General features: G+C 46.0%; 1 protein-coding gene across 1 annotated transcript; it reads right to left on the bottom strand.

Moving 5' to 3' along the window:
• Positions 1-27449: 27449 nt before the first annotated feature.
• Positions 27450-39125, bottom strand: LOC137376927 (autotransporter adhesin BpaC-like). Its single transcript, XM_068045882.1, has 5 exons — positions 39021-39125; positions 32859-33450; positions 31912-32095; positions 30288-31114; positions 27450-27856 (listed from the first exon to the last, which is right to left on the bottom strand). Exons 1-5 carry the CDS (start codon positions 39123-39125, stop codon positions 27450-27452), a joined length of 2115 nt encoding a protein of 704 aa, XP_067901983.1.
• Between the last annotated feature and the right edge of the window lie 32763 nt (positions 39126-71888).

The following is a 71888-nucleotide window of genomic DNA, read 5'->3' as shown; positions in this document are numbered from 1 at the left end:
AGTGCTGTCAGTGTTACATACTGTGCTGTCAGTGTTACAGGCACTGCTGTCAGTGTTACGGACTGTGCTGTCAATGTTACAGACGGTGATATCAATGTTACACACAGTGTAGTCAGTGTTACAGTCAGTGCTGTCAGTGTTACAGTCAGTGCTGTCAATGTTACAGACGGTGATATCAATGTTACACACAGTGTAGTCAGTGTTACAGTCGTGCTGTAAGTGTTACAGTCAGTGCTGTCAATGTTACAGTCAGTGCTGTCAATATTACAGACGGTGCTATCAATGTTACAGATAGTTTTTTCAGTGTTACAGTGTTGTCAGTGTTACAGTCACGGCGGTCAGTGTTACAGGCAGTGTTGTCAGTGTTACAGACAGTGTTGTTAGTGTTACAGACTGTACTGTCAGTGTTACAGACTGTGCTGTCAGTGTTACAGGCAGTGTTGTCAGTGTTACAGGCAGTGCTGTCAGTGTTACAGGCAGTGTTGTCAGTGTTACAGACAGTGTTGTCAGTGTTACAGACTGTACTGTCAGTGTTACAGACTGTGCTGTCAGTGTTACAGGCAGTGTTGTCAGTTTTACAGGCAGTGCTGTCAGTGTTACAGACTGTGCTGTCCCTGTTACAGACAGTGTTATCAGTGTTACAGACAGTGCTGTCAGTGTTACAGACTGTGCTCTCAGTATTACAGACTGTGCTGTCAGTGTTACAGGCAGTGCTATCAGTGTTACAGACTGTGCTGTCAATGTTACAGGCAGTTCTGTCAGTGTCACAGACACTGTTATAAGTGTTACTGACAGTGCTGTCAGTGTTACAGACTGTGCTGTCTGTGTTACAGACAGAGTTATCTGTGTTACAGACAGTGCTGTCAGTGTTACAGACTGTGCTCTCAGTATTACAGACTGTGCTGTCAGTGTTACAGACTGTGCTGTCTGTGTTACGGACAGTGCTATCTGTGTTACAGACAATGTTATCTGTGTTACAGAGACACTGCTGTCAGTGTAACAGACAGTGTTGTCAGTGTTACAGAGAGTGCTGTCTGTGTTACAGACTGTGCAGTCTGTGTTACAGACAGTGTTATCTGTGTTACAGACAGTGCTGTCAGTGTTACATACTGTGCTGTCAGTGTTACAGGCACTGCTGTCAGTGTTACAGACTGTGCTGTCAATGTTACAGACGGTGATATCAATGTTACACACAGTGTAGTCAGTGTTACAGTCAGTGCTGTCAGTGTTACAGTCAGTGCTGTCAATGTTACAGACGGTGATATCAATGTTACACACAGTGTAGTCAGTGTTACAGTCGTGCTGTAAGTGTTACAGTCAGTGCTGTCAATGTTACAGTCAGTGCTGTCAATGTTACAGACGGTGCTATCAATGTTACAGATAGTTTTTTCAGTGTTACAGACATTTTTGTCAGTGTTACAGTCACGGCGGTCAGTGTTACAGGCAGTGTTGTCAGTGTTACAGACAGTGTTGTCTGTGTTACAGACTGTGCTGTCTGTGTTACAGACAGTGTTATCTGTGTTACAGACAGTGCTGTCAGTGTTACAGACAGTGCTGTCAGTGTTACAGGCAGTGTTGTCAGTGTGACAGGCATGCTGTCAGTGTTACAGACTCTGCTGTCAGTGTTACAGGCAGTGTTATCAGTGTTACAGGCAGTGTTATCAGTGTTACAGGCAGTGCTGTCAATGTTACAGATGGTGCTATCAATGTTACAGATAGTTTTTTCAGTGTTACTGACAGTGTTGTCAGTGTTACAGTCACGGCGGTCAGTGTTACAGGCAGTGTTGTCAGTGTTACAGACAGTGTTGTTAGTGTTACAGACTGTACTTTCAGTGTTACAGGCAGTGTTGTCAGTGTTACAGGCAGTGCTGTCAGTGTTACAGGCAGTGTTGTCAGTGTTACAGGCAGTGCTGTCTGAGTTACAGACTGTGCTGTCAGTATTACAGGCAGTGTTGTCAGTGTTACAGGCAGTGCTGTCAGTGTTACAGACTGTGCTGTCAGTATTACAGGCAGTGTTGTCAGTGTTACAGGCAGTGCTGTCAGTGTTACAGACTGTGCTGTCAGTATTACAGGCAGTGTTATCAGTGTTACAGGCAGTGCTGTCAGTGTTACAGACTGTGCTGTCTGTGTTACAGACAGTGCTATCTGTGTTACAGACAATGTTATCTGTGTTACAGAGACACTGCTGTCAGTGTTACAGACAGTGTTGTCAGTGTTACAGAGAGTGCTGTCTGTGTTACAGACTGTGCTGTCTGTGTTACAGACTGTGTTATCTGTGTTACAGACAGTGCTGTCAATGTTACAGACTGTGCTGTCAGTGTTACAGGCAGTGTTGTCAGTGTTACAGGCAGTGCTGTCAGTGTTACAGACTGTGCTGTCAGTATTACAGGCAGTGTTATCAGTGTTACAGACAGTGCTGTCAGTGTTACAGACCGTGCTGTCTGTGTTACAGACAGTGCTATCTGTGTTACAGACAATGTTATCTGTGTTACGGAGACACTGCTGTCAGTGTTACAGACAGTGTTGTCAGTGTTACAGACTGTACTGTCAGTGTTACAGACTGTGCTGTCAGTGTTACAGGCAGTGTTGTCAGTGTTACAGGCAGTGCTGTCAGTGTTACAGACTGTGCTGTCAGTATTACAGGCAGTGTTATCAGTGTTACAGACAGTGCTGTCAGTGTTACAGACTGTGCTGTCTGTGTTACAGACAGTGCTATCTGTGTTACAGACAATGTTATCTGTGTTACAGAGACACTGCTGTCAGTGTTACAGACAGTGTTGTCAGTGTTACAGAGAGTGCTGTCTGTGTTACAGACTGTGCAGTCTGTGTTACAGACAGTGTTATCTGTGTTACAGACAGTGCTGTCAGTGTTACATACTGTGCTGTCAGTGTTACAGGCACTGCTGTCAGTGTTACGGACTGTGCTGTCAATGTTACAGACGGTGATATCAATGTTACACACAGTGTAGTCAGTGTTACAGTCAGTGCTGGCAGTGTTACAGTCAGTGCTGTCAATGTTACAGACGGTGATATCAATGTTACACACAGTGTAGTCAGTGTTACAGTCGTGCTGTAAGTGTTACAGTCAGTGCTGTCAATGTTACAGTCAGTGCTGTCAATATTACAGACGGTGCTATCAATGTTACAGATAGTTTTTTCAGTGTTACAGTGTTGTCAGTGTTACAGTCACGGCGGTCAGTGTTACAGGCAGTGTTGTCAGTGTTACAGACAGTGTTGTTAGTGTTACAGACTGTACTGTCAGTGTTACAGACTGTGCTGTCAGTGTTACAGGCAGTGTTGTCAGTGTTACAGGCAGTGCTGTCAGTGTTACAGGCAGTGTTGTCAGTGTTACAGACAGTGTTGTCAGTGTTACAGACTGTACTGTCAGTGTTACAGACTGTGCTGTCAGTGTTACAGGCAGTGTTGTCACTTTTACAGGCAGTGCTGTCAGTGTTACAGACTGTGCTGTCCCTGTTACAGACAGTGTTATCAGTGTTACAGACTGTGCAGTCTGTGTTACAGACAGTGTTATCTGTGTTACAGACAGTGCTGTCAGTGTTACATACTGTGCTGTCAGTGTTACAGGCACTGCTGTCAGTGTTACGGACTGTGCTGTCAATGTTACAGACGGTGATATCAATGTTACACACAGTGTAGTCAGTGTTACAGTCAGTGCTGTCAGTGTTACAGTCAGTGCTGTCAATGTTACAGACGGTGATATCAATGTTACACACAGTGTAGTCAGTGTTACAGTCGTGCTGTAAGTGTTACAGTCAGTGCTGTCAATGTTACAGTCAGTGCTGTCAATATTACAGACGGTGCTATCAATGTTACAGATAGTTTTTTCAGTGTTACAGTGTTGTCAGTGTTACAGTCACGGCGGTCAGTGTTACAGGCAGTGTTGTCAGTGTTACAGACAGTGTTGTTAGTGTTACAGACTGTACTGTCAGTGTTACAGACTGTGCTGTCAGTGTTACAGGCAGTGTTGTCAGTGTTACAGGCAGTGCTGTCAGTGTTACAGGCAGTGTTGTCAGTGTTACAGACAGTGTTGTCAGTGTTACAGACTGTACTGTCAGTGTTACAGACTGTGCTGTCAGTGTTACAGGCAGTGTTGTCAGTTTTACAGGCAGTGCTGTCAGTGTTACAGACTGTGCTGTCCCTGTTACAGACAGTGTTATCAGTGTTACAGACAGTGCTGTCAGTGTTACAGACTGTGCTCTCAGTATTACAGACTGTGCTGTCAGTGTTACAGGCAGTGCTATCAGTGTTACAGACTGTGCTGTCAGTATTACAGGCAGTGTTATCAGTGTTACAGACAGTGCTGTCATTGTTACAGACTGTGCTGTCTGTGTTACAGACTGTGCTGTCTGCGTTACAGACAGTGTTATCTGTGTTACAGACAGTGCTGTCAATGTTACAGACTGTGCTGTCAGTGTTACAGACGGTACTGTCAGTGTTACAGACTGTGCTGTCAGTGTTACAGGCAGTGTTGTCAGTGTTACAGGCACTGCTGTCAGTGTTACAGACTGTGCTGTCAGTATTACAGGCAGTGTTATCAGTGTTACAGACAGTGCTGTCAGTGTTACAGACAGTGCTATCTGTGTTACAGACAGTGCTATCTGTGTTACAGACAATGTTATCTGTGTTACAGAGACACTGCTGTCAGTGTTACAGACAGTGTTGTCAGTGTTACAGAGAGTGCTGTCTGTGTTACAGACTGTGCAGTCTGTGTTACAGACAGTGTTACCTGTGTTACAGACAGTGCTGTCAGTGTTACATACTGTGCTGCCAGTGTTACAGGCACTGCTGTCAGTGTTACAGACTGTGCTGTCAATGTTACAGACGGTGATATCAATGTTACACACAGTGTAGTCAGTGTTACAGTCGTGCTGTAAGTGTTACAGTCAGTGCTGTCAGTGTTACAGTCAGTGCTGTCAATGTTACAGACGGTGATATCAATGTTACACACAGTGTAGTCAGTGTTACAGTCGTGCTGTAAGTGTTGCAGTCAGTGCTGTCAATGTTACAGTCAGTGCTGTCAATGTTACAGACGGTGCTATCAATGTTACAGATAGTTTTTTCAGTGTTACAGACATTTTTGTCAGAGTTACAGTCACGGCGGTCAGTGTTACAGGCAGTGTTGTCAGTGTTACAGACAGTGTTGTTAGTGTTACAGACTGTACTGTCAGTGTTACAGACTGTGCTGTCAGTGTTACAGGCAGTGTTGTCAGTGTTACAGGCAGTGCTGTCAGTGTTACAGGCAGTGTTGTCAGTGTTACAGACAGTGTTGTCAGTGTTACAGACTGTACTGTCAGTGTTACAGTCTGTGCTGTCAGTGTTACAGGCAGTGTTGTCAGTTTTACAGGCAGTGCTGTCAGTGTTACAGACTGTGCTGTCCCTGTTACAGACAGTGTTGTCAATGTTGGAGACTGTGCTGTCAGTGTTACAGACTGTGCTGTCAGTTTTACAGGCAGTTTTATCAGTGTTACAGACAGTGTTATCAGTGTTACAGACAGTGCTGTCAGTGTTACAGACTGTGCTCTCAGTGTTACAGACTGTGCTGTCAGTGTTACAGGCAGTGCTATCAGTGTTACAGATTGTGCTATCAGTATTACAGGCAGTTTTATCAGTGTTACAGACAGTGCTGTCAGTGTTACAGACTGTGCTGTCTGTGTTACAGACAGTGCTATCTGTGTTACAGACAATGTTATCTGTGTTACAGAGACACTGCTGTCAGTGTTACAGACAGTGTTGTCAGTGTTACAGAGAGTGCTGTCTGTGTTACAGACTGTGCTGTCTGTGTTACAGACAGTGTTATCTGTGTTACAGACAGTGCTGTCAGTGTTACATACTGTGCTGTCAGTGTTACAGGCACTGCTGTCAGTGTTACAGACTGTGCTGTCAATGTTACAGACAGTGATATCAATGTTACACACAGTGTAGTCAGTGTTACAGTCGTGCTGTAAGTGTTACAGTCAGTGCTGTCAGTGTTACAGTCAGTGCTGTCAATGTTACAGACGGTGATATCAATGTTACACACAGTGTAGTCAGTGTTACAGTCGTGCTGTAAGTGTTACAGTCAGTGCTGTCAGTGTTACAGTCAGTGCTGTCAATGTTACAGACGGTGCTATCAATGTTACAGATAGTTTTTTCAGTGTTACAGACAGTGTTGTCAGTGTTACAGTCACGGCGGTCAGTGTTACAGGCAGTGTTGTCAGTGTTACAGACAGTGTTGTTAGTGTTACAGACTGTACTGTCAGTGTTACAGACTGTGCTGTCAGTGTTACAGGCAGTGTTGTCAGTGTTACAGGCAGTGCTGTCAGTGTTACAGGCAGTGTTGTCAGTGTTACAGACTGTACTGTCAGTGTTACAGACTGTACTGTTAGTGTTACAGACTGTGCTGTCAGTGTTACAGGCAGTGTTGTCAGTTTTACAGGCAGTGCTGTCAGTGTTACAGACTGTGCAGTCCCTGTTACAGACAGTGTTGTCAGTGTTGGAGACGGTGCTGTCAGTGTTACAGACTGTGCTGTCAGTTTTACAGGCAGTTTTATCAGTGTTACAGACATTGTTATCAGTGTTACAGACAGTGCTGTCAGTGTTACAGACTGTGCTCTCAGTGTTTCAGACTGTGCTGTCAGTGTTACAGGCAGTGCTATCAGTGTTACAGACTGTGCTGACAGTGTTACAATCAATGCTGTCTGTGTGACTGATGATTGCTGTCAGTGTTACACACAGTGCTATCAGTGTTACAGACAGTGCTGTCAGTGTGACAGATGGTGCTGCCAGTGTTACAGTCTGTGCTGTCAGTGTTACAGATGGTGCTGTCAGTGTGACAGACAATGCTGTCAGTGTTACAGACTGTGCTGTCAGTGTTACAGGCAGTGCTGTCAGTTTTACAGGCAGTGCTGTCAGTGTTACAGACTCTGCTGTCAGTGTTACAGGCAGTGCTGTCAATGTTACAGACGGTGATATCAATGTTACACACAGTGTAGTCAGTGTTACAGTCATGCTGTAAGTGTTACAGTCAGTGCTGTCAGTGTTACAGTCAGTGCTGTCAATGTTACAGACGGTGCTGTCAATGTTACAGATAGTTTTTTCAGTGTTACAGACAGTGTTGTCAGTGTTACAGTCACGGCGGTCAGTGTTACAGGCAGTGTTGTCAGTGTTACAGACAGTGTTGTTATTGTTACAGACTGTACTGTCAGTGTTACAGGCAGTGTTGTCAGTGTTACAGGCAGTGCTGTCAGTGTTACAGGCAGTGTGGTCAGTGTTACAGGCAGTGCTGTCAGTGTTACAGACTGTGCTGTCAGTATTACAGGCAGTGTTGTCAGTGTTACAGGCAGTGCTGTCAGTGTTACAGACTGTGCTGTCAGTATTACAGGCAGTGTTGTCAGTGTTACAGGCAGTGCTGTCAGTGTTACAGACTGTGCTGTCAGTATTACAGGCAGTGTTATCAGTGTTACAGGCAGTGCTGTCAGTGTTACAGACTGTGCTGTCTGTGTTACAGACAGCGCTATCTGTGTTACAGACAATGTTATCTGTGTTACAGAGACACTGCTGTCAGTGTTACAGACAGTGTTGTCAGTGTTACAGAGAGTGCTGTCTGTGTTACAGACTGTGCTGTCTGTGCTACAGACAGTGTTATCTGTGTTACAGACAGTGCTGTCAGTGTTACAGATTGTGCTGTCAGTGTTACAGGCAGTGTTGTCAGTGTTACAGGCAGTGCTGTCAGTGTTACAGACTGTGCTGTCAGTATTACAGGCAGTGTTATCAGTGTTACAGACAGTGCTGTCAGTGTTACAGACTGTGCTGTCTGTGTTACAGACAGTGCTATCTGTGTTACAGACAATGTTATCTGTGTTACAGAGACACTGCTGTCAGTGTTACAGACAGTGTTGTCAGTGTTACAGAGAGTGCTGTCTGTGTTACAGACCGTGCTGTCTGTGTTACAGGCAGTGTTATCTGTGTTACAGACAGTGCTGTCAGTGTTACATACTGTGCTGTCAGTGTTACAGGCACTGCTGTCAGTGTTACAGACTGTGCTGTCAATGTTACAGACAGTGATATCAATGTTACACACAGTGTAGTCAGTGTTACAGTCGTGCTGTAAGTGTTACAGTCAGTGCTGTCAGTGTTACAGTCCTGCTGTAAGTGTTACAGTCAGTGCTGTCAGTGTTACAATCAGTGCTGTCAATGTTACAGACGGTGATATCAATGTTACACACAGTGTAGTCAGTGTTACAGTCGTGCTGTAAGTGTTACAGTCAGTGCTGTCAGTGTTACAGACAGTGCTGTCAATGTTACAGACGGTGCTATCAATGTTACAGATCGTTTTTTCAGTGTTACAGACAGTGTTGTCAGTGTTACAGTCACGGCGGTCAGTGTTACAGGCAGTGCTGTCAGTGTTACAGACAGTGTTGTTAGTGTTACAGACTGTACTGTCAGTGTTACAGACTGTGCTGTCAGTGTTACAGGCAGTGTTGTCAGTGTTACAGGCAGTGCTGTCAGTGTTACAGGCAGTGTTGTCAGTGTTACAGACAGTGTTGTCAGTGTTACAGACTGTACTGTCAGTGTTACAGACTGTGCTGTCAGTGTTACAGGCAGTGTTGTCAGTTTTACAGGCAGTGCTGTCAGTGTTACAGACTGTGCTGTCCCTGTTACAGACAGTGTTGTCAGTGTTGGAGACTGTGCTGTCAGTGTTACAGTCAGTGCTGTCAGTTTTACAGGCAGTTTTATCAGTGTTACAGACAGTGTTATCAGTGTTACAGACAGTGCTGTCAGTGTTACAGACTGTGCTCTCAGTGTTACAGACTGTGCTGTCAGTGTTACAGGCAGTGCTATCAGTGTTACAGACTGTGCTGTCAGTATTACAGGCAGTGTTATCAGTGTTACAGACAGTGCTGTCAGTGTTACAGACTGTGCTTTCTGTGTTACAGACAGTGCTATCTGTGTTACAGACAATGTTATCTGTGTTACAGAGACACTGCTGTCAGTGTTACAGACAGTGCTGTCTGTGTTACAGCCTGTGCTGTCAGTGTTACAGTCAGTGTTGTCAGTGTTACAGGCAGTGCTGTCAGTGTTACAGACTGTGCTGTCAGTATTACAGGCAGTGTTATCAGTGTTACAGACAGTGCTGTCAGTGTTACAGACTGTGCTGTCTGTGTTACAGACAGTGCTATCTGTGTTACAGACAATGTTATCTGTGTTACAGAGACACTGCTGTCAGTGTTACAGACAGTGTTGTCAGTGTTACAGAGAGTGCTGTCTGTGTTACAGACTGTGCTGTCTGTGTTACAGACAGTGTTATCTGTGTTACAGACAGTGCTGTCAGTGTTACATACTGTGCTGTCAGTGTTGCAGGCACTGCTGTCAGTGTTACAGACTGTGCTGTCAATGTTACAGACGGTGATATCAATGTGACACACAGTGTAGTCAGTGTTACAGTCGTGCTGTAAGTGTTACAGTCAGTGCTGTCAGTGTTACAGTCAGTGCTGTCAATGTTACAGACAGTGATATCAATGTTACACACAGTGTAGTCAGTGTTACAGTCGTGCTGTAAGTGTTACAGTCAGTGCTGTCAGTGTTACAGTCAGTGCTGTCAATGTTACAGACGGTGCTATCAATGTTACAGATAGTTTTTTCAGTGTTACAGACAGTGTTGTCAGTGTTACAGTCATGGCGGTCAGTGTTACAGGCAGTGTTGTCAGTGTTACAGACAGTGTTGTTAGTGTTACAGACTGTACTGTCAGTGTTACAGACTGTGCTGTCAGTGTTACAGGCAGTGTTGTCAGTGTTACATGCAGTGCTGTCAGTGTTACAGGCAGTGTTGTCAGTGTTACAGACAGTGTTGTCAGTGTTACAGACTGTACAGTCAGTGTTACAGACTGTACTGTCAGTGTTACAGGCAGTGTTGTCAGTTTTACAGGCAGTGCTGTCAGTGTTACAGACTGTGCTGTCCCTGTTACAGACAGTGTTGTCAGTGTTGGAGACTGTGCTGTCAGTGTTACAGACAGTGCTGTCAGTTTTACAGGCAGTTTTATCAGTGTTACAGACAGTGTTATCAGTGTTACAGACAGTGCTGTCAGTGTTACAGACTGTGCTCTCAGTGTTACAGACTGTGCTGTCATTGTTACAGACAGTGCTGTCAGTGTTACAGACTGTGCTGTCTGTGTTACAGACAGTGCTATCTGTGTTACAGACAATGTTATCTGTGTTACAGAGACACTGCTGTCAGTGTTACAGACAGTGTTGTCAGTGTTACAGAGAGTGCTGTCTGTGTTACAGACTGTGCTGTCTGTGTTACAGACAGTGTTATCTGTGTGACAGATAATGTTATCTGTGTTACAGAGACACTGCTGTCAGTGTTACAGACAGAGCTGTCAGTGTTACAGGCAGTGCTATCAGTGTTACAGACTGTGCTGTCAGTATTACAGGCAGTGTTATCAGTGTTATAGACAGTGCTGTCAGTGTTACAGACTGTGCTGTCTGTGTTACAGACAGTGCTATCTGTGTTACAGACAATGTTATCTGTGTTACAGGGACACTGCTGTCAGTGTTACAGACAGTGCTGTCACTGTTACATACTGTGCTGTCATTGTTACAGGCACTGCTGTCAGTGTTACAGACTGTGCTGTCAATGTTACAGACGGTGATATCAGTGTTACACACAGTGTAGTCAGTGTTACAGTCGTGCTGTAAGTGTTACAGTCAGTGCTGTCAGTGTTACAGTCAGTGCTGTCAATGTTACAGACGGTGATATCAATGTTACACACAGTGTAGTCAGTGTTACAGTCGTGCTGTAAGTGTTACAGTCAGTGCTGTCAATGTTACAGACGGTGCTATCAATGTTACAGATAGTTTTTTCAGTGTTACAGACTGTGTTGTCAGTGTTACAGTCACGGCGGTCAGTGTTACAGGCAGTGTTGTCAGTGTTACAGACAGTGTTGTTAGTGCTGCAGACTGTACTGTCAGAGTTACAGGCAGTGTTGTCAGTGTTACAGGCAGTGCTGTCAGTGTTACAGGCAGTGTTGTCAGTGTTACAGGCAGTGCTGTCAGTGTTACAGGCAGTGCTGTCAGTGTTACAGACTCTGCTGTCAGTGTTACAGGCAGTGCTGTCAATGTTACAGACGGTGATATCAATGTTACACACAGTGTAGTCAGTGTTAAAGTCATGCTGTAAGTGTTACAGTCAGTGCTGTCAGTGTTACAGTCAGTGCTGTCAATGTTACAGACGGTGCTATCAATGTTACAGATAGTTTTTTCAGTGTTACAGACAGTGTTGTCAGTGTTACAGTCACGGCGGTCAGTGTTACAGGCAGTGTTGTCAGTGTTACAGACAGTGTTGTTAGTGCTGCAGACTGTACTGTCAGAGTTACAGGCAGTGTTGTCAGTGTTACAGGCAGTGCTGTCAGTGTTACAGGCAGTGTTGTCAGTGTTACAGGCAGTGCTGTCAGTGTTACAGGCAGTGCTGTCAGTGTTACAGACTCTGCTGTCAGTGTTACAGGCAGTGCTGTCAATGTTACAGACGGTGATATCAATGTTACACACAGTGTAGTCAGTGTTAAAGTCATGCTGTAAGTGTTACAGTCAGTGCTGTCAGTGTTACAGTCAGTGCTGTCAATGTTACAGACGGTGCTATCAATGTTACAGATAGTTTTTTCAGTGTTACAGACAGTGTTGTCAGTGTTACAGTCACGGCGGTCAGTGTTACAGGCAGTGTTGTCAGTGTTACAGACAGTGTTGTTAGTGTTACAGACTGTACTGTCAGTGTTACAGGCAGTGTTGTCAGTGTTACAGGCAGTGCTGTCAGTGTTACAGGCAGTGTTGTCAGTGTTACAGGCAGTGCTGTCATTGTTACAGACTGTGCTGTCAGTATTACAGGCAGTGTTGTCAGTGTTACAGGCAGTGCTGTCAGTGTTACAGACTGTGCTGTCAGTATTACAGGCAGTGTTGTCAGTGCTACAGGCAGTGCTGTCAGTGTTACAGACTGTGCTGTCAGTATTGCAGGCAGTGTTATCAGTGTTACAGGCAGTGCTGTCAGTGTTACAGACTGTGCTGTCTGTGTTACATGACAGCGCTATCTGTGTTACAGACAATGTTATCTGTGTTACAGAGACACTGCTGTCAGTGTTACAGACAGTGTTGTCAGTGTTACAGAGAGTGCTGTCTGTGTTACAGACTGTGCTGTCTGTGTTACAGACAGTGTTATCTGTGTTACTGACAGTGCTGTCAGTGTTACAGATTGTGCTGTCTGTGTTACAGGCAGTGTTGTCAGTGTTACAGGCAGTGCTGTCAGTGTTACAGACTGTGCTGTCAGTATTACAGGCAGTGTTATCAGTGTTACAGACAGTGCTGTCAGTGTTACAGACTGTGCTGTCTGTGTTACAGACAGTGCTATCTGTGTTACAGACAATGTTATCTGTGTTACAGAGACACTGCTGTCAGTGTTACAGACAGTGTTGTCAGTGTTACAGAGAGTGCTGTCTGTGTTACAGACTGTGCTGTCTGTGTTACAGACAGTGTTATCTGTGTTACAGACAGTGCTGTCAGTGTTACATACTGTGCTGTCAGTGTTACAGGCACTGCTGTCAGTGTTACAGACTGTGCTGTCAATGTTACAGACAGTGATATCAATGTTACACACAGTGTAGTCAGTGTTACAGTCGTGCTGTAAGTGTTACAGTCAGTGCTGTCAGTGTTACAGTCCTGCTGTAAATGTTACAGTCAGTGCTGTCAGTGTTACAATCAGTGCTGTCAATGTTACAGACGGTGATATCAATGTTACACACAGTGTAGTCAGTGTTACAGTCGTGCTGTAAGTGTTACAGTCAGTGCTGTCAGTGTTACAGACAGTGCTGTCAATGTTACAGACGGTGCTATCAATGTTACAGATCGTTTTTTCAGTGTTACAGACAGTGTTGTCAGTGTTACAGTCACGGCGGTCAGTGTTACAGGCAGTGTTGTCAGTGTTACAGACAGTGTTGTTAGTGTTACAGACTGTACTGTCAGTGTTACAGACTGTGCTGTCAGTGTTTCAGGCAGTGTTGTCAGTGTTACAGGCAGTGCTGTCAGTGTTACAGGCAGTGTTGTCAGTGTTACAGACAGTGTTGTCAGTGTTACAGACTGTACTGTCAGTGTTACAGACTGTGCTGTCAGTGTTACAGGCAGTGTTGTCAGTTTTACAGGCAGTGCTGTCAGTGTTACAGACTGTGCTGTCCCTGTTACAGACAGTGTTGTCAGTGTTGGAGACTGTGCTGTCAGTGTTACAGACTGTGCTGTCAGTTTTACAGGCAGTTTTATCAGTGTTACAGACAGTGTTATCAGTGTTACAGGGACACTGCTGTCAGTGTTACAGACTGTGCTCTCAGTGTTACAGACTGTGCTGTCAGTGTTACAGGCAGTGCTATCAGTGTTACAGACTGTGCTGTCAGTATTACAGGCAGTGTTATCAGTGTTACAGACAGTGCTGTCAGTGTTACAGACTGTGCTGTCTGTGTTACAGACAGTGCTATCTGTGTTACAGACAATGTTATCTGTGTTACAGAGACACTGCTGTCAGTGTTACAGACAGTGCTGTCTGTGTTACAGACTGTGCTGTCAGTGTTACAGGCAGTGTTGTCAGTGTTACAGGCAGTGCTGTCAGTGTTACAGACTGTGCTGTCAGTATTACAGGCAGTGTTATCAGTGTTACAGACAGTGCTGTCAGTGTTACAGACTGTGCTGTCTGTGTTACAGACAGTGCTATCTGTGTTACAGACAATGTTATCTGTGTTACAGAGACACTGCTGTCAGTGTTACAGACAGTGTTGTCAGTGTTACAGAGAGTGCTGTCTGTGTTACAGACTGTGCTGTCTGTGTTACAGACAGTGTTATCTGTGTTACAGACAGTGCTGTCAGTGTTACATACTGTGCTGTCAGTGTTGCAGGCACTGCTGTCAGTGTTACAGACTGTGCTGTCAATGTTACAGACGGTGATATCAATGTTACACACAGTGTAGTCAGTGTTACAGTCGTGCTGTAAGTGTTACAGTCAGTGCTGTCAGTGTTACAGTCAGTGCTGTCAATGTTACAGACAGTGATATCAATGTTACACACAGTGTAGTCAGTGTCACAGTCGTGCTGTAAGTGTTACAGTCAGTGCAGTCAGTGTTACAGTCAGTGCTGTCAATGTTACAGACGGTGCTATCAATGTTACAGATAGTTTTTTCAGTGTTACAGACAGTGTTGTCAGTGTTACAGTCACGGCGGTCAGTGTTACAGGCAGTGTTGTCAGTGTTACAGACAGTGTTGTTAGTGTTACAGACTGTACTGTCAGTGTTACAGACTGTGCTGTCAGTGTTACAGGCAGTGTTGTCAGTGTTACAGGCAGTGCTGTCAGTGTTACAGGCAGTGTTGTCAGTGTTACAGACAGTGTTGTCAGTGTTACAGACTGTACTGTCAGTGTTACAGACTGTGCTGTCAGTGTTACAGGCAGTGTTGTCAGTTTTACAGGCAGTGATGTCAGTGTTACAGACTGTGCTGTCCCTGTTACAGACAGTGTTGTTAGTGTTGGAGACTGTGCTGTCAGTGTTACAGACTGTGCTGTCAGTTTTACAGGCAGTTTTATCAGTGTTACAGACAGTGTTATCAGTGTTACAGACCGTGCTGTCAGTGTTACAGACTGTGCTCTCAGTGTTACAGACTGTGCTGTCAGTGTTACAGGCAGTGCTATCAGTGTTACAGACTGTGCTCTCAGTGTTACAGACTGTGCTCTCAGTGTTACAGACTGTGTTATCAGTGTTACAGACCGTGCTGTCAGTGTTACAGACTGTGCTCTCAGTGTTACAGACTGTGCTGTCAGTGTTACAGGCAGTGTTATCAGTGTTACAGACTTTGCTATCTGTGTTACAGACAATGTTATCTGTGTTACAGAGACACTGCTGTCAGTGTTACAGACAGTGTTGTCAGTGTTACAGAGAGTGCTGTCTGTGTTACAGACTGTGCTGTCTGTGTTACAGACAGTGTTATCTGTGTGACAGATAATGTTATCTGTGTTACAGAGACACTGCTGTCAGTGTTACAGACAGTGCTGTCAGTGTTACAGGCAGTGCTATCAGTGTTACAGACTGTGCTGTCAGTATTTCAGGCAGTGTTATCAGTGTTATAGACAGTTCTGTCAGTGTTACAGACTGTGCTGTCTGTGTTACAAACAGTGCTATCTGTGTTACAGACAATGTTATCTGTGTTACAGGGACACTGCTGTCAGTGTTACAGACAGTGCTGTCACTGTTACATACTGTGCTGTCAGTGTTACAGGCACTGCTGTCAGTGTTACAGACTGTGCTGTCAATGTTACAGACGGTGATATCAGTGTTACACACAGTGTAGTCAGTGTTACAGTCGTGCTGTAAGTGTTACAGTCAGTGCTGTCAATGTCACAGACGGTGCTATCAATGTTACAGATAGTTTTTTCAGTATTACAGACAGTGTTGTCAGTGTTACAGTCACGGCGGTCAGTGTTACAGGCAGTGTTGTCAGTGTTACAGACAGTGTTGTTAGTGTTGCAGACTGTACTTTCAGTGTTACAGACTGTGCTGTCAGTGTTACAGGCAGTGTTGTCAGTGTTACAGGCAGTGCTGTCAGTGTTACAGGCAGTGTTGTCAGTGTTACAGACAGTGTTGTCAGTGTTACAGACTGTACTGTCAGTGTTACAGACTGTGCTGTCAGTGTTACAGGCAGTGCTGTCAGTGTTACAGACTGTGCTGTCCCTGTTACAGACAGTGTTGTCAGTGTTGGAGACTGTGCTGTCAGTGTTACAGACTGTGCTGTCAGTTTTACAGGCAGTTTTATCAGTGTTACAGACAGTGTTATCAGTGTTACAGACAGTGCTGTCAGTGTTACAGACTGTGCTCTCAGTGTTACAGACTGTGCTGTCAGTGTTACAGGCAGTGCTATCAGTGTTACAGACTGTGCTGTCAGTGTTACAATCAGTGCTGTCTGTGTGACAGACAGTGCTGTCAGTGTAACAGATGGTTGCTGTCAGTGTGACAGATGGTTGCTGTCAGTGTTACACACAGTGCTATCAATGTTACAGACTGTGCTGTCAGTTTTACAGGCTGTGCTCTCAGTGTTACAGACTGTGCTGTCAGTGTTACAGGCAGTGCTATCAGTGTTACAGACTGTGCTGTCAGTGTTACAGACCGTGCTGTCTGTGTGACAGACAGTGCTGTCAGTGTGACAGATGGTTGCTGTCAGTGTTACACACAGTGCTGTCAGTGTTACAGACAGTGCTGTCAGTGTGACAGATGGTTGCTGTCAGTGTTACACACAGTGCCATCAATGTTACAGACAGTGCTGTCAGTGTGACAGACGGTGCTGCCAGTGTTACAGACTGTGCTGTCAGTGTTACAGATGGTGCTGTCAGTGTGACAGACAATGCTGTCAGTGTTGCAGATTGCGCTGTCAGTGTTACAGACAGTGCTATCTGTGTTACAGACAATGTTATCTGTGTTACAGAGACACTGCTGTCAGTGTTACAGACAGTGTTGTCAGTGTTACAGAGAGTGCTGTCTGTGTTACAGACTGTGCTGTCTGTGTTACAGACAGTGTTATCTGTGTTACAGACAGTGCTGTCAGTGTTACATACTGTGCTGTCAGTGTTACAGGCACTGCTGTCAGTGTTACAGACTGTGCTGTCAGTGTAAGAGACTCTGCTGTCAGTGTTACAGGCACTGCTGTCAATGCTACAGACGGTGATATCAATGTTACACACAGTGTAGTCAGTGTAACAGTCGTGCTGTAAGTGTTGCAGTCAGTGCTGTCAGTGTTACAGTCAGTGCTGTCAATGTTACAGACGGTGCTATCAATGTTACAGATAGTTTTTTCAGTGTTACAGACAGTGTTGTCAGTGTTACAGTCACGGCGGTCAGTGTTACAGGCAGTGTTGTCAGCGTTACAGACTGTGTTGTTAGTGTTACAGACTGTACTGTCAGTGTTACAGGCAGTGTTGTCACTGTTACAGGCAGTGCTGTCAGTGTTACAGGCAGTGTTGTCAGTGTTAGAGGCAGTGCTGTCAGTGTTACAGACTGTGCTGTCAGTATTACAGGCAGTGTTGTCAGTGTTACAGGCAGTGCTGTCAGTGTTACAGACTGTGCTGTCAGTATTACAGGCAGTGTTGTCAGTGTTACAGGCAGTGCTGTCAGTGTTACAGACTGTGCTTTCAGTATTACAGGCAGTGTTATCAGTGTTACAGGCAGTGCTGTCAGTGTTACAGACTGTGCTGTCTGTGTTACAGTGCTATCTGTGTTACAGACAATGTTATCTGTGTTACAGAGACACTGCTGTCAGTGTTACAGACAGTGCTGTCAGTGTTACAGAGAGTGCTGTCTGTGTTACAGACTGTGCTGTCTGTGTTACAGACAGTGTTATCTGTGTTACAGACAGTGCTGTCAGTGTTACAGACTGTGCTGTCAGTGTTACAGGCAGTGTTGTCAGTGTTACAGGCAGTGCTGTCAGTGTTACAGATTCTGCTGTCAGAGTTACAGGCAGTGCTGTCAATGTTACAGACAGTGATATCAATGTTACACACAGTGTAGTCAGTGTTACAGTCATGCTGTAAGTGTTACAGTCAGTGCTGTCAGTGTTACAGACAGTGCTGTCAATGTTACAGACGGTGCTATCAATGTTAAAGATCGTTTTTTCAGTGTTACAGACTGTGCTGTCTGTGTTACAGTCACGGCGGTCAGTGTTACAGGCAGTGTTACAGACAGTGTTGTTAGTGTTACAGACTGTACTGTCAGTGTTACAGGCAGTGTTGTCAGTGTTGCAGGCAGTGCTGTCAGTGTTACAGGCAGTGTTGTCAGTGTTACAGGCAGTGCTGTCAGTGTTACAGACTGTGCTGTCAGTATTACAGGCAGTGTTGTCAGTGTTACAGGCAGTGCTGTCAGTGTTACAGACTGTGCTGTCAGTATTACAGGCAGTGTTATCAGTGTTACAGGCAGTGCTGTCTGTGTTACAGACAGTGCTATCTGTGTTACAGACAATGTTATCTGTGTTACAGAGACACTGCTGTCAGTGTTACAGACAGTGTTGTCAGTGTTACAGAGAGTGCTGTCTGTGTTACAGACTGTGCTGTCTGTGTTACAGACAGTGTTATCTGTGTTACAGACAGTGCTGTCAGTGTTACAGACTGTGCTGTCAGTGTTACAGGCAGTGTTGTCAGTGTTACAGGAGTGCTGTCAGTGTTGCAGACTGTGCTGTCAGTATTACAGGCAGTGTTATCAGTGTTACAGACAGTGCTGTCAGTGTTACAGACTGTGCTGTCTGTGTTACAGACAGTGCTATCTGTGTTACAGACAATGTTATCTGTGTTACAGAGACACTGCTGTCAGTGTTACAGACAGTGTTGTCAGTGTTACAGAGAGTGCTGTCTGTGTTACAGACTGTGCTGTCTGTGTTACAGACAGTGTTATCTGTGTTACAGACTGTGCTGTCAGTGTTACATACTGTGCTGTCAGTGTTACAGGCACTGCTGTCAGTGTTACAGACTGTGCTGTCAATGTTACAGACAGTGATATCAATGTTACACACAGTGTAGTCAGTGTTACAGTCGTGCTGTAAGTGTTAAAGTCATTGCTGTCAGTGTTACAGTCAGTGCTGTCAATGTTACAGACGGTGATATCAATGTTACACACAGTGTAGTCAGTGTAACAGTCGTGCTGTAAGTGTTGCAGTCAGTGCTGTCAGTGTTACAGTCAGTGCTGTCAATGTTACAGAGGGTGCTATCAATGTTACAGATAGTTTTTTCAGTGTTACAGACAGTGTTGTCAGTGTTACAGTCACGGCGGTCAGTGTTACAGGCAGTGTTGTCAGCGTTACAGACTGTGTTGTTAGTGTTACAGACTGTACTGTCAGTGTTACAGGCAGTGTTGTCACTGTTACAGGCAGTGCTGTCAGTGTTACAGGCAGTGTTGTCAGTGTTACAGGCAGTGCTGTCAGTGTTACAGACTGTGCTGTCAGTATTACAGGCAGTGTTGTCAGTGTTACAGGCAGTGCTGTCAGTGTTACAGACTGTGCTGTCAGTATTACAGGCAGTGTTGTCAGTGTTACAGGCAGTGCTGTCAGTGTTACAGACTGTGCTTTCAGTATTACAGGCAGTGTTATCAGTGTTACAGGCAGTGCTGTCAGTGTTACAGACTGTGCTGTCTGTGTTACAGTGCTATCTGTGTTACAGACAATGTTATCTGTGTTACAGAGACACTGCTGTCAGTGTTACAGACAGTTTTGTCAGTGTTACAGAGAGTGCTGTCTGTGTTACAGACAGTGCTGTCAGTGTTACAGACTGTGCTGTCAGTGTTACAGGCAGTGTTGTCAGTGTTACAGGCAGTGCTGTCAGTGTTACAGACTCTGCTGTCAGTGTTACAGGCAGTGCTGTCAATGTTACAGACGGTGATATCAATGTTACACACAGTGTAGTCAGTGTTACAGTCATGCTGTAAGTGTTACAGTCAGTGCTGTCAGTGTTACAGTCAGTGCTGTCAATGTTACAGACGGTGCTATCAATGTTACAGATCGTTTTTTCAGTGTTACAGACTGTGCTGTCTGTGTTACAGTCACGGCGGTCAGTGTTACAGGCAGTGTTGTCAGTGTTACAGACAGTGTTGTTAGTGTTACAGACTGTACTGTCAGTGTTACAGGCAGTGTTGTCAGTGTTGCAGGCAATGCTGTCAGTGTTACAGGCAGTGTTGTCAGTGTTACAGGCATTGCTGTCAGTGTTACAGACTGTGCTGTCAGTATTACAGGCAGTGTTGTCAGTGTTACAGGCAGTGCTGTCAGTGTTACAGACTGTGCTGTCAGTATTACAGGCAGTGTTATCAGTGTTACAGGCAGTGCTGTCTGTGTTACAGACAGTGCTATCTGTGTTACAGACAATGTTATCTGTGTTACAGAGACACTGCTGTCAGTGTTACAGACAGTGTTGTCAGTGTTACAGAGAGTGCTGTCTGTGTTACAGACTGTGCTGTCTGTGTTACAGACAGTGTTATCTGTGTTACAGACAGTGCTGTCAGTGTTACAGACTGTGCTGTCAGTGTTACAGGCAGTGTTGTCAGTGTTACAGGCAGTGCTGTCAGTGTTGCAGACTGTGCTGTCAGTATTACAGGCAGTGTTATCAGTGTTACAGGCAGTGCTGTCTGTGTTACAGACAGTGCTATCTGTGTTACAGACAATGTTATCTGTGTTACAGAGACACTGCTGTCAGTGTTACAGACAGTGTTGTCAGTGTTACAGAGAGTGCTGTCTGTGTTACAGACTGTGCTGTCTGTGTTACAGACAGTGTTATCTGTGTTACAGACAGTGCTGTCAGTGTTACAGACTGTGCTGTCAGTGTTACAGGCAGTGTTGTCAGTGTTACAGGCAGTGCTGTCAGTGTTGCAGACTGTGCTGTCAGTATTACAGGCAGTGTTATCAGTGTTACAGACAGTGCTGTCAGTATTACAGACTGTGCTGTCTGTGTTACAGACAGTGCTATCTGTGTTACAGACAATGTTATCTGTGTTACAGAGACACTGCTGTCAGTGTTACAGACAGTGTTGTCAGTGTTACAGAGAGTGCTGTCTGTGTTACAGACTGTGCTGTCTGTGTTACAGACAGTGTTATCTGTGTTACAGACTGTGCTGTCAGTGTTACATACTGTGCTGTCAGTGTTACAGGCACTGCTGTCAGTGTTACAGACTGTGCTGTCAATGTTACAGACAGTGATATCAATGTTACACACAGTGTAGTCAGTGTTACAGTCGTGCTGTAAGTGTTACAGTCAGTGCTGTCAGTGTTACAGTCAGTGCTGTCAATGTTACAGACGGTGATATCAATGTTACACACAGTGTAGTCAGTGTTACAGTCGTGCTGTAAGTGTTACAGTCAGTGCTGTCAGTGTTACAGTCAGTGTTGTCAATGTTACAGACGGTGCTATCAATGTTACAGATAGTTTTTTCAGTGTTACAGACAGTGTTGTCAGTGTTACAGTCACGGCGGTCAGTGTTACAGGCAGTGTTGTCAGTGTTACAGACAGTGTTGTTAGTGTTACAGACTGTACTGTCAGTGTTACAGTCAAAGCTGTCAGTGTTACAGTCAGTGCTGTCAATGTTACAGACGGTGCTATCAATGTTACAGATAGTTTTTTCAGTGTTACAGTCAATGCTGTAAGTGTTACAGGCAGTGTTGTCAGTGTTACAGACAGTGTTGTCAGTGTTACAGACTGTACTGTCAGTGTTACAGACTGTGCTGTCAGTGTTACAGGCATTGTTGTCAGTTTTACAGGCAGTGCTGTCAGTGTCACAGACTGTGCTGTCCCTGTTACAGACAGTGTTGTCAGTGTTGGAGACTGTGCTGTCAGTGTTACAGACTGTGCTGTCAATTTTACAGAGAGTGCTGTCTGTGTTACAGACAGTGCTGTCAGTGTTACAGACTGTGCTGTCAGTGTTACAGGCAGTGTTGTCAGTGTTACAGGCAGTGCTGTCAGTGTTACAGACTCTGCTGTCAGTGTTACAGGCAGTGCTGTCAATGTTACAGACGGTGATATCAATGTTACACACAGTGTAGTCAGTGTTACAGTCATGCTGTAAGTGTTACAGTCAGTGCTGTCAGTGTTACAGTCAGTGCTGTCAATGTTACAGACGGTGCTATCAATGTTACAGATCGTTTTTTCAGTGTTACAGACTGTGCTGTCTGTGTTACATTCACGGCGGTCAGTGTTACAGGCAGTGTTGTCAGTGTTACAGACAGTGTTGTTAGTGTTACAGACTGTACTGTCAGTGTTACAGGCAGTGTTGTCAGTGTTGCAGGCAATGCTGTCAGTGTTACAGGCAGTGTTGTCAGTGTTACAGGCATTGCTGTCAGTGTTACAGACTGTGCTGTCAGTATTACAGGCAGTGTTGTCAGTGTTACAGGCAGTGCTGTCAGTGTTACAGACTGTGCTGTCAGTATTACAGGCAGTGTTATCAGTGTTACAGGCAGTGCTGTCTGTGTTACAGACAGTGCTATCTGTGTTACAGACAATGTTATCTGTGTTACAGAGACACTGCTGTCAGTGTTACAGACAGTGTTGTCAGTGTTACAGAGAGTGCTGTCTGTGTTACAGACTGTGCTGTCTGTGTTACAGACAGTGTTATCTGTGTTACAGACAGTGCTGTCAGTGTTACAGACTGTGCTGTCAGTGTTACAGGCAGTGTTGTTAGTGTTACAGGCAGTGCTGTCAGTGTTGCAGACTGTGCTGTCAGTATTACAGGCAGTGTTATCAGTTTTACAGACAGTGCTGTCAGTATTACAGACTGTGCTGTCTGTGTTACAGACAGTGCTATCTGTGTTACAGACAATGTTATCTGTGTTACAGAGACACTGCTGTCAGTGTTACAGACAGTGTTGTCAGTGTTACAGAGAGTGCTGTCTGTGTTACAGACTGTCCTGTCTGTGTTACAGACAGTGTTATCTGTGTTACAGACTGTGCTGTCAGTGTTACATACTGTGCTGTCAGTGTTACAGGCACTGCTGTCAGTGTTACAGACTGTGCTGTCAATGTTACAGACAGTGATATCAATGTTACACACAGTGTAGTCAGTGTTACAGTCGTGCTGTAAGTGTTACAGTCAGTGCTGTCAGTGTTACAGTCAGTGCTGTCAATGTTACAGACGGTGATATCAATGTTACACACAGTGTAGTCAGTGTTACAGTCGTGCTGTAAGTGTTACAGTCAGTGCTGTCAGTGTTACAGTCAGTGCTGTCAATGTTACAGACGGTGCTATCAATGTTACAGATAGTTTTTTCAGTGTTACAGACAGTGTTGTCAGTGTTACAGTCACGGCGGTCAGTGTTACAGGCAGTGTTGTCAGTGTTACAGACAGTGTTGTTAGTGTTACAGACTGTACTGTCAGTGTTACAGTCAGTGCTGTCAGTGTTACAGTCAGTGCTGTCAATGTTACAGACGGTGCTATCAATGTTACAGATAGTTTTTTCAGTGTTACAGTCAATGCTGTAAGTGTTACAGGCAGTGTTGTCAGTGTTACAGACAGTGTTGTCAGTGTTACAGACTGTACTGTCAGTGTTACAGACTGTGCTGTCAGTGTTACAGGCATTGTTGTCAGTTTTACAGGCAGTGCTGTCAGTGTCACAGACTGTGCTGTCCCTGTTACAGACAGTGTTGTCAGTGTTGGAGACTGTGCTGTCAGTGTTACAGACTGTGCTGTCAGTTTTACAGGCAGTTTTATCAGTGTTACAGACAGTGTTATCAGTGTTACAGACAGTGCTGTCAGTGTTACAGACTGTGCTCTCAGTGTTACAGACTGTGCTCTCAGTGTTACAGGCAGTGCTATCAGTGTTACAGACTGTGCTGTCAGTGTTACAATCAGTGCTGTCTGTGTGACAGACAGTGCTGTCAGTGTGACAGATGGTTGCTGTCAGTGTTACACACAGTGCTGTCAATGTTACAGACAGTGCTGTCAGTGTGACAGATGGTTGCTGTCAGTGTTACACACAGTGCTATCAATGTTACAGACAGTGCTGTCAGTGTGACAGACGGTGCTGCCAGTGTTACAGACTGTGCTGTCAGTGTTACAGATGGTGCTGTCAGTGTGACAGACAATGCTGTCAGTGTTACAGACTGCGCTGTCAGTGTTACAGGCAGTGCTGTCAGTGTAACAGTCAGTGCTGTCAATGGTACAGACGGTGATATCAATGTTACACACAGTGTAGTCAGTGTTACATTCGTGCTGTAAGTGTTACAGTCAGTGCTGTCAGTGTTACAGTCAGTGCTGTCTATGTTACAGACGGTGATATCAATGTTACACACAGTGTAGTCAGTGTTACAGTCAGTGCTGTCAGTGTTACAGTCAGTGCTGTCAACGTTACAGACGGTGCTATCAATGTTCCAGACAGTTTTTTCAGTGTTACGGACAGTGTTGTCAGTGTTACAGTCACGGCGGTCAGTGTTACAGGCAGTGTTGTCAGTGTTACAGGCAGTGTTGTCAGTGTTACAGGCAGTGCTGTCAGTGTTACAGGCAGTGTTGTCAGTGTTACAGGCAGTGCTGTCAATGTTACAGACTGTGCTGTCAGTATTACAGGCAGTGTCGTCAGTGTTACAGGCAGTGCTGTCAGTGTTACAGACTGTGCTGTCAGTATTACAGGCAGTGTTGTCAGTGTTACAGGCAGTGCTGACAGTGTTACAGACTGTGATGTCAGTATTACAGGCAGTGTTATCAGTGTTACAGGCAGTGCTGTCAGTGTTACAGACAGTGCTGTCTGTGTTACAGACAGTGCTATCTGTGTTACAGACAATGTTATCTGTGTTACAGAGACACTGCTGTCAGTGTTACAGACAGTGTTGTCAGTGTTACAGAGAGTGCTGTCTGTGTTACAGACTGTGCTGTCTGCGTTACAGACAGTGTTATCTGTGTTACCGACAGTGCTGTCAGTGTTACAGACTGTGCTGTCAGTGTTACAGGCAGTGTTGTCAGTGTTACAGGCAGTGATGTCAGTGTTACAGACTGTGCTGTCAGTATTACAGGCAGTGTTATCAGTGTTACAGACAGTGCTGTCAGTGTTACAGACTGTGCTGTCTGTGTTACAGACATTGCTATCTGTGTTACAGACAATGTTATCTGTGTTACAGAGACACTGCTGTCAGTGTTACAGACAGTGTTGTCAGTGTTACAGAGAGTGCTGTCTGTGTTACAGACTGTGCTGTCTGTGTTACAGACAGTGTTATCTGTGTTACCGACAGTGCTGTCAGTGTTACATACTGTGCTGTCAGTGTTACAGGCACTGCTGTCAGTGTTACAGACTGTGCTGTCAATGTTACAGACAGTGATATCAATGTTACACACAGTGTAGTCAGTGTTACAGTCATGCTGTAATTGTTACAGTCAGTGCTGTCAGTGTTACAGTCAGTGCTGTCAATGTTACAGACGGTGATATCAATGTTACACACAGTGCACACAGTGTTACAGTCGTGCTGTAAGTGTTACAGTCAGTGCTGTCAGTGTTACAGTCAGTGCTGTCAATGTTACAGACGGTGCTATCAATGTTACAGATAGTTTTTTCAGTGTTACAGACAGTGTTGTCAGTGTTACAGTCACGGCGGTCAGTGTTACAGGCAGTGTTGTCAGTGTTACAGACAGTGTTGTTAGTGTTACAGGCAGTGTTGTCAGTGTTACAGACTGTGCTGTCAGTGTTACAGGCAGTGTTGTCAGTGTTACAGACTGTACTGTCAGTGTTACAGACTGTGCTGTCAGTGTTACAGGCAGTGTTGTCAGTTTTACAGGCAGTACTGTCAGTGTTACAGACTGTGCTGTCCCTGTTACAGACAGTGTTGTCAGTGTTGGAGACTGTGCTGTCAGTGTTACAGACTGTGCTGTCAGTTTTACAGGCAGTTCTATCAGTGTTACAGACAGTGTTATCAGTGTTACAGACAGTGCTGTCAGTGTTACAGACTGTGCTCTCAGTGTTACAGACTGTGCTGTCAGTGTTACAGGCAGTGCTGTCAGTGTTACAGACTGTGCTGTCAGTGTTACAGGCAGTGTTGTCAGTGTTACAGGCAGTGATGTCAGTGTTACAGACTGTGCTGTCAGTATTACAGGCAGTGTTATCAGTGTTACAGACAGTGCTGTCAGTGTTACAGACTGTGCTGTCTGTGTTACAGACATTGCTATCTGTGTTACAGACAATGTTATCTGTGTTACAGAGACACTGCTGTCAGTGTTACAGACAGTGTTGTCAGTGTTACAGAGAGTGCTGTCTGTGTTACAGACTGTGCTGTCTGTGTTACAGACAGTGTTATCTGTGTTACCGACAGTGCTGTCAGTGTTACATACTGTGCTGTCAGTGTTACAGGCACTGCTGTCAGTGTTACAGACTGTGCTGTCAATGTTACAGACAGTGATATCAACGTTACACACAGTGTAGTCAGTGTTACAGTCATGCTGTAATTGTTACAGTCAGTGCTGTCAGTGTTACAGTCAGTGCTGTCAATGTTACAGACGGTGATATCAATGTTACACACAGTGTAGTCAGTGTTACAGTCGTGCTGTAAGTGTTACAGTCAGTGCTGTCAGTGTTACAGTCAGTGCTGTCAATGTTACAGACGGTGCTATCAATGTTACAGATAGTTTTTTCAGTGTTACAGACAGTGTTGTCAGTGTTACAGTCACGGCGGTCAGTGTTACAGGCAGTGTTGTCAGTGTTACAGACAGTGTTGTTAGTGTTACAGGCAGTGTTGTCAGTGTTACAGACTGTGCTGTCAGTGTTACAGGCAGTGTTGTCAGTGTTACAGAGTGTACTGTCAGTGTTACAGACTGTGCTGTCAGTGTTACAGGCAGTGTTGTCAGTTTTACAGGCAGTGCTGTCAGTGTTACAGACTGTGCTGTCCCTGTTACAGACAGTGTTGTCAGTGTTGGAGACTGTGCTGTCAGTGTTACAGACTGTGCTGTCAGTTTTACAGGCAGTTCTATCAGTGTTACAGACAGTGTTATCAGTGTTACAGACAGTGCTGTCAGTGTTACAGACTGTGCTCTCAGTGTTACAGACTGTGCTGTCAGTGTTACAGGCAGTGCTATCAGTGTTACAGACTGTGCTGTCAGTGTTACAATCAGTGCTGTCTGTGTGACAGACTGTGCTGTCAGTGTGACAGATGGTTGCTGTCAGTGTTACACACAGTGCTGTCAATGTTACAGACAGTGCTGTCAGTGTGACAGATGGTTGCTGTCAGTGTTACACACAGTGCTATCAATGTTACAGACTGTGCTGTCAGTTTTACAGGCTGTGCTCTCAGTTTTACAGACTGCGCTGTCAGTGTTACAGATGGTGCTATCAGTGTTACAGACTGTGCTGTCAGTGTTACACACAGTGCTGTCTGTGTGACAGACAGTGCTGTCAGTGTGACAGATGGTTGCTGTCAGTGTTACACACAGTGCTGTCAATGTTACAGACAGTGCTGTCAGTGTGACAGACGGTGCTGCCAGTGTTACAGACTGTGCTGTCAGTGTTACAGATGGTGCTGTCAGTGTGACAGACAATGCTGTCAGTGTTACAGACTGCGCTGTCAGTGTTACAGGCAGTGCTGTCAGTGTAACAGTCAGTGCTGTCAATGTTACAGACGGTGATATCAATGTTACACACAGTGTAGTCAGTGTTCCAGTCGTGCTGTAAGTGTTACAGTCAATGCTGTCAGTGTTACAGTCAGTGCTGTCAATGTTACAGACGGTGCTGTCTGTGTGACAGACGGTGCTGTCTGTGGTACAGGCAGTGCTGTTGGTGTTACAGGCAGTGCTGTCAATGTTACAGGAGGTGTTGTTTGTGTTACAGGAATTGTTGTCGGTGTTACGGGCACTGCTATTGGTGTGGCAGGCGGTGCTGTTGTTGTTACGGGCGGTGCTGTTGGTGTTACAGCAATTGTTGTCCATGTTACAGATGTTGCTGTTGGTGTTTCAGGCAATGCAATCGGTGTTACAGTCGGTGTTACAAGCAGTGTTGTTGGTGTTACAGGCAGTGCTGTCAGTGTTACAGTCGGTGTTACAAGCAGTGCTGTTGGTGTTACAGGAATTGCTGTCAGTGTTACAGATGGTGCTGTTGGTGTTACAGACAGTGCCGTCTGTGACGCAGGCAATGCAGTTGATGTTACAGGCAGTACTGTCAATGTTACAGGCGGTGTTGTTGATGTTACAGGAATTGTTGTCGGTGTTAGAGGCAGTGCTATCGGTGCTACAAGCGGTGCTATTGTTATTACAAGCAGTGCTGTTGGTGTTACAGGAATTGCTGTCCGTGTTACAGGTGGTGCTGTTGGTGTTACAGGAATTGCTATCAGTGTTCCGGATGGTGCTGTTGGTGTTGAGGGCTAAAAGGGGTCATGAAATATCTTTAGCAAACAGGGTTAAGGAAAATCCCAAAGCCTTTTATTCATATATAAGGAGAAAGAGGGTAACTAGAGAAAGGATTGGCCCACTAAAGGACAAAGGAGGAAAGTTATGCTTGGACTCAGAGAAAATGGGTGAGATTCTAAACGAGTACTTTGCATCGGTATTCACCGAGGAGAGGGACATGACGGATGTTGAGGTTAGGGACAGATGTTTGATTACTCTCGGTCAAGTCGGCATAAGGAGGGAGGAAGTGTTGGGTATTCTAAAGGGCATTAAGGTGGACAAGTCCCCAGGTCCGGATGGGATCTATGACGTCAGTGGTAGGGAAGCTGCTGGAGAAGATACTGAGGATTGCAGAATACTGGGCTAATGGGAAGATTCTTGGTAGTGTAGATGAGCAGAGAGATCTTGGTGTCCAGGTACATAAATCCCTGAAAGTTGCCACCCAGGTTAATAGAGCTGTTAAGAAGGCATATGGTGTGTTAGCTTTTATTAGTAGGGGGATCGAGTTTAGGAGCCACGAGGTCATGCTGCAGCTGTACAGAACTCTGGTGCGGCCGCACCTGGAGTATTGCGTGCAGTTCTGGTCACCGCATTATAGGAAGGATGTGGAAGCTTTGGAAAGGGTGCAGAGGAGATTTACTAGGATGTTGCCTGGTATGGAGGGAAGGTCTTACGAGGAAAGGCTGAGGGACTTGAGGTTGTTTTCGTTGGAGAGAAGGAGGAGGAGAGGTGACTTAATAGAGACATATAAGATAATCAGAGGGTTAGATAGGGTGGATAGTGAGAGTCTTTTTCCTCGGATGGTGATGGCAAACACGAGGGGACATAGCTTTAAGTTGAGGGGTGATAGATATAGGACAGATGTCAGAGGTAGTTTCTTTACACAGAGAGTAGTAGGGGCGTGGAACGCCCTGCCTGCAACAGTAGTAGACTCGCCAACTTTAAGGGCATTTAAGTGGTCATTGGATAGACATATGGATGAAAATGGAATAGTGTAGGTCAGATGATCGGCGCAACATCGAGGGCCGAAGGGCCTGTACTGCGCTGTAATGTTCTATGTTCTATGATAGGATCTATTCCCATTTGGAAGAAAATGGGCTTATCAGTGATAGGCAACATGGTTTTGTGCAGGGAAGGTCATGTCTTACCAACTTAATAGAATTCTTTGAGGAAGTGACAAAGTTGATTGATGAGGGAAGGGCTGTAGATGTCATATACATGGACTTCAGTAAGGCGTTTGATAAGGTTCCCCATGGTAGGCTGATGGAGAAAGTGAAGTCGCATGGGATCCAGGATGTACTAGCTAGATGGATAAAGAACTGGCTGGGCAACAGGAGACAGAGAGTAGCAGTGGAAGGGAGTTTCTCAAAATGGAGACGTGTAACCAGTGGTGTTCCACAGGGATCTGTGCTGGGACCACTGTTGTTTGTGATAAACATTAATGATTTGGAGGAAAGTATAGGTTGTCTGATTAGCAAGTTTGCGGACGACACTAAGATTGGTGGAGTAGCAGATAGTGAAGGGGACTGTCAGAGAATACAGCAGAATATAGATAGATTGGAGAGTTGGGCAGAGAAATGGCAGATGGAGTTCAATCAGGGCAAATGCGAGGTGATGTATTTTGGAAGATCCAATTCAAGAGTGAACTATACAGTAAATGGAAAAGTCCTGGGGGAAATTGATGTACAGAGATTTGGGCGTTCAGGTCCATTGTTCCCTGAAGGTGGCAACGCAGGTCAATAGAGTGGTCAAGAAGGCATACGGCATGCTTTCCTTCATCGGACGGGGCATTGAGTACAAGAGTTGGCAGGTCATGTTACAGTTGTATCGGACTTTGGTTCGGCCACATTTGGAATACTGCGTACAGTTCTGGTCGCCACATTATCAAAAGGATGTGGATGCTTTGGAGAGGGTGCAGAGGAGGTTCACCAGGATGTTGCCTGGTATGGAGGGCGCTAGCTATGAAGAGAGGTTGAGTAGATTAGGATTATTTTCATTAGAAAGACGGAGGTTGAGGGGGGACCTGATTGAGGTGGACAAAATCATGAGAGGTATAGACAGGGTGGATAGCAAGAAGCTTTTTCCCAGAGTGGGGGATTCAATTACTAGGGGTCACGAGTTCAAAGCGAGAGGGGAAAAGTTTAGGGGGGATATGCGTGGAAAGTTCTTTACGCAGAGGGTGGTGGGTGCCTGGAACACGTTGCCAGCGGAGGTGGTAGACGCGGGCAATATAGCGTCTTTTAAGATGTATCTAGACAGATACATGAATGGGCAGGAAGCAAAGAGATACAGACCCTTAGAAAATAGGCGACATGTTTAGGTAGAGGATCTGGATCGGCGCAGGCTTGGAGGGCTGAAGGGCCTGTTCCTGTGCTGTAATTTTCTTTGTTCTTTGTTCTTTGTTACAGGAATTGCTGTCAGTGTTCCGGATGGTGTTGTTGGTGTTACAGGAATTGCTGTCAGTTTTCCGGATGGTGCTGTTGGTGTTACAGGAATTGCTGTCAGTTTTCCGGATGGTGCTGTTGGTGTTACAGGAATTGCTGTCAGTTTTCCGGATGGTGCTGTTGGTGTTACAGGAATTGCTGTCAGTGTTCCGGATGGTGCTGTTGGTGTTACAGGAATTGCTGTCAGTGTTCCGGATGGTGCTGTTGGTGTTACAGGAATTGCTGTCAGTTTTCCGGATGGTGCTGTTGGTGTTACAGGAATTGCTGTCAGTTTTCCGGATGGTGCTGTTGGTGTTACAGGAATTGCTGTCAGTGTTCCGGATGGTGCTGTTGGTGTTACAGACAGTGCTGTTGGTGTTACAGGAATTGCTGTCAGTGTTCCGGATGGTGCTGTTTGTGTTACAGGAATTGCTGTCAGTGTTCCGGATGGTGCTGTTGGTGTTACAGACAGTGCTGTTGGTGTTACAGGAATTGCTGTCAGTTTTCCGGATGGTGCTGTTGGTGTTACAGGAATTGCTGTCAGTGTTCCGGATGGTGCTGTTGGTGTTACAGACAGTGCTGTTGGTGTTACAGGAATTGCTGTCAGTGTTCCGGATGGTGCTGTTGGTGTTACAGGAATTGCTGTCAGTGTTCCGGATGGTGCTGTTTGTGTTACAGGAATTGCTGTCAGTGTTCCGGATGGTGCTGTTGGTGTTACAGACAGTGCTGTTGGTGTTACAGGAATTGCTGTCAGTTTTCCGGATGGTGCTGTTGGTGTTACAGGAATTGCTGTCAGTGTTCCGGATGGTGCTGTTGGTGTTACAGGAATTGCTGTCAGTGTTCCGGATGGTGCTGTTGGTGTTACAGACAGTGCTGTCAGTGTTCCAGATGGTGCTGTTGGTGTTACAGACAGTGCTGTCCGTGTTCCAGATGGTGCTGTTGGTGTTACAGACAGTGCTGTCAGTGTTCCAGATGGTGCTGTTGGTGTTACAGACAGTGCTGTTGGTGTTACAGGAATTGCTGTCAGTGTTCCGGATGGTGCTGTTGGTGTTACAGGGAATGCTATCGATGTTACAGTCGGTGTTACAAGCAGTGCTGTTGGTGTTACAGGAATTGCTGTCAGTGTTCCGGATGGTGTTGTTGGTGTTACAGGAATTGCTGTCAGTGTTCCGGATGGTGCCGTTGGTGTTACAGGAATTGCTGTCAGTGTTCCGGATGGTGCTGTTGGTGTTACAGGAATTGCTGTCAGTGTTCCGGATGGTGCTGTTGGTGTTACAGACAGTGCTGTCAGTGTTCCAGATGGTGCTGTTGGTGTTACAGACAGTGCTGTTGGTGTTACAGGAATTGCTGTCAGTGTTCCGGATGGTGCTGTTGGTGTTACAGGGAATGCTATCGATGTTACAGTCGGTGTTACAAGCAGTGCTGTTGGTGTTACAGGAATTGCTGTCAGTGTTCCGGATGGTGTTGTTGGTGTTACAGGAATTGCTGTCAGTGTTCCGGATGGTGCTGTTGGTGTTACAGGAATTGCTGTCAGTGTTCCGGATGGTGCTGTTGGTGTTACAGACAGTGCTGTCAGTGTTCCAGATGGTGCTGTTGGTGTTACAGACAGTGCTGTTGGTGTTACAGGAATTGCTGTCAGTGTTCCGGATGGTGCTGTTGGTGTTACAGGGAATGCTATCGATGTTACAGTCGGTGTTACAAGCAGTGCTGTTGGTGTTCCAGGAATTGCTGTCAGTGTTCCGGATGGTGTTGTTGGTGTTACAGGAATTGCTGTCAGTGTTCCGGATGGTGCTGTTGGTGTTACAGGAATTGCTGTCAGTGTTCCGGATGGTGCTGTTGGTGTTACAGGGAATGCTATCGATGTTACAGTCGGTGTTACAAGCAGTGCTGTTGGTGTTACAGGAATTGCTGTCAGTGTTCCGGATGGTGTTGTTGGTGTTACAGGAATTGCTGTCAGTGTTCCGGATGGTGCCGTTGGTGTTACAGGAATTGCTGTCAGTGTTCCGGATGGTGCTGTTGGTGTTACAGGAATTGCTGTCAGTGTTCCGGATGGTGCTGTTGGTGTTACAGACAGTGCTGTCAGTGTTCCAGATGGTGCTGTTGGTGTTCCAGACAGTGCTGTTGGTGTTACAGGAATTGCTGTCAGTGTTCCGGATGGTGCTGTTGGTGTTACAGGGAATGCTATCGATGTTACAGTCGGTGTTACAAGCAGTGCTGTTGGTGTTACAGGAATTGCTGTCAGTGTTCCGGATGGTGTTGTTGGTGTTACAGGAATTGCTGTCAGTGTTCCGGATGGTGCTGTTGGTGTTACAGGGAATGCTATCGATGTTACAGTCGGTGTTACAAGCAGTGCTGTTGGTGTTACAGGAATTGCTGTCAGTGTTCCGGATGGTGCTGTTGGTGTTACAGACAGTGCTGTCAGTGTTCCGGATGGTGCTGTTGGTGTTACAGACAGTGCTGTCAGTGTTCCAGATGGTGCTGTTGGTGTTACAGACAGTGCTGTCAGTGTTCCAGATGGTGCTGTTGGTGTTACAGACAGTGCTGTTGGTGTTACAGGAATTGCTGTCAGTGTTCCGGATGGTGATGTTGGTGTTACAGGGAATGCTATCGATGTTACAGTCGGTGTTACAAGCAGTGCTGTTGGTGTTACAGGAATTGCTGTCAGTGTTCCGGATGGTGTTGTTGGTGTTACAGGAATTGCTGTCAGTGTTCCGGATGGTGCTGTTGGTGTTACAGGAATTGCTGTCAGTGTTCCGGATGGTGTTGTTTGTGTTACAGGAATTGCTGTCAGTGTTCCGGATGGTGCTGTTGGTGTTACAGACAGTGCTGTTGGTGTTACAGGAATTGCTGTCAGTGTTCCGGATGGTGCTGTTGGTGTTACAGGAATTGCTGTCAGTGTTCCGGATGGTGCTGTTTGTGTTACAGGAATTGCTGTCAGTGTTCCGGATGGTGCTGTTGGTGTTACAGACAGTGCTGTTGGTGTTACAGGAATTGCTGTCAGTTTTCCGGATGGTGCTGTTGGTGTTACAGGAATTGCTGTCAGTTTTCCGGATGGTGCTGTCACTAATTGTGAGATCATGGGCGGAAATGCTCGAGTCATTTCGAAGATTCCAGTTGAAGTAAACAAGATAGCAGTCCCAGAAGAGCTGCAGATTTTTTGTGACAGATAATGACAATATGGGTCAACATTGTTATCTCATCCGTGCACTCAAGTTTTTGCAGCTGGGAAAGTGGACCCAGCCTGAGACTCAAATCTCTCAATCTGAAATGAAATTTCTGAAAAATAAACTAAAACACTCAGTGTTTGAAAAAAAATTTCACTTTTGTGGAATTCCTGCTTTTACATTAATCCTGATCAGGCCAGACACATTCACCATTGCCTGGTGCCAGTCAGTCAGAATTGTTAAACGGATTGAGAAAATAAAACATTTTAGTTTGTCAGTTGATTATGTGACCACGAGCACATGTTTGTCCAGCATAGCAAGCAACCAACATAGAAACACATAACACAAAGAGCGAAGCACAGTGAACACACGCAGAGAAAACATTGCATAACAGATTCAAACATTCCTCAGATTCTGTTAATCTTTCATTACATAGAAAACAACACTCCAGGTCTCCAAAAGGCAAATAAACAATGCTGCTGACATCAGACATTTTAACTCTCACAGCAGTCATGATGGGTAGATTAATTTAAGATAAATCTAAAGATTGAATGAAACCCACCATGGGTCCCACTGACATCCTGTTTAACTGCAAACAGTTTGGGTGCATGTGAGGACAGCCACAATGGAAAGATGGATTAGTTACATCAAGTATACAGCACAGAAACAGGCCATTCAACCCATCTGCTCCATGCTGGTTTATACTCTACACGATCTCCTCCCACCCCCTCTTCATCTCACCCTATCAGCATCTCCTTCTATTCCTTTCTCCCTCATGTGTTTATCCAGCTTCCCTTTAAATGTATCTATACTATTCACCTCAACCACTCCCTGTGGGAGTGAGTTCCACATTCTCACCACTCTCTGGGGAAAGAAGTTTCTCCTGAATTCCCCACTGGATTTATTAGTGACTGTTTTATATTTATGGGCCCTAGTTTTCGTCTCCCTCACAAGTGGAAACATCTTCTCTACATCTGCCCTATCAGAACCATTTCATCCTTTTAAAGTCCTCTATCAAGTCACCCCTCAGTCTTCTCTTTCTGGAGACAAGAGCCCCAGATATGTTCAATCTTTCCTGATAGCTGTAATCTCTCAGTTCTGGTATCATCCCTGTGAATCTATTTTGCAAGTTCACCAGTGCTTCTATATAAAAAATAATGAGAGAGAAGTTAGAGTATGAGAAAAAGCTAACTAGAAATATAAAAACAGATGGTAAGAGTTTCTACAAGTATTTAAAAAGGAAAAGAGTAACTAAAATGGGTATTGGTTCTCTCGAGAGTGAGTCTAGGGAATTAATAATGAGAAATAAGAAAATGGAAAAGCCTTGAACAGATATTTTGTGTCTGTCTTCACTGTAGAAAGCACAATAAACATTCGAGAATTCTTGTAAATCAAGAGGTGAAAGGAAGGGAGGAACTTAAAACAATTCAATCACGATGGAAACGGTACTGAGAAAACTATTTTAGAACTAAAGGCTGACAAGTCTCCAGGACCTGATGGTCTGCATCCTACTGTCTTAAAAGAAGTAGCTGCTGAAATAGTGGATGCATTAATTGTAATTTTCCAAAATTCCCTAGATTCTGGAACAGTCTCATCAGATTGGAAAATAGCGAATGTAACTCCTCTATTCAAGAAAGGAGGGAGACAGAAAGCAGGAAACTATAAGACAGTTTAGCCTAACAGCTGTCATTGGGAAAATGCTAGAATCCATTCACAGAATCACTACAGTGCAGGAGGAGGCCATTCGGCCCATCACTTCAGCACCGGCTCTCTGAAAGAGCAATTCCCTCAGTTCCATTCCCCCACTTTCTCCCAATAACCCTGCACATTCTTCCTTTTTATATAACTGTCTAATTCCCTTTTGAATGCTTCAGTTGAACCTACCTTCACCATAGTCTCAGGCAGTGCATTCCAGACCTTAACAACTCGCTGTGTGAAAAGTTTTTCCTCATGTCACTTTTGCTTCTCTTACCCATTACCTTAAATCTGTGCCCTCTCGTTCTCGATCCTTTCACGAGTGGGAACAGTTTCTCTCTATTGACACTGTCCAGACCCCTCAGGATTTTGAATACCTCAATCAAATCACCTCTCAGCCTTCTCTCCAAGGAAAACAGTCCTAACTTCTCCAATCTATCTTCACAACTGAAATTCCTCATCCCTGGAACCGTTCTCATGAATTTTTTTTGTACTCTCTCCAACACCTTCACATCCTTCCTAAAGTGTGGCACCCAGAACTGGATACAATACTCCAGCTGAGGCTGAACTAGTGTCTTATACAAGTTCAACATAACTGCCTTGCTCTTGTACTTTATGTCCCTATTAATATAGCCCAGGATACTGTATGCTTTATTAACCACTCTCTCAAACAGCCCTGCCACCTTCAATGACTTATGCACATATACACCCAGGTCCCTCTGCTCCTGCACCCTCTTTAGAATTGTACCCTTTATTTTATATTGTCTCTCTATGTTCTTCCTACCAAAATCACTTCACATTTCTCTGCATTGAACTTCATCTGCCACCTGTCTGCCCATTCCACCAACCTGTCTATGTCCTTTTGAAGTTCTGCACTATCCTCCTCACAGGTCACAATGCTTCCAAGTTTCATATCATCTGCAAACTTTGAAATTGTGCCCTGCACACCAAGGTCTAGGTCATTAATATATATCAGGAAAAGCAAGGGTCCCAACACTGACCCTGGGAGACTCCACTATAAACCTTCCTCCAGGCCGAAAAACATCCATTAACCACTACTCATTGTTTCCTGTCACTCAGCCAATTTTGTATCCATGTTGCTACCGTCCCTTTTATTCCATGAGCTACAAGTTTGCTTACATGTCTGTTGTGTGACACTGTATCGAACGCCTTTTGAAAGTCCAGATACACCACATCAACAGCATTGCCCTCATCAACCCTCTCTGTTACCTCCTCAAAAATCCCCAGCAAGTTAGTTCAACATGATTTTCCCTGAAGAAATCCATGCTGGTTTTCCTTAATTAACTCGCATTTGTCCATGTGACTATTGATTTTGTCCTGCTATGACCACTCAGGATAAAGCCCCCAATCAAAATATATGATTCTGATTGTGGTGGGAGCAACGCACTGTCAATTCAGTCCCGTCGCTCCACAGGTTGCATCATATTTCTTTAAGCTTTCTAAATCGAGGAAAGCACTACTAAGATAAACCAATATCTAAAGACCTTATAACTTCTTATTTAAAAATCTAAATCCCGCATTCCCACATATATTCAAGCTAACTGTAGTTTGTTTTTTATTAACTGCCCGAAGAAATAGAAAAAAAACAATAAAGTCTTTGCAGATTACGCTTCCGATGAATGTTCTTCTGATATAACACGGTAAAAGTTCACTTGCGGTCTTCCAAGGTCCAATGAGAAATGGGTCCTTCCAGACTTAGGGGTTCAACAGTTCAGTTCGGCAGTTGTAGTATTACACTCTTTTTTCCAAGCAATGGACACAGCAGATCAATAATTTGTTATGAGAGAATAAAAACCTTTTTTTTCTTATTTCTTTAAGGATTTAATCTGGCTTGAAGCTTTTAGAACCTCGAGAGAGAAATTACCCAGGGTTTAAATTGACGTAGAGAGAGCTCCCCCATTTCCTTCATGTGCTGGATCAGTCTGTTAACTGTGTGTCTCTGCTAACCAGTTTCAAAGTCAAAATGGACACATTGCAGCCCTGTTCTCCCTCTCTGTGTGGCTGTTGCCAGGCAACTGCAATGCACTTTGGCTGACAGTCTCTGGAGCTTGCTGCTTTAAAGAAGTACTGATCATTTACAGCCTTAAAGGCACACCACAATATTTCCCGAGGAGAAAAAAAAACAGGATCATGACAGTCCCAAATTATTTTTTTGAAAATTTTCCCCACCACTGAAGTTAAACTGACTGGTCTACAGTTCCTGGGCTTATCTTTGCACCCTTCCTTGGTAAAGACAGATGCAAATTATTAATTTAATACCTCAGCTATGCCCTCTGCCTCCATGTGTAAATCCCCTTTATGGTCTCTAATCGTCCCCACTCCTCCTTTTACCACCCTTTTACTATTTATATGCCTATAGAAAACTTTGGGATTGCCTTTAATGCTAGCTGCCAGTCTCTTCTCATGCTCTCTCTTTACTTCTCTTATTTGCTTTTTCACTTCCCCTCTGGACCTTCTATATTCAGTCTGGTTCTCATTAGTATTTTCTATCTGGCATCTGTCATAAGCACACCTTTATCTTAATCTCTACCTCTTTCGTCATCCAGGGAGCTCTGGATTTGTTTGCTCTACTTTTCCCCTTCGAGGGAACATACCTTGACTGTGCCCGAACTATTTCTTCTTTGAAGGTAGTCCATTGTTCAGCTACTGGTTTTCCTGCCAGCTTTTGACTCCAATTTATTCGCCCCAGCTCCATTCTCACCCCATTGAAGTTGGCTTTCCCCCAGTTAAATATTCTTACCCTGGATTGCTCTTTGTCCTTTTCCATAGTCAGCCTAAACCTTATGATACAATGATCACTGTCCCTTAAATGCTCTCCTACTGATACTTGATCCACTTGGCCCACCTCCTTCCCAAGAACCAGGTCTAGCGGGATCTCCTTTCTCATTGAACTGGCAACATACTGTTGCAGAAAATTCTCCTGAACACACTCTGGGAACTCTTGCCCCTCACAGCCGTTTACACTATTATCTCAGTCTATATTTGGATAATTAAAGTCCCGCATTGTAACTACCCTATACTTTTTGCACCTCTCTGTAATTTCCTTGCAAATTTGTTCCTCCGCGTCCTTCCCACTAGCTGGTGGCCTATAGACAACACCGAGCAATGTAACTGCACCTTTTTTGATTCTGTTCTTAACCCCTCTGGGTTTTTCTCCAGCACTGCAATGCTCTCTTTAATCAATACCGCTACCTGTCCTCCCTTTTTCCCCTATCCTATCTTTCCTGAACACCTTGTATCCAGGAATATTTAACACCCAGTCCTGCCATTCTTTGAGCCAGGTCTCATGTTATAGCCACAACATCATATTTCCACATGGCAATCTGTGCCTGTACCTCACCAGTCTTATTAACCACACTCCGTGCATTCACATACATGCACATTAACCCTGATTCAGACTTTATTACTTTCTCCCTTACTCTGACCCCACCTAATAACGTACTATTCCCTACTCTTGTGCTATCTATCTCCCCCAGTATTCGGTGCACGATGGTATTCCTCTCTGATACTTGCTCCTGGTTCCCACACCCCTGACAAGTTACCAGTTTTGCTTCCCTCCAATTTGAGCTCCCACTCAGGTTCCCATCCCCCTGACAATTTAGATTAAACCATCCCGATCAGCACTAGCAAATCTCCGAGATGATATTCGTCCCAGTCCTGTTACTATGTAACCTGTCCATCTTGTACAGGTCCCAACTTCCCCAGATCCGGTCCCAATGCCTTAGAAATCTGATCCCCTCCCTCCTACACCAATTCTCCAGCTATGTGTTCAATCGATCAAATCTTCTATTCCTTTGCTCACTTGCACGTGGGACTGGGAGTAATCCTGAGATTACTGCTTTTGAGGTCCTGTGTTTTAATCTCCTTCCCAGCTCCCTAAAATCTGCATTCAGGACCTCATCTCCCTTCTTACCGATGTCATTGGTACCGATGTGGACCATGACCTCTGGCTGTTCACCCTCCCCCCAAAGAATATCCTCCTATTAAGTAACAAGTAACAAGCAATGAGGATAAAGGGGAACAAGTAGATGTGGTGTACTTGGATTTCCAGAAGGCATTTGACAAGGTGCCACATCAAAGGTTACTAAACAAAATAAGAGCTCATGGTGTCAAGAGTAACATATTAGCATGGATAGAGGATTGGTTAGCTAACAGGAAGCAGAGGGTAGGGATAAATGGGGCATTTTCAGGTTGGCAAACTGTAACTAGTGGAGTGCCACAGGGATCAGTGCTGGGGCCTCAACTATTTACATAGAACATATTTATATAAATGACTTGGATGAAGGGACAGAATGTACGGTTGCTAAATTTGCTGATGACACAAAGATAGGTAGGAAAGTAAGTTGTGAAAAGTACATAAAGAGTCTGTAAAGGAATATGGATAGGTTAAGTGAGTGGGCAAACATTTTGCGAATGGTGTATAATGTGGGAAAGTGTGAACTTGCCCACTTTGGCAGGAAGAATAAAAAAAATGTTTTATTTAAATGGAGAGAGATTGCAGAGCTCTGAGGTACAGAGGGATCTGGGTGTCCTGGTACATGAAACACAAAAAGTTAGTATGCAGTTACAGCACAAGATTAAGAAAGCAAATGGAATGTTGTCTATTGCAAGGAGAATTGAGTATGAATGTAGGGAAGTTTTGCTACAGCTGTACAGGGCCTTAGTGAGACCACATCTAGAGTATTGTGTACCGTTTTGGTCTCCTTACTTAAGAAAGGATGTAATTGCAATACATGCAGTTCTGAGAAGGTTCGCTTGACTGATTGCTAAGATGAAGAAGTTATCTTATGAGGAAAAGTTTATGGGCCTTTATCCATTGGAGTTTATAAGAATGAAAGGTGATCGTATTGAAACATATAAGCTCCTGAGGGGACTTAACAGGGTGGATGCTGAGAGGATGTATCCCCTATGGGAGAGACTAGAACTAGGGGACACAGTTTAAAAATAAGGATCTTCCATTTAAGATGGGGATGAGAAGAAATGTTTTTCTCTCAGGGAGCAGGGGAGCCTGGGTCATTGAATATTTTTAAGGCTGAGCTAGATAAATTCTTTATTGACAAGGGAGTCAAATGTTATAGCGGATTGACTGGAAAGTAGAGTTGAGGCCACAATCAGATCAGCCATGATCTTATTAAATGCGAAGCAGGCTCGATGGGGCCGAATGGCCTACTCCTGCTCCTAATTTGCATGTTTGTATATCCTTTTATAATATGGAGATCAGATTGTGCACAGTATCCAAGTGTGGTCCAGCAAAGGTTCAATGCAAGTTGAATGGAAGTTCTCTACTTTGCAATTCTATCCCTCTAGAAATGAGCCCCAGTGATTGGTCAAGCACGACCTTCCTTTTTAGAATTTGTGCTGATGACCCTTTATCATATTTTCAGTTTCTAGATGTTTTTCTACCCTGAGGCACAGTGTGGCTTTCGTGCAGAGAGATCGACTATTGACATGCTGTTCTCCCTTCGTCAGATACAGGAGAAATGCCGTGAACAACAGATGCCCCTCTACATTGCTTTGATTGATCTCACCAAAGCCTTTGACCTCGTCAGCAGACGTGGTCTCTTCAGACTACTAGAAAAGATCGGATGTCCACCAAAGCTACTAAGTATCATCACCTCATTCCATGACAATATGAAAGGCACAATTCAACATGGTGGCTCCTCATCAGAGCCCTTTCCTATCCTGAGTGGTGTGAAACAGGGCTGTGTTCTCGCACCCACACTTTTTGGGATTTTCTTCTCCCTGCTGCTTTCACATGCGTTCAAATCCTCTGAAGAAGGAATTTTCCTCCACACAAGATCAGGGGGCAGGTTGTTCAACCTTGCCCGTCTAAGAGCGAAGTCCAAAGTACGGAAAGTCCTCATCAGAGAACTCCTCTTTGCTGACGATGCTGCTTTAACATCTCACACTGAAGAATGCCTGCAGAGTCTCATCGACAGGTTTGCGTCTGCCTGCAATGAATTTGGCCTAACCATCAGCCTCAAGAAAACGAACATCATGGGGCAGGATGTCAGAAATGCTCCATCCATCAATATTGGCGACCACGCTCTGGAAGTGGTTCAAGAGTTCACCTACCTAGGCTCAACTATCACCAGTAACCTGTCTCTAGATGCAGAAATCAACAAGCGCATGGGTAAGGCTTCCACTGCTATGTTCAGACTGGCCAAGAGAGTGTGGGAAAATGGCGCACTGACACGGAACACAAAAGTCCGAGTGTATCAGGCCTGTGTCCTCAGTACCTTGCTCTACGGCAGCGAGGCCTGGACAACGTATGCCAGCCAAGAGCGACGTCTCAATTCATTCCATCTTCGCTGCCTTCGGAGAATACTTGGCATCAGGTGGCAGGACTATATCTCCAACACAGAAGTCCTTGAAGCGGCCAACATCCCCAGCTTATACACACTACTGAGTCAGCGGCGCTTGAGATGGCTTGGCCATGTAAGCCGCATGGAAGATGGCAGGATCCCCAAAGACACATTGTACAGTGAGCTCGCCACTGGTATCAGACCCACCGGCCGTCCATGTCTCCGTTATAAAGACGTCTGCAAACGCGACATGAAATCGTGTGACATTGATCACAAGTCGTGGGAGTCAGTTGCCAGCATTCGCCAGAGCTGGCGGGCAGCCATAAAGACAGGGCTAAATTGTGGCGAGTCGAAGAGACTTAGTAGTTGGCAGGAAAAAAGACAGAGGCGCAAGGGGAGAGCCAACTGTGCAACAGCCCCAACAAACAAATTTCTCTGCAGCACCTGTGGAAGAGCCTGTCACTCCAGAATTGGCCTTTATAGCCACTCCAGGCGCTGCTTCACAAACCACTGACCACCTCCAGGCGCGTATCCATTGTCTCTCGAGATAAGGAGGCCCAAAAGAAAGAAGAAGTTTCTAGATGTTTTTCTATTAAATTTTTGATTAAGGATTCCACTATCTTTTCTACCGCTGACGTTAAGCTAATTAGTCTATAATTCCCTGGACTGGTTCTATCTTCCTTTTTAAATACAGGAATCACATTAGCTATCTGCAGGCCTCTGGCACTATTCCCAGTTCGAATGATATTTTATATATCTGTAATAGTGCCTCTGCTATCTTGTCCCTCCTTCTTTTAATTTGCACAGATGCAATCCATCTGGACCGAGGATTTTATTCTCTGACAAAAATGTCATCGACCTGAAACGTTGGGCTGAATCTTTTATGCCCGCCCGCGTGGGCCGTATATCGCGGAGCCAACGTAATCTTCCATTCAGCAGCTAATTTCAATAGCCAGGGTGGGCTGCCCCTCCACTCCCACAACTCCCAATCACGTGGAGGGGATATGCTGTCTGTCCCCAGCAATGGTGTCAGCTGCCTGTGCACAGTCACTGGCGCCATTTTTAATGGGGTGTTAGCCCTACCGGGACATTTAAATATTTAAAGGTCAAGTAAATAAAAAGAAATACAGATATTTCTTCTGCCCTTCTCCCACCCCCGCAATAACAATTAAATTAATTATTTGCCCTCTCCCTTTCCAAAACACTTACCTTGTCGTTCTGACCTTCCCCCTCCAAACAGAACAAACATTAAACTCCAACCCTTCCCACCATCCCCTACACCCATGACCTTACTTTAACTCCATTCCCCCTCCCCCACCCGCCCCCAGAACTTCTAAATTTACCTCCTCCTCACTCCCTCCCCACCAGTGTGGTACCTCACTTCCTTAGACAGGGATCCGTAGTCACGAGAGTGCTGGCCACTGGGCCGAAGATCGTAGCAGGACATCAGGCAGTGAGTATCAATAATACATTTTAATTTGTTTAAATATTCAAATGGGGTCCCGTCGCGAGAGGCAAGGGGGCGGCCACGAGGCCTCGCCACCACCGGTAATATTAGGCCAGGACTTCCCGGCATCACACTGCATGGTAGCCCTCTCCCAGAGACACCACCCTGCCTCGGAACCCGATGCCTGGAGGAGAACAAAATCCAGCCCATGAACTCTGCTTCTCTCTCCACGGATACTGCCAGACCTGCTGAGTATTTCCAGCATTTTCTGTTTTTATTTCAGATTTCCAGCACCGGCAGTATTTTGCTTTTTTTGCAGGTGTTTTATTCTCTCTAAGTTTGATTATTTTATCAATTATCTCCTCACTTTCTATCATAATTTTTTTTCTTATCTTTTTTGATCTCTTCCTCCAATATCTTGTCCATCCTATTAGTCTCCCTGGTAGATACTGAGGCAAAGTTATTATTTAATCTTTTTTTCTTTTGGGCCTCCTTATCTCGAGAGACAATGGGTAAGCGCCTGGAGGTGGTCAGTGGTTTGTGAAGCAATGCCTGGAGTGGCTATAAAGGCCAATTCTGGAGTGACAGACTCTTCCACAGGTGCTGCAGAGAAATTTGTTTGCCGGGGCTGTTACACAGTTGGCTCTCCCCTTGCGCCTTTGTCTTTTTTCCTGCCAACTACTAAGTCTCTTCGACTCGCCACAATTTAGCCCTGTCTTTATGGCTGCCCGCCAGCTCTGGCGAATGCTGGCAACTGACTCCCATGACTTGTGATCAATGTCACACGATTTCATGTCGCGTTTGCAGACGTCTTTATAGCGGAGACATGGACGGCCGGTGGGTCTGATACCAGTGGCGAGCTCGCTGTACAATGTGTTTTTGGGGATCCTGCCATCTTCCATGCGGCTCACATAGCCAAGCCATCTCAAGCGCCGCTGACTCAGTAGTGTGTATAAGCTGGGGGTGTTGGCCGCTTCAAGGACTTCTGTGTTGGAGATATAGTCCTGCCACCTGATGCCAAGTATTCTCCGAAGGCAGCGAAGATGGAATGAATTGAGACGTCGCTCTTGGCTGGCATACGTTGTCCAGGCCTCGCTGCCGTAGAGCAAGGTACTGAGGACACAGGCTTGATACACTCGGACCTTTGTGTTCCGTGTCAGTGCGCCATTTTCCCACACTCTCTTGGCCAGTCTGGACATAGCAGTGGAAGCCTTACCCATGCGCTTGTTGATTTCTGCATCTAGAGACAGGTTACTGGTGATAGTTGAGCCGAGGTAGGTGAACTCTTGAACCACTTCCAGAGCGTGGTCGCCAATATTGATGGATGGAGCATTTCTGACGTCCTGCCCCATGATGTTCGTTTTCTTGAGGCTGATGGTTAGGCCAAATTCATTGCAGGCAGCCGCAAACCTGTCGATGAGACTCTGCAGGCACTCTTCAGTGTGAGATGTTAAAGCAGCATCGTCAGCAAAGAGGAGTTCTCTGATGAGGACTTTCCGTACTTTGGACTTCGCTCTTAGACGGGCAAGGTTGAACAACCTGCCCCCTGATCTTGTGTGGAGGAAAATTCCTTCTTCAGAGGATTTGAACGCATGTGAAAGCAGCAGGGAGAAGAAAATCCCAAAAAGTGTGGGTGTGAGAACACAGCCCTGTTTCACACCACTCAGGATAGGAAAGGGCTCTGATGAGGAGCCACCATGTTGAATTGTGCCTTTCATATTGTCATGGAATGAGGTGATGATACTTAGTAGCTTGGTGGACATCCGATCTTTTCTAGTAGTCTGAAGAGACCACGTCTGCTGACGAGGTCAAAGGCTTTGGTGAGATCAATGAAAGCAATGTAGAGGGGCATCTGTTGTTCACGGCATTTCTCCTGTATCTGACGAAGGGAGAACAGCATGTCAATGGTCGATCTCTCTGCTCGAAAGCCACACTGTGCCTCAGGGTAGACGCGCTCGGCCAGCTTCTGGAGCGTGTTCAGAGCGACTCGAGCGAAGACTTTCCCCACTATGCTGAGCAGGGAGAGTCCACGGTAGTTGTTGCAGTCACCGCGGTCACCTTTGTTTTTATAGAGGGTGATGATATTGGCATCGCGCATGTCGTGGGGTACTGCTCCCTCGTCCCAGCACAGGCAAAGCAGTTCATGTAGTGCTGAGAGTATAGCAGGCTTGGCACTCTTGATTATTTCAGGGGTAATGCTGTCCTTCCCAGGGGCTTTTCCGCTGGCTAGAGAATCAATGGCATCACTGAGTTCCGATTTGGTTGGCTGTATGTTCAGCTCATCCATGACTGGTAGAGGCTGGGCTGCATTGAGGGCAGTCTCAGTGACAGCATTCTCCCTGGAGTACAGTTCTAGGTAGTTCTGCCATTTCTGCCATTTCCCTGTCATTCCCTGTGATTTTACTGTGTTTATCTCTCAGAGGAGCCCTGTCTCTATCTTGATTATTCACAGAATCAGAGAATCACAGAACTGTAACAGTGCAGAAGGAGGCCATTCGGCCCGTCGTGTCTGCACAAGCTCTCCTAATGAGCATTTCCCCTAGTGCCATTCCCCTGCCTTCTCTCCATAACCCTGCACATTCTTCCTTTTCATATAACTGTTCAATTCCCTTTTGAATGCTTCAATTGAACCTGCCTCCACCACGTTCTCTGGCAGCGCATTCCAGACCTTAACCACTCTCTGTGTGAAAAAGTTTTTCCTCATGTCACTTTTGCTTCTCTTAACAAATACTTTAAACCTGTGCCCTCTCGTTCTCGATCCTTTCACGAGTAGGAACAGTTTCTCTCTATCTACTCTGTCCAGACCCCTCATGATTTTGAATACCTCTATCAAATCACCTCTCAGCCTTCTCTTCTCCAAGGATAACAGTGATGAAAGGTCACTGACCTGAAATGTAAACTTTGCTTCTCTCTCCACAGATACTGCCTGACCTGTTGAGTATTTCCAGCACTTTCTGTTTCTATTTCTGATTTCCAGCATCTGCAATATTTTGCTTTTATAAACAGTCCCACCCTCTCCAATCTATCTTCATAACTGAAGTTCCTCATCCCTGCAACCATTCTCGTGAATCTTCTCTGTACTCTCTCTAACGCCTTCACATCCTTCCTAAAGTGCAGTGCCCAGAACTGGACACAATAACTTCCCTCCAAGGCAAGTATACTTCTCCTTTGTAATTCCGAGTCTAATATACCATTTGTCTTGCTAATTGTTTGTTGTATCCACATGTTAACTTTCTATGATTCATATACAAGGATACCCTTTGAATACCAACAATTCCCAGTCTCACCATTTAAAAAATATTTTGTTTTTCTATTTTTCCTTCCAAAATGGATAACTTCACGCTTCACCCCATGATATTCCATCTGCCATGTTCTTGCCCACTCACTGAACCTGTCTATATCCCTCTGCAGCCTCTTTGTGTCCTCCTCACAAATTACAGTCCCACCTAACTTTGTATCATCAGCAAACTTGGATACATTACTCTCGGTCCATTCATCTATGTCATTAATATAAATTGTAAATAGCTGAGGCCCAATTACAGCTCCTTGTGTTACCCCACTAATTACAAGCTGCCAACCCGAAAATGTCCTGTTTATTCCTATTCTCTGTTTTCTGTCTGTTAACCAATCCTCAATCCATGCTAATATATTACCCCCAATCACATGAGGCCTACGTTTGTGGAATAACCTCTTGAATGGCACCTTCTGAAAATACAGATATACTGCATCCACTAGTTTCCCCTTATCCACCTTGTTAGTTACATCCTCAGAACATTCGAATAGATTTGTTGAACATGATTTCACTTTCAAAAATCCATGTTGTCTCTTGCCTGATCATATTATGACTCTCTAAGTGCCCTCTTACCATATCCCTAATAATAGAATTTTCTAACATTCAGCTGATGACTGATGTCAGGCTACTATCTTAAAGTTCTCTATTTTTCTCTCTCTCCCTCTAAACCTCCTGCCCCTTACCTTAAATCTATGCCCCCTGGTTATTGACCCCTCCGCTAAGGGAAAAAGTCTTCGGGAACCATTCTATTATCTCGAGAATTCTGGAAGATTAGAGTCATAGAGTTATACAGGACAAAAACAGGCCCTTCGGCCCACTGTGTCTGTGCTGGCCATCAAGCACCTAACTATTCTCATCCCATTTTCCAGCACTTGGCCTGTAGCCTTGTATGCTATGGCATTTCAAGTGCTCATCTAAATACTTCTTAAATGTTGTGAGGGTTCCTGCCTCTACCACCCCTTCAGGCAGTGTGTTCCAGATTCCAACCACCCTCTGGGTGAAAAAATGTTTTCCTCAAATCCCCTCTAAACCTCCTGCCCCTTACCTTAAATCTATGTTCCCTGGTTATTGACTCCTCCGCTAAGGGAAAAAGTTTCTTCCTATCTAACCTATCTATGCCCCTCATAATTTTGTATACCTCAATCATGTCCCCCCTCAGCCTTCTCTGCTCTAAGGAAAACAACCCTAGCCTTTTCAGTCTCTCTTCATAGCTGAAATGCTCCAGCCCAGGCAACATCCTGGTGAATCTCCTCTGCACCCTCTCCAGTGCAATAACATCCTTCCTATAGTGTGGAGCCCAGAACTGTACACAGTACTCCAGCTGTGGCCTAACTAGCATTTTATACAGCTCCATCATAACCTCCCTGCTCTTATATTCTATGCCTCGGCTAATAAAGGCAAGTATCCCATATGCCTTCCTAACCACCTTATCTACCTGTGCTGCTACCTTCAGTGATCTATGGACAAGTACACCAAGGTCCCTCTGACCCTCTGTACTTCCTAGGGTCCTACCATCCATTGTATATTCCCTTGCCTTGTTAGTCCTCCCAAAATGCATCACCTCACACTTCTCAGGATTAAATTCCATTTGCCACTGCTCCGCCCATCTTACCAGACTATCTATATCATCCTGTAATCTAAGGCTTTCCTCCTCACTAGTTACAACTCCACCAATTTTCATGTCATCTGCATACTGACTGATCATACCTCCTATATTCATGTCTAAATCATTAATGTACGCTACAAACAGCAAGGGTTCCAGCACTGATCCCTGCAGTACACCACTGGTCACAGGCTTCCACTCACAAAAACAACCCTCGACCATCACCCTCTGCCTCCTGCCACTAAGCCAACTTTGGATCCAATTTGCCAAATTGCCCTGGATCCCATGGGCTCTTACCTTCTTTACCAATCTCGCAGGTGGGACCTTATCGAAAGCCTTACTGAACTCCATGTTGACTACATCTACTGCGTTACCCTCATCTACACATCCAGTCACCTCCTCGAAAAATTCAGTCAAGTTTGTTAGACACGATCTCCCCATGACAAAGCCATGCCGACTATCCCTGATTAATCCCTGCCTTTCCAAGTGGAGATTAATCCTGTCCCTCAGAATTTTTTCCAATAGTTTCCCAACCACTGATGTTAGACTCATTGGCCTGTAATTACCTGGTTTATCCCTGCTCCCCTTCTTGAATAATGGTAGCACATTCGCTGTCCTCCAATCCCCTGGTACCTTTCCTGTGGCCAGAGAGGATTTGAAAATTTGTGTCAGAGCCCCTGCTATCACCTCCCTTGTCTCACATAACAGCCTGGGATACATCTCATCTGGGCCTGGAGATTTATCCATTTCTAAGCCTGCTAAAGCATCTAATACTTCCTCCCTTTCAATGTTAATATGTTCAGCAAAATCACAATCTCCCTCCCTGATCTCTACACCGACATCGTCCTTCTCCATAGTGAACACAGATGAAAAGTAATCATTTAAAACCTCACCTATGTCCTCCAGCTCCACACACAGATTGCCACTTTGGTCTCTAATGGGCCCTACTCTTTCCCTGGTTATCCTCTTGCCTTTAATATACTTATAAAACGCCTTAGGATTTTCCTTTATATTGACCGCCAGTGTTTTTTCATGTCCCCTCTTCGCTCTCCTAATGACTTTTTTAAGTATCCCTACACTTTCTGTACTCCTCTGGTATCTCTGCTGTTTTCAGTGCTCTGAATCTGCCGTAAGCCTCCTTTTTTTCCGCTGATCCAATCCTCTATATCCCTTGACATCCAGGGTTCCCTGGCCCTGTTGGTCCTACCCTTCACCTTAATGGGTACATGTTGGCTCTGAACTCTCGCAATTTCCTTTTTGAATGACTCCCACTGGTCTGATGTAGACTTTCCTACAAGTAGCTGCTCCCAGTCCACTTTGGCCAGATCCTGTTTTATCATATTGAAATTGGCCTTCCCCCAATTCAGTACCTTTATTTCTGGCCCGTCTTTGTCCTTTTCTATAAATACCTTAAATCTTACTGAGTTATGGTCACTATCCCCGAAATGCGCCCCCACTGACACTTCTACCACTTGTCTGGCTTCATTCCCTAGGATTTGGTCCAGTACTGCCCCTTCTCTTGTAGAACGTTCTACGTACTGGCTCAAAAAGCTCTCCTGTATGCATTTTAAGAATTCCGCCCCCTTTAAGCCTTTTACACTAAGACTATCCCAGTTGATATTAGGTAAGTTGAAATCCCCTACTATTATTACCCTATTATTTTGATACCTCTCTGAGATTTGCCTACATATCTGCTCCTCTATCTCTCCCTGACTGTTTGAAGGCCTGTGGTACACTCCCAGCCAAGTGATTGCCCCCTTTTTGTTTTTAAGTTCTACCCATATGGCCTCATTTGAGGAACCTTCTAAGATATCATCCCTCCTTACTGCAGTAATTGACTCCTTTATTAACAGTGCAATGCCACCTCCTCTTTTACCCCCTCCCCTGTCATGCCTGAAGATTCTATACCCTGGAATATTGAGTTGCCAGTCCTGCCCTTCCCTCAGCCATGTCTCTGTGATAGCAATAATATCATAATCCCATGTGTTAATCAATGCCCTCAATTCATCTGCCTTACTAGTAAGACTCCTTACATTAAAGTATATGCAATCCAGCCTTGCATTTTTCACTTGTGCCTTAACAGGTCTATATTTGCTCTGCCTTCCAGACTGACTCAGTTTCTCTTCTATATTTGGCTGTGCATCACCCCCTACTTTACCTCCACTCTGTATCCCACACCCCTGTCAAATTAGTTTAAACCCCCGCCAACAGCATGAGCAAACCTCCCAGCAAGGATGTTGGTCCCGTCCCGGTTCAGGTACAACCCGTCCAACTTGTACAGGTCCCACCTTTGCCAGAAACAGACCCAGTGATCCAGGAAACTAAAGCCCTCCCTCCTGCACCATCTCCTCAGCCACGCATTCATCTGCTCTATCCTCCTATTCCTATACTCACTAGCACATGGCACCGGGAGTAATCCAGAGATTACAACCTTTGAGGTCCTGCTTTTTAATCTGCTACCTAGCTCCCTAAATTCGTGCTGCAGGACCTCATCCCTCTTTCTACCTATGTTGTTGGTAACACTGTGTAGGAAGGCACTTAAGCAAGGAGTCAGGAGGGCTAAAAGGGGTCATGAAAAGTCATTGGCAAACAGGATTAAGAATAATCCCAAGGTTTTTTATACATATATAAAGAGCAAGAGGGTAACTGGAGAAAGGGTTGGCCCGCTCAAGGACAGAGATGGGAAACTATGTGTGGAGCCAGAGGAAATGGGCGAGGTATTAAATGAGTACTTTGCATCAGTATTCACCAAAGAGAAGGACTTGGTGGATGATGAGCCTAGGGAAGGGAGTGTAGATAGTCTCAGTCATCTCATTATCCCAAGGAGGAGGTGTTAGAATTAGAATTAGAACATTACAGCGCAGTACAGGCCCTTCGGCCCTCGATGTTGCGCTGACCTGTGAAACCATCTGACCTAAACTATTCCATTTTCATCCATATGTCTATCCAATGACCACTTAAATGCCCTTAAAGTTGGCGAGTCTACTACTGTTGCAGGCAGGGCGTTCCACGCCCCTACTACTCTCTGAGTAAAGAAACTACCTCTGACATCTGTCCTAAATCTATCACCCCTCAACTTAAAGCTATGTCCCCTCGTGTTTACCATCACCATCCGAGGAAAAAGACTCTCACTATCCACCCTATCTAACCCTCTGATTATCTTATATGTCTCTATTAAGTCACCTCTCCTCCTCCTTCTCTCCAACAAAAACAACCTCAAGTCCCTCAGCCTTTCCTCATAAGACTTTCCCTCCATACCAGGCAACATCCTAGTAAATCTCCTCTGCACCCTTTCCATAGCTTCCACATCCTTCTGACCAGAACTGCACGCAATACTCCAGGTGCGGTCTCACCAGAGTTTTGTACTGCTGCAGCATGACCTCGTGGCTCCGAAACTCGATCCCCCTACTAATAAAAGCTAACACACCATATGCCTTCTTAACAGCCCTATTAACCTGGGTAGCAACCTTCAGAGATTTATGCACCTGGACACCAAGATCTCTCTGTTCATCTACACTACCAAGAATCTTCCCATTAGCCCAGTACTCTGCATTCCTGTTACTCCTTCCAAAGTGAATCACCTCGCACTTTTCCGCATTAAACTCCATTTGCCATCTCTCAGCCCAGCTCTGCAGCCTATCTATGTCCCTCTGTACCCTACAACATCCTTCGGCACTATCCACAACTCCACCGACCTTAGTGTCATCCGCAAATTTACTAACCCACCCTTCTACACCCTCTTCCAGGTCATTTATAAAAATGACAAACAGCAGTGGCCCCAAAACAGATCCTTGCGGTACACCACTAGTAACTAAACTCCAGGATGAACATTTGCCATCAACCACCACCCTCTGTCTTCTTTCAGCTAGCCAATTTCTGATCCAAAGCTCTAAATCACCTTCAACCCCATACTTCCGTATTTTCTGCAATAGCCGACCATGGGGAACCTTATCAAATGCCTTACTGAAATCCATATACACCACATCCACTGCTTTACCCTCATCCACCTGTTTGGTCACCTTCTCAAAAAACTCAATGAGGTTTGTGAGGCACGACCTACCCGTCACAAAACCGTGCTGACTATCTCTAATGAACTTATTCTTTTCAAGATGATTATAAATCCTGTCTCTTATCACCTTTTCCAACATTTTACCCACAACCGAAGTAAGGCTCACAGGTCTATAATTACCAGGGCTGTCTCTACTCCCCTTCTTGAACAAGGGGACAACATTTGCTATCCTCCAGTCTTCCGGCACTATTCCTGTCGGCAATGACGACATAAAGATCAAGGACAAAGGCTCTGCAATCTCCTCCCTAGCTTCCCAGAGAATCCTAGGATAAATCCCATCTGGCCCAGGGGACTTATCTATTTTCACACTTTCCAAAATTGATTACACCTCCTCCTTGTGAACCTCAATTCCATCTAGCCTAGTAGCCTGAATCTCAGTATTCTCCTCGACAACATTTTCTTTCTCTACTGTAAATACTGACGCAAAATATTCATTTAACACTTCCCCTACCTCCTCTGATTCCACACACAACTTCCCACTACTATCCTTGATTGGCCCTAATCTAACTCTAGTCATTCTTTTATTCCTGATATACCTATAGAAAGCCTTAGGGTTTTCCTTGATCCTATCCGCCAATGACTTCTCGTGTCCTCTCCTTGCTCTTCTTAGCTCTCCCTTTAGATCCTTCCTGGCTAGCTTGTAACTCTCAAGCGCCGTAACTGAGCCTTCACGTCTCATCCTAACATAAGCCTTCTTCTTCCTCTTGACAAGCGCTTTAACTTCCTTAGTAAACCACGGCTCCCTCGCTCGACAACTTCCTCCCTGCCTCACAGGTACATACTTATCAAGGACACGCAGTAGCTGCTCCTTGAATAAGCTCCACATTTCGATTGTGCCCATCCCCTGCAGTTTCCTTCCCCATCCTACGCATCCTAAATCTTGCCTAATCGCATCATAATTTCCTTTCCCCCAGCTATAATTTTTGCCCTGCGGTATATACCTGTCCCTGCCCATCGCTAAGGTAAACCTAACCGAATTGTGGTCACTATCACCAAAGTGCTCACCTACATCTAAATCTAACACCTGGCTGGGTTCATTACCCAGTACCAAATCCAATGTGGCATCGCCCCTGGTTGGCCTGTCTACATACTGTGTCAGAAAACCCTCCTGCACACACTGGACAAAAACTGACCCATCTAAAGTACTCGAACTATAGTATTTCCAGTCGATATTTGGAAAGTTAAAGTCCCCCATAACAGCTACCCTGTTACTCTCGCTCCTGTCGAGAATCATCTTCGCAATCCTTTCCTCTACATCTCTGGAACTATTTGGAGGTCTATAAAAGACTCCCAACAGGGTAACCTCACCTCTCCTGTTTCTAACCTCGGCCCATACTACCTCAGTAGACGAGTCCTCAAACGTCCTTTCTGTCGCTGTAATACTCTCCTTGATTAACAATGCCACACCCCCCCCTCTTTTACCCTCTTCTCTGTTCTTACTGAAACATCTAAATCCCGGAACCCGCAACATCCATTCCTGTTGGGTGTCTTGCAAAGCATTAAGGTAGATAAATCCCCAGGGCCTGATGGGATCTACCCAAGAATACTGAGGGAGGCAAGGGAAGAAATTGCTGGGGCCTTGACAGAAATTTTTGCATCCTCATTGGCTACAGGTGAGGTCCCAGAGGACTGGAGAATAGCCAATGTTGTTCCTTTGTTTAAGAAGGGTGGTAAGGATAATCCAGAGAATTATAGGCTGGTGAGCCTTACGTCAGTGGTCGGGAAACTATTAGAGAGGATTATTCGGGACAGGATTTACTCCCAATTGGAAACAAACGAATTTATTAGCGAGAGACAGCATGGTTTTGTGAAGGGGAGGTCGTGTCTTACTAATTTGACTGAGTTTTTTGAGGAAGTGACGAAGATGATTGATGAAGGAAGGGCAGTGGATGTTGTCTATATGGACTTCAGTAAAGCCTTTGACAAGGTCCCACATGGCAGACTGGTACAAAAGGTGAAGTCACACGGGATCAGAGGTGAGCTGGCAAGATGGATACAGAACTGGCTCTGTCATAAAAGACAGAGGGTATCAGTGGATGGGTGTTTTTCTGAATGGAGGAATGTGACTAGTGGTGTTCCACAGGGATCAGTGCTGGGACCTTTGCTCTTTGTAGTATATATAAATGATTTGGTCGAAAATGTAGCTGGTCTGATTAGTAAGTTTGCGGACGACACAAAGGTTGGTGGTGTTGCGGATGATGAGGATTGTCAGAGGATACAGCAGGATATAGATCGGTTGGAGACTTGGGCGGAGAAATGGCAGATGGAGTTTAATCCGGACAAATGTAAGGTAATGCATTTTGGAAGGTCTAATGCAGGTGGGAGGTATCCAGTAAATGGCAGAACCCTTCGGCGTATTGACAGGCAGAGAGATCTGAGCGTACAGGTCCACAGGTCACTGAAAGTGGCAACGCAAGTGGATAAGGTAGTCAAGAAGGCATACGGCATGCTTGCCTTCATCGGTCGGGGCATAGAGTATAAAAATTGGCAAGTCATGTTGCAGCTGTACACAACCTTAGTTAGGCCACACTTAGAATATTGCGTGCAATTCTGGTCGCCACACTACCAGAAGGACGTGGAGGCTTTGGAGAGGGTACAGGAGAGGTTTACCAGGATGTTGCCTGGTCTGGAGGGCATTAACTATGAGGAGAGGTTGGAAAAACTCGGATTGTTTTCACTGGAACGACGGAGGTGGAGGGGCGACATGATAGAGGTTTACAAAGTTATGAGCGGCATGGACAGAGTGGATAGTCAGAAGCTTTTTCCCAGGGTGGAAGAGTCAGTTACTAGGGGACATAGGTTTAAGGTGAGAGGGGCAAAGTTTAGAGGGGATGTGCGAGGCAAGTTTTTTACGCAGAGGGTGGTGAGTGCCTGGAACTGCTGCCAGGGGAGGTGGTGGAAGCAGGTACGATAGCGACGTTTAAGAGGCATCTTGACAAATACATGAATAGGATGGGAATAGAGGGATATGGGCCCCGGAAGTGCAGAAGGTTTTAGTTTAGGCAGGCATCAAGATCGGCGCAGGCTTGGAGGGCCGAGTGGCCTGTTCCTGTGCTGTACTGTTCTTTGTTCTTTGAAATCTGCTGTATTTACGTGGTCTGGCCTACATGTTTGTCACGACCTCTGACTGCTCACCTTCCCCTTTCAGAATGTCCTGCAGCCGCTCCGAGACATCCTTGACCCTAGCACCAGGGAGGCAACATACCATCCTGGAACCTCGTTTGCGGCCACAGAAACGCCCATCTGCACCCCTTACAATAGAATCCCCTATCACTATAGCTCTTCCACCCCTTTTCCTCCCCTGCTGTGCAGCAGAGCCCTCCGTGGTGCCACGAACTTGGCTGTTGCTGCTTTCCCCTGGGAGGTCATCCCCCCCCCAACAGTATCCAAAGCGGTATATCTGTTTGAGAGTGGGGTGGCCACAGGGGACTCCTACACTACCTGCCTGCGCCTACTACTCCGTCTGGTGGTCACCCATCTCTTTTCTGCCTGTGCAGCCATTACCTGAGGTGTGACCACCTCACTAAACATGCTATCCATGACTTCCTCAGCATCGCGGATGCTCCACAGTGAATCCACCCGCAGCTCCAGCTCTGTAATGTGGGTAGCCAGTAGCTGCAGATGGATACACTTCCTGCACACATGGTCATCAGGGACACTGGAAGCATCCCTGATTTCCCACATAGCGCAGGAGGAGCAGATCACAGGGCTGAGCTCACCTGTCATGACTTACCCCTAGATTAATTGGTGACTCCCTTAATTAGAAATTACACTAGAGACCTTGTTCTACCCACTTCAATCTAAAGTACTTAATAAGTTACACAGAATTTAAAACCAGAGGTTTTTTTTTCAACAAAAAAACTAATGCATCCACTATTTCTGTGGACAGCTCTTTTAAGGCAGGAACATATTTCATCCTGGATGGCTTCAGTGATGCTAGTTGCCATGGACTCATCGATAGCCGTGCAATAATGCTGAGCACTGTCTCCTTTAAAGGTGTGAGGACATACAGCTGTGCCGTCGGGGTGGTGTCAGAGGACTGGATAATTGCAAACGTTACACCCTTGTTCAAAAAAGGATGTGAAGATAAGCCCAGCAACTACAGACCGGTTAGTTTAACTTTGGTGCTGCAGAAAATTCTGGAAAGAATAATTCGGGACAAAATTACTAGTCACATGGACAAATGTGGGTTAATTAACAACAGCCAGCATGGATTGTTTAAGGGAAAATCATGATTAACTAACTTACTGGAGTAGTTTGAAGAGGTAACAGAAAGAATTGATGAGGGCAATGCAGTTGATGTAGTGTATATGGACTTCCAAAAGGCATTTGATAAAGTGCCATACAACAGACTTGACAGCAAAGTTATAGCTCATGGAATAAATAGGACAGTAGCAACATGGATACAGAATTGGCTGAGTGACAGGAAACAGAGAGTGACAGTTAATGGATGTTTTTTGGGCTGGAGGAAGGTTTGTAGTGGAGTTCCCCAGGGGTCAGTGTTGGGACCCTTGCTCTTCCTGATATATATTAATGTCCTAGACCTTGGTGTACAGGGCACTATTTCAAAGTTTGTGGATGATACAAAACTTGGAAGCATTGTGAACTGTGAGGAGGATGGTGTAGAACTGCAAAAGGACATCGACAAATTGGTGGAATGGGCAGACAGGTGGCAGATGAAGTTCAATACAGAGAAATATGAAGTGATTCATTTTGGTCGGAAGAACATGGAGAGACAATATTGAATAAAGGGTACAATTCTAAAGAGGCTGCTGGAGCAGAGGGACCTTGGTCTATATGTGTATAAGTTATTGAAGGTGGCGTGGCTGGTTGAGAGAGTGGTTAATAAAACATACAGTATCCTGGGCTTTATTAATAGGGGCATAGAGTACAAGAGCAAGGCAGTTATGTTGAACTTGTACAAGACACTAGTTCAGCCTCAGTTGGAGTTTTGCGTCCAGTTCTGGGTGCCACACTTTAGGAAAGAAAGCATTGGAGAGAATACAGAAAAGATTCACGAGAATGGTTCCAGGGATGAGGAATTTCAGTTATGAAGATAGATTGGAGAAGTTGGGACTGTTTTCCTTGGAGAGAAGGCTGAGAGGTGATTTGATTGAGGTATTCAAAATCATGAGGGGTCTGGACAGAGTAGATAGAGAGAAACTGTTCCCACTCGTGAAAGGATCGAGAACGAGAGGGCACAGATTTAAAGTATTTGGTAAGAGAAGCAAAAGTGACATGAGGAAAAACTTTTTCACGCAGCGAGTGGTTAAGGTCAGGAATGCGCTGCCTGAGAACGTGGTGGAGGCAGGTTCAATTGAAGCATTCAAAAGGGAATTAGACAGTTATATGAAAAGGAAGAATGTGCAGGGTTATGGGGAGAAGGCAGGGGAATGGAACTGAGGGAGTTGCTCTTTCAGAGAGCCAGTGCGGACACGATGGGCTGAATGACCTCCATCTGCACTGTAACAATTCTGTAATTCTCTGATTAAGACACCTCTTAAACCAACCTCTTTGATCAAGCTTTGGGACATCTGATCTAATATCTCCTTATGTGGGTCGGTGTCATTCTTTGATTTATAATGCTCATGTGAAACTCCTTGGGACATTTTATTACATAAAAGGTGCGAGATACCTATAATTTGTTGTTGTTATTGGTAGTGTCCTAGAGCCAACCATCTTCTGCTGCTTCATCTATGATCATCTCTCCATCATAAGGACAGAGGTGGAGATGTTCGCTGATGATTGCAGTGTTCAGTACCAATTTGCTTGATCAGCACCCCATCAACCACCTTAAACATTCACTCCCTCCACCACCGACGCACAGTGGCAGCAGTGTGTACCATCTACAAGATGCACTGCAGCAATGCACCAAGGCTCCTTAGACAGCACCTTCCAAACCCGCGACCTCTACCAACTAGAAGGACAAGGGCAGCAAGTACATGGGAACACCACCACCTGCAAGTTCCCCTCCAAGCCACACACCATCCTGACTTGGAACTATATCGCCGTTCCTTCACTGTCACTGGGTCAAAATCCTGGAACTCCCTTCCTAACAGCACTGTGGGTGTACCTACCCCACATGGACTACAGCGGTTCAAGAAGGCAGCTCACCACCACCTTCTCAAGGGCAATTAGGGATGGGCAATAATTGTTGGCCTGGCCAGTGACGCCCACATCCCATGAAGGAGAAAAAAACAATTGCCACTCCACCGATACTGAAGCAGTCCATGCCTGCATGCAGCAAGACCTGGACAACATTCAGACTGGGGCTCACTAGTGGCAAGTACTATTTGCACCACACAAGTGCCAGGCAATGACCGTCTCCAACAAGAATGAATTGAACCAACTCCCCTTGATGTTCAATGGCACTGCCATGGCTGCATCCCCGACTATCAAGGGGTTATCATTGACCATTTCTGCCAGATGTTGCCTTTATCTCTCGCTGCAGCTGCAACATTTCCCATGTTGCTTCCAACACCAGAGACACAGCATTGACGTGGAGCTCAGCATGGGCCTGGCCTCCGACAATCCTCCCACTGCCAGTGGCCTCGGCTCTCACAGCCTCCATCAGCTGCCCGGACATGTCAGTGCTGTGCTCACCAGGTTGTGTGCCTGAATTAAACATGACAGAATGCCCACTGACATGAGAGTATCTGTGCTGGTGAGGGATTTTGGGAATGATGTGATTTGGGGAATGGTGCACCCTCTAAGGATCCCTCCTCCCCCTCAGAGGTGGTCGGCTGTCCCCTAGTCTCTCCAGCGCTTTGCTCTTGTCGTTCGTATAGGCCTGCATGAGAAAACAGAGACAATGAAGGGTTAGGGTCTTCCCATCACGACAGGCCAACCACCCCTACTGTGCAGCTCCATTGATGCAGTGGTGAACAGATGAGCACTGTGGCTTCTTTACAGCGGATGCTCCCCTGTTCCCCAGGGGCTGCTCACTCACTCTCTTGGGTAGATGCCCCTATCTCTCCACCAGCTATGGAGCAGTCGCCTTGCTGCCCGGCCAGTTCCATGGCCTCCTTCTCCATCGGGATGAGGACACGGAGATAAGGCATCCACCGCCGGTCTTGACATGCTCTTTCCAATTGTGGGCTGTCTTCTCCTGTGGACACACTGTTGAACAAAATTACTTTCCCAGCGGGGACAAGCCCCAGACCAAAAGCCCCTGGGAAGGACAGCATTACCCCTGAAATAATCAAGAGTGCCAAGCCTGCTATACTCTCAGCACTACATGAACTGCTATGCCTGTGCTGGGACGAGGGAGCAGTACCCCAGGACATGCGCGATGCCAACATCATCACCCTCTATAAAAACAAAGGTGACCGCGGTGACTGCAACAACTACCGTGGAATCTCCCTGCTCAGCATAGTGGGGAAAGTCTTTGCTCGAGTCGCTCTGAACAGGCTCCAGAAGCTGGCCGAGCGCGTCTACCCTGAGGCACAGTGTGGCTTTCGTGCAGAGAGATCGACTATTGACATGCTGTTCTCCCTTCGTCAGATACAGGAGAAATGCCGTGAACAACAGATGCCCCTCTACATTGCTTTCATTGATCTCACCAAAGCCTTTGACCTCGTCAGCAGACGTGGTCTCTTCAGACTACTAGAAAAGATCGGATGTCCACCAAAGCTACTAAGTATCATCACCTCATTCCATGACAATATGAAAGGCACAATTCAACATGGTGGCTCCTCATCAGAGCCCTTTCCTATCCTGAGTGGTGTGAAACAGGGCTGTGTTCTCGCACCCACACTTTTTGGGATTTTCTTCTCCCTGCTGCTTTCACATGCGTTCAAATCCTCTGAAGAAGGAATTTTCCTCCACACAAGATCAGGGGGCAGGTTGTTCAACCTTGCCCGTCTAAGAGCGAAGTCCAAAGTACGGAAAGTCCTCATCAGAGAACTCCTCTTTGCTGACGATGCTGCTTTAACATCTCACACTGAAGAATGCCTGCAGAGTCTCATCGACAGGTTTGCGTCTGCCTGCAATGAATTTGGCCTAACCATCAGCCTCAAGAAAACGAACATCATGGGGCAGGATGTCAGAAATGCTCCATCCATCAATATTGGCGACCACGCTCTGGAAGTGGTTCAAGAGTTCACCTACCTAGGCTCAACTATCACCAGTAACCTGTCTCTAGATGCAGAAATCAACAAGCGCATGGGTAAGGCTTCCACTGCTATGTCCAGACTGGCCAAGAGAGTGTGGGAAAATGGCGCACTGACACGGAACACAAAAGTCCAAGTGTATCAGGCCTGTGTCCTCAGTACCTTGCTCTACGGCAGCGAGGCCTGGACAACGTATGCCAGCCAAGAGCGACGTCTCAATTCATTCCATCTTCGCTGCCTTCGGAGAATACTTGGCATCAGGTGGCAGGACTATATCTCCAACACAGAAGTCCTTGAAGCGGCCAACACCCCCAGCTTATACACACTACTGAGTCAGCGGCGCTTGAGATGGCTTGGCCATGTGAGCCGCATGGAAGATGGCAGGATCCCCAAAGACACATTGTACAGTGAGCTCGCCACTGGTATCAGACCCACCGGCCGTCCATGTCTCCGTTATAAAGACGTCTGCAAACGCGACATGAAATCGTGTGACATTGATCACAAGTCGTGGGAGTCAGTTGCCAGCATTCGCCAGAGCTGGCGGGCAGCCATAAAGACAGGGCTAAATTGTGGCGAGTCGAAGAGACTTAGTAGTTGGCAGGAAAAAAGACAGAGGCGCAAGGGGAGAGCCAACTGTGCAACAGCCCCAACAAACAAATTTCTCTGCAGCACCTGTGGAAGAGCCTGTCACTCCAGAATTGGCCTTTATAGCCACTGCAGGCGCTGCTTCACAAACCACTGACCACCTCCAAGCGCGTATCCATTGTCTCTCGAGATAAGGAGGCCCAAAAGAAGAAGTGCTCCATGATGGGGGATCACATGTGCCTCCTGCAGTGGGCCCTCTCGAGGGACTGTGTATGATTTGGCAATGACTGACATGCACTCCTCATCGAGATGCAGCCTAGCAACAGGCATCATGTCCTAATGCCCTTCCCCAATAATCGTAACTAGGTGGCCACTCCCTTAAAAACAACTGTTCCCTCTTGCTGAGCCACACGCAATGTCCAAAAATGTTTGGAGTTTTTACCTTAGCCACTCGAATGAGGTCATTGAGCGTGACTGAATATTGGGGGCAGGACAGGATTGGGCTCAGCTGTGGTGCCTCTCAAAGACGAATAGCCTCCCAGGCTACGTGGGTGAGGGCGATACTGCAGAGGGATTAGCAGCTGTTATATTTTTCTGTGTTTGTCTGAGTCTCCACCAGAGGAGGAGTTCTCAGCAACAAGGGACCAAATCAAAATGTTTTTGGAATGATCAGCAGATATTTTGCACGCGATTCAACTTGGAACAGATCCAAGGCAGTCAGCCTGTTTCACTGGATCAGAGTTAATCTAAACAAAGGTTTTAACTGCACCCAATGCTACATCCTCCTTGTGCCTTTTTACTGACCTTCGCTGTTGACTTCCAGTTACAATAAACACATTGTGAGGAAGCATTGCATCACAGCTGTTGTAAGTCAGTGAATTTGTAACAGCTCTGTTTGGTTCAGGGTTTGTTTAGCTTGCTACATAGAACAAGATATGCAGTAACTAGTAGGGTTTATGTTACAGAACTAATATAATCCAGAGAATATGAGTTCAAATTTAAGCAGGTCAGTTTGAGGATCTGAGTTCGATGTGAAACAAGATCTGGAATAAAAGCTGGATCATGAAAAGTGACTATGAAACAGCTGGATTGTTGTAAAAACACTACTGGTTCTCTGAAAGCATGACCCCGAGCTTCCGCTCTCCTCCCCACATTTCTGTCCTAGGCCTGGTGAGCATCAACACAAGCTTGAGGAGCAGCCCCTGATCTTTTGATTAGGCACTCTACAGCCTTGTGGACTGAACATTGAGTTAAATAATTTCAGAGCATGACTGGCCTTTTTAAAAAATATTTTTCTTTTTTTAAATTATTTTATTTTTTAACCATGTGCCTGTTTTTCATGTAGTCAGAGCTGCTCATTACTCTGCCATTAACACTCTCTCTGGACTAATGCTTTGTCTTTCACCACAAGCATTAACACGCACTTTGCCTTTGTCCCAGGACAGCTTTGTTATTTAATCTCTCCTGCCCTCTGCCCTATCACACACCTTCCCTTTTGTTCTCTTCCCCACCCCACTTTACTTGCTTAAAACCTAATTCTTTTCTAACCTTTGCCAGATCTGATGAAGGGTCACAGACCAGAAATGTTAACTTTGCTTCTCTCTCCACAGATGCTGCCAGACCTGCTGAGTTTTTCCAGCACTTTTTGTTTTTGTTCCAAAGGATCACAACCTTTGAGTGAAGAAATGTCTCCTCATCTCAGTCCTAAATGATAGATCCCTTATCTTGAGACTGTGCCCCTGTGTTCTAGATTCCCCAGCCAGGGGAAATAATCTCTCAGTTTCTACTCTATCCAGCCCCTTTAGAAACTTATATGTTTCAATGAGGTCACCTCTCATTCTTCTAAACCCCAGAGAGTGTAGGCCAAATTTATGTCATAGGACAACTTAATTGGCACAGGGTCAATAAGATTAAAGAGGTAAATACGTGGCTCATAGATTGGTGTGGGAGAAATGGGTTCGAATTCATGGGACATTGGCACCAGTACTGGGGAAGGAGGGAGCTGTTCGAATGGGACGGATTCCACCTGAACCATACTGGGACCAGAGTCCTGGTGAATCGTATAAATAGGGCTGTAGATAGGGCTTTAAACTAAATAGTGGGGGGGAGGGTTCAGTTGCATGGAAAAACAGGAAGTTAAAGTTAACGGAGAAGGTAGGAGTGTAGGTTAGTCATGAGGCTGATTGTTACCAGAAAATAAAAGGAAGGGATAGAACGTGTGAATGTCATATTGCACCAAGGAATCGTACGGGAGTGGGGAAATTTAATAATAGAACAAATTTAAAGGCTTTGTATCTGAATGCACGAAGCATTCGGAATAAAATAAGTTAGTTAACGTGCAAATAGAGACGAATGGGTATGATTTAGTGGCGATTACTGAGATGTGGTTGCAGGGAAACCAGGTTTGGGAATTGAATATCCAAGGGTACTCAGTATTTCGGAAGGATAGACAGGAAGGAAAAGGAGGTGGTGTAGCTTTGTTAGTAAAGGAAGAGATCAGTGCTGTAGTGAGAAATGATATAGGCACTGGACATCAAGAAGGAAATCAGTATTAGTAGAGAAATGGTGTTGGGGAAATTGATGGGATTGAAGGCCGATAAATCCCCAGGGCCTGATGGTCTGCATCCCAGAGTACTTAAGGAAGTGGCCCTAGAAATAGTGGATGCATTGGTGGTCATCTTCCAAGATTCTATAGACTCTGGAACAGTTCCTACAGATTGGAGGGTAGCTAATGTAAGCCCACTTTTTAAAAGGGAGGTAGAGAGAAAGTAGGGAATTATAGACCAGTCAGCCTGACGTCGGTAGTGGGGAAAATTCTAGACTCCATTATCAAAGATTTTATAGCAGAGCACTTAGAGAACAGTGGTAGAATCAGACAGAGTCAGCATGGATTTACGAAAGGGAAATTATGCTTGACAAATCTACTAGAATTCTTCGAGGCTGTAACTAGTAGAGTTGAAGAGGGGGAGAGCCAGTGGATGTGGTTTATTTGGACTTTCAGAAGAATTTCGACAAAGTCCCACATAAGAGATTAGTGTGTAAAATTAAAGCGCATGGGATTGGGGGGTAGTGTATTGCGATGAATAGAAAATTGGTTGGCGGACAGGAAAGAGAGAGTAGGAATATATGGGTCTTTTTCCGAATGGCAGGCAGTGACTAGTGGGGTACCGCAGGGATCGGTGCTAGGACCCCAGCTATTCACAATATATATTAATGATTTAGATGAGGGAACTAAACGTAATATCTCTAAATTTGAAGATGACACAAAACTGGGTGGGAGGGTGAGTTGTGAGGAGGATGCAGAGAGGCTTCAGGGTGATTTGGACAAGTTGAGTGAGTGGGCTAATGCATGTCAGATAAATGTGAGGTTATCCACTTTGGTAGCAAAAACAGGAAGGCAGATTATTATCTGAACGGCTATAAACTGAGAGAGGGGAATATGCAGCGAGACCTGGGTGTTCTCGTACACCAGTCGCTGAAGGTAAGCATGCAGGTGTAACAGGCGGTAAAAAAGGCAAATGGTATGTTGGCCTTCATAGCGAGAGGATTTGAGTTCAGGAGCAGGAATGTCTTGCTGCAATTATACAGGGCCTTGGTGAGACCACACCTGGAATATTGTGTGCAGTTTTGGTCTCCTTATCTGAGGAAGGATATTCTTGCTATAGAGGGAGTGCAGCGAAGGTTTACCAGACTGATTCCTGGGATGGCGGGACTGACATATGGGGAGAGATTGAGTCGGTTAGGATTATATTCACTGGAGTTCAGAAGAGTGAGGGGGGATCTCATAGAAACCTATAAAATTCTAACAGGACTTGACAGGGTAGATGCAGGAAGGATGTTCCCGATGGTGGGGGAGTCCAGAACCAGGGGTTATAGTCTAAGGATACGGGGTAAACCTTTCAGGACTGAGATGAGGAGAAATTGCTTCACCCAGAGAGTGGTGAGCCTGTGGAATTCACTCCCACAGAAAGCAGTTGAGGCCAAAACATAGCTCTTGGGTCTAAAGGGATCAAAGGGTATGGAGGGAAAGCGGGAACAGGGGTTACTGAGTTGGATGATCTGCCATTATCATAATGAATGGTGGAGCAGGCTCGAATGGCCAAATGGCCTACTCCTGCTCCTATTTTCTATGTTTCTGTACACTTCCTGCACACATGGTCGTCAGAGACACTGGAAGCGTCCCCGATTTCCCACATAGCGCTGGAGGAGCATATCACGGGGCTGAGTTCTCCTACCATGACTTACCTTTAGATTAATTAGTTACTCCCTTTAAAAAAAATACTAATTACACTAGGGGCCTTATTCTACTCCAAACACTACCCCCTACAATCTAAATGACACTAATTTGAAAAATAAAACAATAGTAGTACTCACTTTATTACTTGAGGTCTTTTTAAAAAAAAACTTTCCCCCTTTTTTAAGCTATTTAAATTGACTAACAGCTGTTACTTACCCAACCAATCACCTTGCAGATTTTCCATGATGTCACTGTAAGTCGTTTTTTTTCCTCTTTCGAGTCTCAGTGCACGCCGAGAGACACAGGGAGCGAGAGAGAGCCTGTCACAACTTCGGATCAGCTTCCTCGCAGGTCCACCAGTCACCACTCCACTCCCAGGTAAGTAAGGGCCTCGAGCCCTGCTCTTTATTTATAGCCGCCGCTCCGAATCAGCTTCCTCGCAGGTCCACCAGTCACCACTCCACTCCCAGGTAAGTAAGGGCCTCGAGCCCTGCTCTTTATTTATAGCCGCCGCTCCGAATCAGCTTCCTCGCAGGTCCGCCAGTTGCTGCTCCGCTACCAGGTAACTGACTATGTAGAACCTCTTTCCTTGACCTGCCTATGTCGTTGGTACCTACATGAACCACGAGAACTGGATCCTCCCCCTCCCACTGTAAGTTCCTCTCCAGCCCTGAGCCGATGTCCTGAACCCTAGCACTGGGCGGGCAACACAGTCATCTGGACTCTCGTTCTTTGCTGCAGAGAATGGTGTCAATCCCCCCTCACTATACTGTCCCCTACTACCACTACATTCCTTTTTGCACCCTCCACTTGAATGGCTTCCTGTACCATGGTGCCATGGTCAGTCTGCTCATCCACATTACAGCCCTTGCTCTATCTATACAAGCTTGAACATGTTGCTCAATTGCAAGGACTGAGGCTCCTCCACTCCCACCTTCTCGATCCCTTTACCTACCTGACTCGTAGTCACACCCTCCTGTCCCTGACCAAAACAGATAACCCTAGCCTAAGGGATGTGACTGCCATCTAGAAAAAACTGTGCAGGTAACTTTCTCCCTCCCTGATGCATCGCAGTGACTGCAGCTCGGCCTCCAGCTCAATGTTTCTGTGCCGAAGCTCCTCAAGCTGCAGAGATTTACTACTGACGTGATTGCATGGACTGCTGTGGCAGCCAGGAGCTCCCATATACTGCAGCTGTGACAAATCATCTGTCCTGCCATCTTTATTGTGTTAATTTAATTAAATTTATTTTCTCTTAATTAATTTATGGTTCCCCTCCTTACCGAACTCCCTCACTTACCAAACTCCCTTCTTCACACTCTGTGCCCTCCAGCAGTACTCAGTGCAGATCAGCAGCACTGAAAGTCCCCCAAATGGAGAGCTGGAAACACTGGGGGTCCTCCTCAGGCCAAAATGGAAGGTGCTGAGAACAGGAGTGACACCTAGAAGCTGTATGGTTCCATTGTAACAAGGCAGGTCACCTTCCAGCCGACTGCTGGAAGTTACAGGGAAAACCCATCGGTTTACTTGGGGTACAGTAGACCAGTGCAGGAAAAGGGGCCCTGATGAAAAGCACAGCAGACCAGGCTGTGGCTTTAACTGCAGCAGAAAAACCCAATAAACCTACCGCCGAGAATGCAGGAAAAGATTTTGTGTCCAGAAGAAAAGTGACCCCATACCCCTCGAGTGAGGCGAGTAAGCCCATGGTTATACTTAGGGATACAAGGGCCACCCAATCCCTTCTGCTGGGTAAAGACATGATAAATATTTAGAGAGATAGATATATTTTTTAATGCCAAAGGGATCCAGGGATATGGGAAGAAAGCGGGAACAGGATACTGAATTAGACGATCAGCCATGATCTTTTTTGAATGGCGGAGCAGGCCTGAAGGGCTGAATGGCCGAGCAGGCCTGAAGGGCCGAATGGCCTACTCCTGCTCCTAATTTCTATGTTTCTGTGTTTCTATGACCTTTCCCCCAGAGAGTTCATTGAATGCTGGAGTGTTAGTAAGCAGTATCGGAGGAAAGTATATGCCCATACCTTTCTACCAGGTGCACATGGAGTACGTACGACCTTGTTTCAGGACCGGTAACTGTGGGGATTGTCCCTAGTTTTCCTGTGGATGGGGTCGACCTGCTCCTGGGTAATGATCTGGTGGGGTGAAGGTGATAGCTTCCTCAGTGGTTTTAGAGAGACCGAAAGAGGTCAGGGAGACAGTAGCAGTTATGGGAGAAGGTTCGGGCGTTTTTTCTGACTGTGTGGTGACTCGGTCAGTGATCAAATAAGCTCCATCAGAAGAGACTGAACTGGCACTGCTGACAGATAAACCGACAATCTGGTTATCTGAAACTTTCTTTGGGAAGTTAGAGGTCCCAGAGAATGGGTTAAACAGGTCTTCCCAGGTCAAGACTCAGCAAGCCAACCCAGAGTTAAAAAAGTTAGCACAGACTGCCAAAACTGAAGCTGAAGCAGAGCGAGTTCCAGAGTGTTACTATTTTTAAAATGAGGTGCTGTTGAGGAAGTGGAGACCTCCTCCCAGATAGAGCTCATTCTGAAACTAGGGTCTGAAATCGGGACAAAGGAAACTACGAAGGTATGAGGGGCAATTTAGCTATGGTGGATTGGGAAAATACATTCAAAGATTTGACAGTAGACAGGCAATGGCTACTATTTAAAGAAGTATTACACGGTTTACAACAAATATACATTCGTCTACGACACAAAAACCCAACAGGAAAGATGACTCAACCGTGGCTCACAAAAGAAGTTAAAGATTGCATAAAATCAAAGGAAGTGGCTAATTAGGATGCCAGAAAAAGTGATAAGCCTGAGGATTGGGAGCAATTTAGAATCCAGAAAAGGAAGACCAAGAAACTGATAAAGGGAAAAGAGAATATTCATGCAAGCTAGCAATTAACACAAGGCTCCTTTACAGCAAGGTTATTAATTAGCCCTTTCTCATTGGTTGGCATCCTTCCATCTATGAAAGATGATGGACACACAGCAAGGACTTCCAGAAGGCATTTGATAAAGTCTCACTTAAGAGACTGTTAATTAAGGTAGAAGCCCATGGAGTTGAGGACAAATTATTGACATGATTAGGAAGTTGGTTGAGTGGTAGGCGACAGAGAGTGGGGATAATGGGTAAGTACTCCGATTGGCAGGATGTGACTAGTGGTGTCCCACAGGGATCTGTGTTGGGGCTTCAATTATTCACATTATTCATTAACGACTTGGATGATGGCATAGTAATCATATATCCAAATTTGCTGATGATACAAAGTTAGGCGGCATTGTAGACAGTCTAGATGTTAGCATAAAATTGCAAAGAGATTTTGACAGACTAGGTGAATGGGCAAAACTGTGGCAGATGGATTTCACTGTGGGCAAGTGTGAGGTTATCCATTTTGGACCAAAAAAGGATAGAGCAGGGTACTTTCTAAATGGGAAGAGGTTAAGTACAGTGGATGTCCAAAGAGACTTGGAGGTTCAGGTGCATAGACCTTTAAAATACCACGAGCAAGTGTAGAAAATAATCAAAAAGGCTAATGGAATGCTTGCCTTTATATCTAGAGGATTGGAGTATAAAGACACAGAGGTTATGCTGCAGCTGTACAAAACCCTGGTTACACCACACTTGGAGTTACTGTGAGCAGTTCTGGGCACCACACCTTAGGAAGGATATATTGGCCTTGGAGGGAGTGCAACGTAGGTTTACAAGAATGATACCTGGACTACAGGGGTTAAGTTACGAGGAGAGATTACACAAATTAGGCCTGTTTTTGCTAGAATTTAGAAGGTTAAGTGCTGATCTGATCGAAGTCTTCAAGATATTAACAGGAAAAGACAGGCTGGATAAAGATAAACTATTTCCACTGGTTGGAGATTCTAAAACTAGGGGGCATAGTCTAAAAATTAGGAGTAGACCGTTCAGGAGAGATGTGAGGAAGCACTTCTTCACGCAAAGGGTGGTAGAGGTTTGGAACTCTGTCCCACAAACAACAGTTGAAGTTAGAACAGTTGTTAATTTTAAATCTGAGATAGAGATATTTTGTTAAGCAAAGATATTAAGGGATATGGGCCATAGGCAGGTATATGGAGTTAGGCCGCGGATCAGCCATGATCTCATTGAATGGTGGGACAGGTTCAAGGGGCTGAATGGCCTACTCCTGTTCCTATCTTCCTATGTTCCGATGTAACAATTCATTTAGGTGGGCTGTCTTCCCTTGGTGCACCTTTATTGATGGAGTCTTTTAAGTATGGCCCTTCCCCGTGACGCTAAGAAGTGAGATGACCCTGTAGTTATTGCAGTCTCCTCTGTCGCCTTTCTTTTTGTGTAGTGTGATGATTTTGGCCTCACGCATCTCCTGTGGAACAGAGCCTATTTTCCAGCAGAGAAGGCGAAGGTCACAAAGGTATGGCAATAGATGGGACTTTCCATGCTTCCACAGTTTGGCTCTTTGCAGTTTGGCTTCACTGGACATCAAGATCATGCCTCTGCACATAGACTACATTGGAAAAACGTAAGACTCTGCTTCCGCCTTTAATCTGTTGCAATGTTTTTGCTTTTGTTTTTCTGATCTGTGAACTGTGGAAGAGATCTGGAAAAATCTAGATCTTCTTTGAAACTTAACTTCAAATTTCTGGACTTATCTCAACATCAAGAGGACGATTTTGCTCTGGGCTACACTGGTTATACTGCAAGACCCAACTCTGTCTCTGAATTGCTGCTCCATTGTGATATTTAAAGTAATGTTGATCAGTTTACTGCCCTTCCCCCACCACTGATGTGATTGAGAGATTTCAGTCTCCTGCTGGGACTGTGACTGTTCACTGGTTATACTGGTTTTCCTGCTTCTGCCTATTCCAGGCCAGAAAATCACTCTCCATTTACTAGCAGAACGAGTGCACCCGGAAGCAAGGTGCAGTTTCCATGCCAGCAGATCTGCTGTGGATATGATCTTCCCCATACGCCAGCTACAAGAGAAGTATAGGGAACAGAGTATACCCCTTTAACTTACTTTCGGAGATCTCACTAAGGCATTCCACACCACCAGCAGAGCAAGGCTCTGGAAGATTTTGAAAAAAAATTGGCTGTGCACCGAAGCTCCTGAGGCTCATCTGTCCCATGACAACATTCACAGCACTGGACAGTTAATGGCTCCACTTGCGACAGTTTTGGTGTGAAGGATGGAGTGAAACAGGGTTGTGTCCCAGCCCCACTCTGTTTGGCATCTTCCTCTTGCTGCTGACCTTCGCCTTCCCAGCAGCTATGGAAGGAGTCTATTTTCACACGAGGTCAGACGGCAAGCTCTCCAATCTATCAAGGCTGAAAGCAAAGACAAAACACATCACATCTTGATCAGAGAGTGAGGGTGGGGGTGATCGGTGGGGGTGATGGGGAGGGGGTGATGGGGAGGGGTGATGGGAAGGGGGTGATGGGGAGGGAGTGATGGGGAGGGGGTGATGGGGAGGGGATGATGGGAAGGGGGTGATGGGGAGGGAGTGATGGGGAGGGGGTGATGGGGAGGGGGTGATGGGGAGGGGGTGATGGAGAGGGGGTGATGGGGAGGGAGTGATGGGGAGGGGGTGATGGGGAGGGGGTGATGGGGAGGGAGTGATGGGGAGGGGGTGATGGGGAGGGGATGATGGGAAGGGGGTGATGGGGAGGGGGTGATGGGGAGGGGGTGATGGGGAGGGGATGATGGGAAGGGGGTGATGGGGAGGGAGTGATGGGGAGGGAGTGATGGGGAGGGGGTGATGGGGAGGGAGTGATGGGGAGGGGTGATGGGAGGGGGTGATGGGGAGGGAGTGATGGGAGGGGGTGATGGGGAGGGGATGATGGGAAGGGGGTGATGGGGAGGGGGTGATGGGGAGGGGATGATGGGAAGGGGGTGATGGGGAGGGAGTGATGGGGCGGGGGTGATGGGAGGGGGTGATGGGGAGGGGGTGATGGGGAGGGAGTGATGGGGAGGGGGTGATGGGGAGGGGATGATGGGAAGGGGGTGATGGGGAGGGAGTGATGGGGAGGGGATGATGGGGAGGGGGTGATGGGAAGGGGGTGATGGGGAGGGTGATGGGGAGGGGTGATGGGAGGGAGCGATGGGAGGGGTGATGGGGAGGGAGTGATGGGGAGGGGGTGATGGGGAGGGGGTGATGGAGAGGGGGTGATGGGAGGGGGTGATGGGGAGGGAGTGATGGGGAGGGGGTGATGGGGAGGGGGTGATGGAAGGGTTGATGGGGAGGGGGTGATGGGGAGGGAGTGATGGGGAGGGGGTGATGGGAAGGGGGTGATGGGGAGGGGGTGATGGGGAGGGAGTGATGGGGAGGGGGTGATGGGAGGGGGTGATGAGAAGGGGATGATGGGAAAGGGGTGATGCGGAGGGAGTGATGGGGAGGGGGTGATGGGGAGGAGTGATGGGGAGGGGTGATGGGAAGGGGCGATGGGGAGGGTGATGGGGAGGGGGTGATGAGGAGGGAGTGATGGGGAGGGGGTGATGGGAATGGGGTGATGGGAGGGTGATGGGGAGGGGGTGATGGGGAGGGAGTGATGGGAGGGGGTGATGGGGAGGGGGTGATGGAAGGGGGTGATGGGGAGGGGGTGATGGGGAGGGAGTGATGGGGAGGGTTGTGATGGGAGGGGGTGATGTGGAGGGGATGATGGGAAGGGGGAGATGGGGAGGGAGTGATGGGAAGGGGTGATGGGGAGGGGGTGATGGGGAGGGAGTGATGGGAAGGGGTGATGTGGAGGGAGTGATGGGGAGGGGGTGATGGGGAGGAGTGATGGGGAGGGGTGATGGGAAGGGGGTGATGGGGAGGGAGTGATGGGGAGGGGGTGATGGGGAGGGAGTGATGGGAGGGGGTGATGGGGAGGGGGTGATGGGAAGGGGGAGATGGGAGGGTGTGATGGAGGGGGTGATGTGGAGGGGATGATGGGAAGGGGGAGATGGGGAGGGAGTGATGGGAGGGGGTGATGGGGAGGGGTGATGGGAAATGGGTGATGTAGAGGAGTGATGCGAAGGGGGTGATCGGGAGGGATTGATGGGGAGGGGGT

The sequence above is a fragment of the Heterodontus francisci genome, chromosome 14 (assembly GCF_036365525.1).
Source record: "Heterodontus francisci isolate sHetFra1 chromosome 14, sHetFra1.hap1, whole genome shotgun sequence".
NCBI classification, from domain to species: Eukaryota; Metazoa; Chordata; class Chondrichthyes; order Heterodontiformes; family Heterodontidae; genus Heterodontus; species Heterodontus francisci.
This window is presented reverse-complemented; position numbering and strand designations above follow the sequence as displayed.

Bases quoted from the DNA above. Each gene is read 5' to 3' on its own strand.
- LOC137376927 (XM_068045882.1), bottom strand. From the start codon at position 39,125: ATGGTCCACATCGGTACCAATGACATCGGTAAGAAGGGAGATGAGGTC. The intron at 31,115-31,911 runs GTCTGTAACACC...TAACACCAACAG, and splicing joins CCTGTAACACCAACAGCACT to CACCATCCGGAACACTGACA. The intron at 27,857-30,287 runs GTAACAAAGAAC...GACCCCTTTTAG, and splicing joins GAACACTGACAGCAATTCCT to CCCTCAACACCAACAGCACC.